This window comes from Rutidosis leptorrhynchoides, chromosome 5 (genome assembly GCF_046630445.1).
Source record: "Rutidosis leptorrhynchoides isolate AG116_Rl617_1_P2 chromosome 5, CSIRO_AGI_Rlap_v1, whole genome shotgun sequence".
NCBI lineage: Eukaryota > Viridiplantae > Streptophyta > Magnoliopsida > Asterales > Asteraceae > Rutidosis > Rutidosis leptorrhynchoides.
This window is the reverse complement of record NC_092337.1, coordinates 83,071,615-83,143,703: the sequence shown is the minus strand read 5'-3', so window position 1 is coordinate 83,143,703 and position 72,089 is coordinate 83,071,615. Positions and strand designations below refer to the sequence as shown.

Below are 72,089 nucleotides of genomic sequence, written 5' to 3'. Positions count from 1 at the left end.
AATAAAAACAAGGGAGTTCTGTCAGCAGCAATCGGCGCGGCGCGCCCCTACCCCGCGCGGCGCGCGGCCTCTCTGAAACAGATTCTTTTTCATTTTAAACTTTATATAAATAATCCGCGAAACCCAATCTCGAATGTCTTAATACACAAACAAGCAAGATAAATATTCGGGTCTTACAACTCTCCCCCACTTAAACTCGATCACGTCCTCGTGATCCTCATCACTTAACCACGTGGACCTCACCCTACGGTCCTCGACATAAGTCCCAATCCGACTTTCCTAGGAAATTCTTTCCAACGAATCGCCTTCCACAACTAAATCGTCACCCGCGATTTATCAAAACCACAATCCGAGCACTACAACCATGCTCCTTCCCTAACATCGGGAAAACTCAACCAATCTCGTACCGAGATATAACTCCCTTAGCGTACTATTACCGAGTACAACGCTAAAAGCAACCAAGTCTCAACCTAAGGTCAACAACCCGAAACGAAGAAACCGAACCAAACGAATCCTTACGGATATCACCTAATCATTAAACATCCCTTGTAGTGCGCAATACGACCAATACGCAACTACCGTAACAATACAAACCCACGGTTAGAAACCGATAGCGCCCAAAACGGCTATGGGAACACAAGTCCCAAGGTGTACGAAATCATCCATCGTCACACCCGTAACAAACATGTGAGCGAAACACGGCTATCGCATCACTAATCATACCACATGGTCCTCACGACCCCACCATCGACGCATAAAACGACCGATAGTTCCCACAACATGGTCCTCACGACCCCACCATTGGTGTATCAAACAACCAATAGATTACAACTTAACATGGCCGAAACAACCCGAGCCAAAACACATATGGAGGATGGTCGAAACAACCCGAACCTTTGTGAATTCGCACAACCCGAAATCCACCAACCCAATCCATATATCTCACAACGAAATGACCGCACAACCCGAGTCATCGTGAATACGCGCAAACCGATATTCACTACCACCGCCACATAGTATAACCGAGGATGGCCGTACAACCCGAGCCTTAGTGAATCTGAACCACCCGACATTCACTACCTCAAACTATGAGCCCAACCAATAGGGACAATCGTACTACCCGGAATATTGTGAATACGAACAACCCGATATTCACGTCCCACAACACAACTCTCTTGATGAAGTCAGCGGACCCCGAAGGTCATGCTCCACCAATCTCAATACCGGATGAAGTCAGCGGACCCGAAGAACATGCTTCACCGATCTCAACACCACGCTCATGACGAAGTCAGCGGACCCTAAAGATCATGCTCCATCAATCACGTACTCCCATGATGAAGTCAGCGGACCCTAAAGATCATGCTCCATCACGTAACCATACTATAATAAAGTCAGCGGACCCGAAAGTCATGCTTCATTAATCCACAATACTACGATGAAGTCAGCGGACCCCGAAGGTCATGCTTCATCAACCACATACCATAATCGAGCAAGAACCACCTATATCAAACATAGGTACCGAACAAGAATTCTCCAAAAGAGAACCCGACACACACCTTCCTTAACCGCAGGATTTCACCTTGCTCACCAAACACGACCATTATCTCTCAACGAGATTTACCACATTACCACCTCGGTGGTAGTTCCAATCTAAACCATAAGTACAATTTATCCGAAATCGTACTCTACCACAAATCGACCAAAACTAGGTCTCGACAAAGTGTCCGGATCTACCAAAAGCATCATCCGAAACATCACACTAAAACTTCCTCGTGCGGGAGTGCGACTCCCCCACTTGGAACCACGTTCCTATATCACAACTCGTACACCCGTACGATGCTACCAAAGGTAGACTTTACCAACAATTGGGTACACACGACCCATCACCACACCTTGCTCTAATCTTGAGCACGCGAAGGATTTCAATCAATCCTTAAACACTTCGAACGAAAAGTGTATCACGATTACACAAACCATACCCTCGCAATTATCCAATTGCTTTAGTTTGGCAAGTTTCACTTAGTCACTCATGTACCTAAGGGTTTCTCCCGGGACCCTAAGTACAATGTAACCACAACACAATCGGAGTCGACACCACGCTAGTAGGTATAAAAGAGGCACCTAATGTCGCGTCATAAAGACTCCATTACCAACATACGTCAAGATTTTAAACACTCGATCTCAAAGGTTCCAATCACCCGACGAACCCCATGGTTCATCACTTCAACACAGAAGCGAACACGCGCTTAACAATCGAACACCAAATCCATTTCCGTGGCTTGGTAGTAACATTTCCCAAATACTAAGGAATGCTTGGTTGCACCAAGTCTTACGCCCTTCGTCCCAAAAATCAAACATCGTCACAGGGTACTTCCATTAGGAACGTCACCCTTAACCATAACATGCAAATCACTATGCAATTAACAAGTCCGAACATAAACGCCACATAAATAAATATTCAAAGACATATTTATCAAAACGAAACGTACCTCAACGTCTCCTTGCGGCATTCGCCGCCGCCAACCCGGGACAATCCGGCTTGCGATGTCCCTCTTTATGACAATAGTAGCACATTCCGCCTTCACTTCTCGGCATCGTGCATTCCCACAACTTGTGACCCCTAACGCCACAATTGAAACATCTAGGCGCACGAGATTCCACCGCGCCCTTTACCACTTTACTCGTACTCGCACTCGGACCCTTAGTCCTCTTACTCGGAGCACCATAAGAAACAACCCTTCCCTCACTTGAAGGTTCGCCCTTTTTCGATCGCGTATAAGACTCGAAACCTCTAGCCACCGCAAATAACTCCGCAAACGACTTCGCGTAACCCTGGCTAATTTTGCTTTTCAAGTCATCGCTCAAAGTTCGATAGAAATCCTCCATCAACAAACGATCGTTCCCCAAATATTCCGGGCAAAAACGAGCCTTCGACATAAAAGTCGTCTTTAAAGTATTCAAGTCCATAGAACCCTGTTGCAAATTTCGCAACTCACAACGCAATTCCGATAAATCGGCTGAAGTTCGGAACTCCTCGAAGAATTCCTCCTTAAATTCATCCCATGATAACGCCATAAACGTCTCACCACCGACAAGATCAATCTTGCCATCCAACCAATCCTTCGCCCTACCTCGCAACAAACTAGTAGCGAGTCTCGTCTTTTTCTCGGGTAGGCATTCCATAGTACGAAAACACCCTTCGACATCCGAAACCCAAGTCGTACTCACCAAAGGATCCGGTTTCCCATCATACATAGGGGGTTTAGTCCTCATGAAGCTCTTAAGACAACGCTCCATTTCACCCCTATTTTGGAATTCGGAATACTTCCCATCCATTTCTTCTCGAAACGCTCTCATTTGCTCCGCAACGGCGGCCGCAACTCTAGCGTTAAATTCCGTGTCATTCGTCTCGGTCTCGTTTCGCGTCGTCATTCTAAAGAATGCAACACGATTAGTCCACGCACGTATAAAATGACACGCACAACACCCTCCCATCTTGCTAAACACTCGTCGTACATCACTTGTTAGACACGATTTGCACCCGTAATAAGGTCTGCAAGTTCTTATTACGCACGCACGCCGCATCGACTCGTTAGTACAACGACCGCCTCGCTCGATGCTATAAACAAACACAAACAAAATTCTACGCGATAGAAGCACACGCGAGAATTACACCACAACACAAATAATATATTAATAATATCCGCATTACTAATATAAACGTTAGTCGACCTATAAACAAGGCACTAACTAAACCCGTTCCTGACCCGTAATCCTACAAGTCCCGCAACAAATTACGCGCACACAAAAGTCTAAGTCTAGGCACTTATCTCAAGTCACCTAAATCCCTTAGACCATGCTCTGATACCACTTGTAACAACCCAAACCAAACCACGACAATTCCCGTTAAATTTCACAACATAAAAAAAAAAATTTCTGGTGCAGTTCATTTGCGCGGCGCGCCAGGTGGGTGCGCGGCGCGCCAAACCACCTGGACAGCCCGCTGTCCCCGGAAGTCAATTTAACGAAAATGTTTGACTAGTTCCCGACATTTTTAGCCAAAACGCTTTTAACCATAAATTCATATATATAAAACTAGCACGTTTAATTAATAAAATAAGAGTTTACGAAGTGGGTCCCACATTGACCCATTTTGCCACCTTAAGTACCGAAATACAACATTTGACCAAAAGACTTTTAATACAAACAAAGCCGAGCATGGCGATTGGGGATACACTACCCAATCCTAAACGATCCAAAAGCAAGTCACTAAAGCAACTATGCAAGTCTTCTAGTCCTCGCGCTTACCCGAGCCACCGTCCGCATCGTATCTATAAAAAGAGTCAACAACGAGAGGGTAAGCTAACGCTTAGTGAATGATAATATACTACATACATATATATGTATAAAATGAATACGCCACACAAAACAAATACCGCATACCGTAGCATCAAAGTATAAAGCATCTATACTAAGCATACCGTACCATCTCTAAGCATTAAGCTAAAGATACAACAACGAAATAAGTCCACCAACGACAAAGTGAACATCGCCAAATAGCTACACCCGGAGGGTTAGCTACAACACAACAACACATTAATATATATATGACAATATAAACGAACAAGGTTAACCCCTTAACCTCAAACACACGAACATTGGCCGAACAACCCGAGCCTTGTGAATTCGCACAACCCGAAATTCACTTCTCAACCATAAGATGACCGAACAACCCGAGTCATCATGAATCCGCACTACCCGAGATTCGTTACCTCCAATAAGGTGACCGAACAACCCGAGTCACCATGAATCCGCACTACCCGAGATTCATTTCACAATACTAAAACCCACGGTCACGGGATTATAAAATCCACCACACAACCATATCAACCCTTCGCCATTAGGGTTATAACAACCAAATCACAACCAAGTGTGATAACGTGCACACAAACGTGTACTTCGCCAAAGATGGTCAACCAAGACGCACAAACGTGCCAATTGGACTTATACACAAGTCCATCAAGTCCACCTATATGTGAAGTGAGCTCTATAACCGAGAATCACTTCACCCGACCCGCACCCATCCTACACATACATATGCACATAGGATATTATCACTCACCTTGAAGTCTTGAAGAAGCTTCCAAGTGAATCCGCAACTTGCCAATGGAAGATACCTATTCCATTATCACAATTACAACAATACAATTAGGATGGATTTATAAACCACCCAATTCGACCCTTAGTGCAAATTCGACCCAAATGCACTTCCAAGTACAAACCGCGCCCAAAACTAATCAATAATCACTAACACGAGTGAGAATGGTCCTAATACATCCATTAAACCCGAACACAAGTGCCAAACACGTGTCATACCCATTTTGACACCAAAACACATTTAACTTGGTTTAATACTTCAACTTAATCCATTTTAAGTTTACAAACCTCATTAAATCGCCAAATGGGTCATAATCACCACCAAACCCTAATTTGACCCAAAGTCACAACTAGTCAACCAAATTACCCTAAATGGGTTTCAACACTTCCATAATCACCTACTTAAGTGATTAAACTCAAATTAAAGTTCTAAACATGGCCAATTTGTTCACCAACCCAAAATCCACCAACAATTAACAATAAACCCGATTACTAGCATCACTAAACCCATTTCATCACATAAAAGGGTTTTACAACTAATTAACTCAAAACCCTAACTTGAATATCAAATTAAATAATTGAAATTCGGAGTTTGAGCTTACCAATACTATCACCGTGTAGCCGAGAACGAAAGGAACAACTTTAAAACCCGAGACTTTGAACGATTCGAGCTTCTTCTTCACCAAAACCTCCAATCTCTCTCTAAATATTTGGAAGGGATCAATGGACATGAAAAATGATCCAAAACTGATCCAAAGTAGCTAATATGTCACACAAATCCGGCCCCATGTGATTTTACCCTTTTACCCCTCATTTAATTTAAATAAAAACAAGGGAGTTCTGTCAGCAGCAATCGGCGCGGCGCGCCCCTACCCCGCGCGGCGCGCGGCCTCTCTGAAACAGATTCTTTTTCATTTTAAACTTTATATAAATAATCCGCGAAACCCAATCTCGAATGTCTTAATACACAAACAAGCAAGATAAATATTCGGGTCTTACAGACAATTAACCCATGGGCATAAAACTAAAATCAACACGTCAAACATCATGATTACGGAAGTTTAAATAAGCATAATTCTTTTATTTCATATTTAATTTCCTTTATTTTATATTTAATTGCACTTCTAATTATCGTACTTTTTAATTATCGCAAATTTTATTTTATCGCATTTTTATTATTCGCAATTTCATTATCGTTATTTACTTTACGCTTTAATTTAAAGTCTTGTATTTATTTTATATTTTACATTAGGTTTTAACTGCGACTAAAGTCTTAAAATCGACAAACCGGTCATTAAACGGTAAAAACCCCCCTTTATAATAATAATATTACTTATATATATATTTGTATTTTTATAAAAGTAAACTAATATAGCGTTGAGCTTTGTTTAAAGATTTCCCTGTGGAACGAACCGGACTTACTAAAAACTACACTACTGTACGATTAGGTACACTGCCTATAAGTGTTGTAGCAAGGTTTAAGTATATCCATTCTATAAATAAATAAATATCTTGTGTAAAATTGTATCGTATTTAATAGTTTTTCCTAGTAAAATATAAACTATTTTATATACACCTCGTACGACATCAGTTACACCATGAAATTTTTATATATTAACATATTCATAAGAAATATCATTTTTCCAGAATATAAACTTCCAATTCAAAGTTTAAGATGGTTTTTAATTATCCAACCCAAAACAGCCCCCGGTTGCACTCCAACGATGTAGATTCACTTTTAAGGTGTTCTTTGTAAAATCAAGTTGTATCTTGTTAAGTTAGCATATTATTATGATATATTACAGGTCTTGAAGTGTTTTAAAAGTCAAGTTAGAAGGATCTATTTAGTTTGCAAACAAGTTTGAAATCATTCAAACTATGTTCTTGTTGTTATGATTTGCATATTCTTAATAAGATAGTTATAATTGAACAAGATGATGAACAAAGGTTATACCTCAAGTATGATGAAGAAAGTTACTGAATAAACAAGATATGAACTTGTTCTTGATGACTTGGAAGATTAAGAAGTGAAATCATGAAAAGAAACAAAGGTTGTAAGTAAGTTTATATCTTGATTTAAGATAAATAACTTACATGAATTGAATCAAAGTTTAAACATAGTTTTACCTTGATTATGAAGCTAAAAGATAGTGAAAATGCTTGGAGATGATCAAGTATAATGTTAGGAGTATTTTGAGAGAGAATTTGAAGTGTAAGTATGAGAAAATGGAATGGAAAAATGGGGTGAAATCATAAAAAACGAATTTACTTGTTATATAGAAAAAAAATCCTTAAGTTTGTTTTTTTAGCTCATTAGTCATACAAGTTGATAAATAATGGTTCCACATATTTTTGACTCTAAGATGGCTACTAAGAATGAATGATTAAAGGTGTATATACCAACAGTAAATACATCTAGAAGCTGCGTACAATACGGTTACATATACCCTAGGTATACGTGTAAAAATCTTGAGAAAACGGAAAGAGAATTCAAATATAACTATCTTTTGTGAATATACTTATATTGTTTTATGTATTTAAGCCCTTTAAAAGTAATTAAATACGTATTTATATGATACTTGTATAAGCATTATAGGTTATAGGTATATATATCAAAGAACGTTACGTATAGTTACCGTTTTGAAAACTTTAGTTAGTAGTCTCAAAGTATACTTATAACTCATTGTTATTAGTACACAATGATATGTTAAACCATCCTTAGATCATGTTAAATATGTATAAATACGTATATGTACACAATCGTATAATTATCGTATGTTATATAGTTCGTGATATCATCGGTCAAATTGGACGGTCAAACGTTGTGTAAAACTCTTTTCAAAAACACAAGACTCAACGATTTGGATTGCTTATCATGTTGGTAATGTTTAATTTATGTAAATATTAATCTCATATGTATAAAACGATCTGAAAAATCCGGGTCGTTACAGTTTTGATCTTTTAAGAAAGTAAACCTTAAGTTTACAAACATGAATACAAGTATGATTTTAAAACTCATGAACTTTAAATCTTTTAAAACATTAAGTGTAGAACCATAAACTAGAAAGATTAGGTTCTTGTTCTTGGTTCTTCATCAAAAAATAAAATAAAAAGATGGAAGTAACCAAGATTAGATGAAGATACAAGTTAGAAAACTTTATCTTTAACAACAACAAAAACTAGTAAGTAAACATTAAACAAGAACAAGTAACGAAACTAGTAATATGATGATGAATGTGGCGGTTTTTAAGAGAGAAAAAGAAGAGAAAAACTAGAACATGTTACTTTCAAGTTGAGAGAAAAATGAGAGAAAGTAAAGTAGTAAAATGGAGTGTGTGTAAAAGTGAAGTAAAATGCTAGTAATATGTAACAAAAATTGGAAATAAAACTTCCCTCCCATCCTTTCAAAACCTACGGTTTTCTTGGCCAAAGAGGAAGGGTCAAATGCTTGCTTTCAAACATGGGAGAATGGTGTATGCTTAGAATGGTATTAAAGCAAATTGGTATGGGAAAGTGGTGTAAGTGTGCATGTAACAAGATTCCTCATGAACTAGTTACTCCTTGATTAAGCTTAATAAGTCATTAACATAATCTTGGGCTCCTAATAGTCCATCAAGAGAAGTAGGGTGGGCTTCCAAGTCCATTAACATGAATCCATTAATAAAAGCCCAAGTCTAAGTATGTAACAATTAATTAAATAAAGCCCATGTAATTAACCACATGCATTAGTTAATTAAAATGATTAATAATAATTAATCATGAATGTAAATAATATTCGAAAATATTATTCGTGAAAAGTACGTGTGTCACAAAGACGAGTCGGGACATGCAAAGTCAAATACGATAACAAGTAAATGTATAAAAATACATTCATTAAAACGCATGTATTAATAATAATTATTAATGAATAAACGTTGGAAAATTCCGGGTTGTTACAGACCTGGAATGCTACCGCGCTTAAAAAATGCTACATGTAATATAGAAAATAGGAGACTTGATCAATCAACTACTTTGTCTAGACTTACATGTAATTACTAAAAAAACGCGCCTTTGTAGGTCGACCGTGTACTGCACTATTGTAAACTCGTTTTTCGATTATATTAAAGCATTAAGTCATTTTCAGTTAAGATTTCATGTGTCTCTCAGAGCTGAATAACTTTATGATTTGAACTACACGCGCACAGTAAAATACTAGCGCGTTCCTGCCTACTTGAGGGATGACTTTCCCTAGCTCCCGCGCGGCAGAAGCTTGTTTGGCGACAGACTAGACTTATTACCGGAGAGCGATAGTCATTGGGTTGACCTAGTTCCACCTGAGCAGACCTAGGGATCTGCAAGTCATGACTCTAAACAAAAAAGCGTTGGTCACCACTACAGAGGGAGAAGAAGAGAACCCGAGGTACTCGGCAAAAGAAATCGCTGTCAACAAAGGGATAAGAGCGTTAGGGAAGATAAAGAATAACAGAGGGTAAAAAGTTTGCATACCTTGCAAATGACGACTGAAGTGAGGGTAGTAGTTGGGATCCGGCCAATGTTTGGATATCCCTCCAGCATACAATACGTTATTGCTATACGCGCGTAAGGGAAGTGCGCGACCTATACACTTATCCACCATCGACCTCTCGCTTGAACTCAAGGGAGGCGCCGCGTTTAAACTATCATCAAAATTATATTGCCAAGCACTCGCATTCGAGAACTCCAACGGAATGAAGGTATCGTCCACAAAGAAGTAGCGCTCTTTCCAGTCGCGCGAAATCTCATCCAAGGGAGCGCCGGTAAAGCAAACATTGTCACCAAAAGAGAACCAACCTATATCGAGCTGCTCAAACGAAAAAATATTCTTGAACAGATTCACGGTAGGAATAAAGTCGTGCGCCCTGCACCACATCTGAAAAACAACAAGACGATAGGGTCTATCGGGATCCAACTGTCCCACGCCAATAATGAAATGGGAAAGTATATGCAAGATGAAGTTCGTGGGCGGAATGCGCATATTCCCCCGCTCGAAAACCACACTATAAATGGCCACCTTTTCGCTAGGAGCGCGGTTGGCCCGGTCTAAGCGACCAGGAACTGTGGGCGATAAAGACTTCATAGGAGGATAGCGCTTGGAGACATGTGCTACATATTCGGCGGTAATGGAGGAAGGAACAGAACCAACGTTAGAAAAATCAACGCGGAAAGCCATGGTAGAGAGAGGAGAGTGAAAAGTAAAAAGTGAGTGAAGAAAGTTCTATTTATAGGAGGGGAAGAGACGGCCATAATGGATCTTGACCGTACACGTGTCAAAAGAGAATTTAAGGCAAACATGACAGGTGATGTGACGGCTGTCACGTCACACCTGTCACGAGATTAGTAATAATTGAGTTTGACACCAAGCGCAATTCTTGCGCATAATATCGAACTGGGGGGACTTAATGATACGCATACCCGATTGGCTGGTGTTGCGCATCACACTTGCACCATGCGCATACCCTCCGCGCTATTTGAGCTCTTGGCGCAAGTAAATGTGCGCTATGGGCGCCAGTTGGATGATGGCGCGCTGGAAGAAGATGACGTGTCTTGTACTTATCCCCGGCCTCTGTACGAAAGGCCGACATGCAGGAAAAAAGGTAGTAGTACTGTTCCCTGGTCCCCTCCACTAGGTTACCAGGCAGTACAAGCAAAAGTAACGTAGAACACGTGGCTCCAATGAACGAACAACACTGTAGCTATAAATAACGGACTCGAATCACAAGGTTGGGGGCTGGTTCTTTTCAGAAAATTACACACATACTATTTTTAGTATATTCGTACGGATCAGGCGCGCTATCTATACCGCGCCACTCTCACCCGCGCTACCGGACTCATAGCATTGCACTAGACATCCTTGATACACATGTGACGTTCCTCGAACATAAATCCTACCCTATATCGCGAGCTATCAAGGACCGGACTACCCGCTGATGGTGGGTCTGATGTTTAACCACCCCTGTTGAGATCATCATCTCGCAAGGGGTTATTCACGGTACTCCGGATCGGAGAGTTAAACTCAATTGACCCTTAAATCCCCCCTTATTGATGTCAAGCATGGACCGAACCCGACCCGATTATTCTATGCTTGATCAGCACCTAAACCATTGAAGATTCAATTTTAGACTTAACGGAAAAATTTAACGAGTGTTAAGTCAAGAGACCAACCACGTAAAGAAACCCAAATAGTAACCGGTAACTGGATGCAAGGGTGACATGATGCATACAATAGGAGAAAATACAAAGTTGAATGCATATAATAGGACTTTCGAAAATTGAATGCATACAATATAATTTTGATAAAAGTTTATGCATTTTGGTGCTATTTTTCCTTTTAAAATCCTTTATTACATGATGACTGAAGGACTTCTAAGAATATGGAGCACGGTGTTTTCACTTGGCTTGTACAGACAAAAATACCCTTCCTCATTAATAAAGGCATAAACCTCCTTCACTTCGTTTTCTCAAAACCCTAACGCAGCCTCTTCTTATATCTTCTTCAATCACTGGTATCAATCGTTGTTTCTCTTCAATAACAGGTAAAAATTCGACCATATATTCATTGTAATCCATCTTCAGTTTGCTGTAATTTTTCTTCTATTTTACTTACGATTTTGCTTCTACTTTGAATTTAGGGCAAAGTTTTTATTCGCTAATTGTGACATACACTCTGCTTGAATTTTAGTGCGATTTGTTAATCCGATTTTATTCTGTTCATGATAGTTTAGTTTGTATGTTTCCTTTATATACAATGAATGATGAATGATTACGATTACTTGTGCTTGTATTCCTCATTAATAGTCCATATAAGCAACATTAGGAACCTGCAAAATTAACCATCTCTTAATCCAAATATAATAATAATAATTAATAATCATAATTATAAAAATATAAGCAAGGTAAACTGATTTGTTTAGTGGAAGTTTGGGAATTGATCTGTTTAGTGGAGTTGGCTGCATAAAATGCAGTTTACCTTCACATATATGTATTTTGTCAAGTTCTTCGGCCAAATTCGGATGCATGAATTTTTGACGTTCTTGTATGAATTGTAGCACACACGTTGTGTTGTTTGCTTTAGATGGCTTCAAAGAAAGTCCGTTAACAAAACTATATAAAGTCCGGACTAAATCAATTTACAAAGTATTGGTGTTATAACAATGTGCTGGTTCTGCATTTTGTATGTATGATTTGTTTGTTTGTATACTGATGTTTTTTTGTATTTGTACATAATATTTCTTTTCATTGCATTTAACATTTCCTTACAAATGACTTGCCGTTTCTGCTCTACTTTCATGATAAATTGGATTTGTATTGTATTTGTATTGTATGTATTTATATTGAACTGCCTTATATGTTTGTTTTTCATGAATTGCCATTTCTGTAGTCGAGTTGTAACATGCGTTTGTGGATGCTTGTAGGAGGATATGGAACTGAAAACTTGGTTCGACCTGTTGCTAATGCAGAAGATGAGGAAGATGCTAGTAAGAAGGAGATGATGATAAATGTGGGGAAGTTTAAGCCCCACAAAAGCGAAAGAGGACCTCCACGGATGAATCTGATGATGACGTTGGTGCCGATGATGGTGCCATGGATGGTGGTGATCCCGATGATGACGCTGATGATGATGAGGATGATGAAAGACCATTAAAGAGATAGTAAAAGATTAGCAGGAATGGTTAGTGGATCGTCTTCTGCTCTACCAATGTTTTTTGTGTTACTTTCCATGGAGTAGTTATATACTTATATCTATCAAGGTTTCCTTTTGCATTCATATTGGTCACTCTAGAAACAAAAAAGTACAATACTTTTGGTTCTTACAATTTTGCAAGTTTGAAGTTTTAGACGTTTTAGAGATACCAACATTTGCGGTTTGTTCATAGATCATCTTATTGAGATTCCTACATTCTGTTATCAAGTTATATATACTACATTTTGTGATGTAAAAACATTTTTATATTTTAAATTTTGATAAGAATGACTATTTTCACTATGTTTAAATATATATTTTTCTTTTTCTTTTTTTTATTGACAAAGAAACGAAAACTTTATAACCAATCTAAATCTCGAAAAGAGACAAGATAACAAGAATACACCGGGCAACCAAAGACCGCGGCTCGAACGCAGAAAACAGGGGCATACAAAGAAAATGACCAACCGTTATCTAACGCCGAGCCTCGTAAACAGACCTAAACAAGAAAAGAAACATGACTAACAAACAACCTAAAGGAACCAACCACACTAACCAACCTACCAAACTCTACAAGAAATGACCGATTAGCCACCATTGTTATTGTTGTTGACATCGCCTTCTACATTAGCCTTGAAGGTAAAAGTCGACTCGATCCCTAACTATTCACCATTGGAGCATTGAGAATTTAACCCTCCGTTCCTGAACTCATCAAAAAAAACCTCCTACACATCCCGACACCGCTCCTATGTAACTTCACTTAACCTCCTTATCATCTCTAGCGTCCATGGACTTCCTTTGAATCGTGAGTCCTACCTCATCATCATCACTACAATCCTTCCTCATCATCACTACAATCCTGTAAACAAAACGCCTTATCATTGTCGTTCTTTTTCTCGCCTTTGTCTTTCATCTAGAGATGGCAATGGATCGGATATGGATCAGATGACGTTATATCCACATCCACATCCATTTAATTTTTGCTCATCCATATCCATATTCATATCCATTTAATTTCAGTTCATCCGTCCATATCCATATCCGATGGATTAAGCGGGTCAATGGATATCCGTTGGATATCAAATGAAATGCTAATCTAACAATGATTTTATCAATTTAATATAGATTATAACAAATGTAAATATTTAATCTTTATGTTTTTGATTTGTTACACATGTTTTTATTGTAATTTGTCGCCGATTGTGAAATTAATTGAGCAAAATACGTTATAATATAAGTAAATATACGTTTAAATTAATCTAAATATGTAACTTTCAATATTGTTAGCGACAGTTTAATAATTGTGACTATTACAAAACTCATATTTTTGTTAATAATTTAATAATTTATAGGTTATATGTATATGTATATCAATATGTAGATGTATATGCATATATTTTTGTACATATAAATAGGGGTGTGCATGGTATGGGAAAAAACCGAAAAAACCGAAGACCGGACCAAACCGGATCGGAACCGAACCGGACAGAAGAGTTTCGGTATGGTCCATGGTCCTTAAATTTCATATTTTTCGGTTCTCGGTATGGGACGGACCGAACCCGAAAATACGGGAAACGGACCGGACCGAAATATTTACATTTTACCTATCTATGATTTAACAAATAGTCTCTTGTTATAATTTAATAAAAGAACTACAAAATACAATTATACTTATTTATGAAATATTAGTAAAAGAGAGGATAAGTGTGTATTTCATATAATTCTATGAAAATGGTTCATTTTACAATGCTAATACATGAGGTATTTATACTACAAAATTGGCATCCATTTTATGACTTCTTGTACATGTATATATTATTATAAAGCCATCCATTTATGACTTCTTGTACATATACATATATATACATATATGTATATATTATTATAACACTCCCCCTTGGATGTCAATTTTTGTTTTGTTGGAGATAAACTACAATTTACTGCCTCGTTAAAAACCTTGGCCAAAGAAAAACCCAGTGGGATAAAAACTTTAGCTAAGGGAAAAAGAGTGCAGCATATAGTTGACTCCCCCTCAAGTAGACATTGCTGAGCTGTTACATCTTTTGAACATGCCTCATGCCAATATTATGAACATGTGTTCTGAAAACAGTAGTTGACAGTGTTTTGGTATAAAGATCTGCATAATTGTTGATTGAACGTATCTCATTTTAATCTGGTTGTCTTTTATAAGATCTTGAGTATATGAGAAGAATCTAGGAGGTATGTGTTTTGTTCAGTCACTTTTGATATATTCTTCTTTCATCTGTGCTATGCAAGCTGCATTATCTTCATAGATAGTTGTTGAACTTTTATCGCGTTCTAGTCCACAAGAATCAATAACGAGTTGTGTCATTGATCTTAACCAACAACATTCCCGAGTGGCTTCATGTAATGCAATCACTTCGGCATAATTTGATGATGTTGCAACAAGTGTTTGTTTTTGAGAACGCCATGATTTTGTGGTACTTCCATTTAGGAATACATATCGAGTTTGAGATTTATCTTTATGAGGATTTGACGAATGACCTGCATATACATAATCAACCAATTCTTGTTTTGAAGCGTTAGAATAAAATAGTTTTAAATCGGCAGTTCCTCAAGGGTATCAAAATAAGTGTTTGATCCCGTTCCATTGTCATTTGGTAGAGGTTGAGATGAATCTTGCCAACAAATTAACTGCAAGAGAAATGTCAGGTCTTGTACAATTTATAAGATACATAAGAACCTCAATTGCACTAAAATATGGAACTTCCGATCTGTTAAGATTTTCAAGATCTTCGCAGGGATGAAATAGATCAGTGTCAATATTGAGTGATCTAACAACAATGAGTTTGTCTTTAAAAAAAATGTTTTAAAAACTTTTCGGTATAAGTGGTTTAATGTACAAGTTAACCATTAGGCATATGTTCAATTTGCAATCCAAGGTAATACTTGGTTTTTTCAAGATCTTTCATTTCAAAATAATTCTTTAGAAGTTGAATGATTTCATAGATCTCTTTATTTGTTCATATGATGTTAAGAACATTGACATAAATAACTACGATATATATCCGATCATTGTTTTTCATAATAAAAACACATGTGCAAATAAGTTTATATGTATACACTTTTCTTATCAAGTAATCACTTAATCAGTTATACCACATACGTCCCAATTGTATAAACCCACTTAGAAATCTTTGTGATTTAATGGAATATATTCCCTTGGGTTTTACATTAGATGCTTATGATACCTTAACCCTTTAGGTATATTCATATATATCACTATTAAGTGATCCATACAGATAAGTAGTAACAACATTCATGAGATGCATTTAAATAACTACCAGGTTGATTAAGTATCTAATAAGTAATTGTATCCATTACAGGAGGATAATTTTTCCTCCTAATTCATTTCTGGTCTTTGTGGGAAATATTGAGTTACAATTCTAGTTTTGCCTTGTAACTTCATTTGCACATTTCTTTTCGGATAAAAATTCATTTGTATCCCATACGTTTCACATCTTTAAAAGTGATAACGATTGATCCGAAAACTTTTCTTTTATCGAGCGATTCTAATTCAGCTCTTATTGCTCCTTTCCATTGAGCTCAATCATGTCCATTTTGTATATTCAATGACAGATTTTAGTTCCAGATCATCATCTTTATTCATGATGTCATTGTAACATTATATGAAAATATCTCATAGAGATTTTAGTTTCATTTCGGTTCCATAATATTGCATAATTTATCGCAATTTTAGTATTTACATTTATCAATATCCTCTGCAGAAGGAATATTGATTTGTGGTTCTTCTTGAACACTTTCTCTTACCTCATTATCAGCTGATTTTCTTTTTCGAGGATTTTTATCTTCGGAACCAATTGATCTTCCACGTTTGATGCGTGGCAAAGACTCAACAGTGACATTATTGCCAGCTTTTGGAATTTCAGTTCGAGCTGGAGCATTTATCGCTGGTATATATGATTTAGTCACTTTTTTATATCTGTAAATGCATAAAGTAATTAATTTGCAAGTTCTTGCATATGCATTATTTTTGAACTTTCGTTTCACATTCTTTTGTGCGAGTTCAATATACCTTAATTGATGTTCACATCATGAAGCATCATTTATTTTTTATTTTTATTTCTCCCCCTAATCTAGGGAACAATGTTTTATTAAAATGACAATCAGCAAAACGTGCTGTAAAAACATCACCCATCATGGGTTCAATATATCTTATGATTGAAGATGTTTTATATCCAAAATATATTATCATCTTTCTTTGAAGAACCATTTTATTGTGTTGTGGTGATACAATTGGAACATACACTGCACAACCAATGTTTTAAGGTAGAAAATATTTGGCTCTTGGCCAAAATCAAGTATTAAGTGAAAATATTTACGACTTCCACATGGTATAATGCGAATTAATGTCGCAGCATGTAAATTTACATGTCCACATATAAATATTGAGAGATTTGTACTCATTATCAATTGTCTAGTTATTAGCTGTAAGCGTTTATCTATTGATTCAGCTAAACCAATTTTGTGTATGCACATGAGCAACTGGATGTTCAACAACAATCCCTGTAGATATATAATGATCATTAAATGCTTGAGATGTTAACTCACCAGCATTATCAAGTCTCATCCTTTTAATGGTGTAATCAGAATAATGTGTTCTCAATTTAATAATTTGTGCAAGAAACTTTGCAAATGCCATATTATGGCTTGATAACACACAAACATGAGACCATCCGCTAGATGCGTCTATTAGAACCATGAAATATCAAAATGGTCCACATGATGGATGAATTTATTCACATATTTCACCTTGAATACTTTCAAGAAACATTTGTGATTTCTTTTCACAATATACCTTTCATTAATCACCATATGTGCTTTTCATTAATCACCATATGTGCTTTTTCATTAATCACCATATGTGCTTTTTCATTAATCATAAACATAATTTTCATTATCGTTTACCGTCACCCAATTTCATATCCTATTGTTCACCTTATCATATCTTTTATCCTAATTCTTATCATGTATCATAAAAAAAATTAAACGCCATATATGTGTCCATACTGTCGGCCATGAGTGCCACGTTGTTCCACTAGTATATTTTATAAAGTGTTGTAATATATTATATATTTAATCAAACCCAAAATTTCTCAAGCCCACTTGCTAGTAAAATTCCAATTGAGTATACTATTTGTTCAAGTCTTATGTGTAAAGTAATAAAGATTTGTTAATTGCAAATGGGATAAAAATATCTTCATTTTTTAATCATAACCCGTTGATTATTTTAACGGATCATCATCAATCATCTCATACTAATCTTACTTGTATCAACCCTGATTTCCTTTATTTAGTTTTATTATATTAAATATTAATATACTCGTACACTTTTCAATAAGAAAACTTAGTAACATACTAAAGAAAAGGTCCAGAGAAAAGTAAGCCATATTAAATTAAAATAATAATAATAATAAATACCATTATGTTTTAAAATTAATAGGTTCTAGGTGTGAACTGTAATACACTAATACTAAAGTGGGTTTTAATCTTATCATAGCTAATTATAAACACCAATCAAATTGAAAAAGTTTGAAATTCTGAAGCTACATACAATGCACAGACACAAGTAGGTAATAAAAGATAAATTATTTACAGCTGATACATGATGATGTGTTACATATATCATTAAATTAGATAGTTTACTAATTATATGCTTATTATAAGTTATTATACTATTACACTAATCATGCTTATTATATGCATAATGCTTAATTATTTAATGTTTTATTTTTGGGTCATTATAACATATCCCACTAAAAATGATTTCGTCCCCGAAATAGTTTAAGGTGAGCGGGAACCTACTCGATTTCTTGGATACCAAAATATTACACCTTTATTATATCATCATGTAATTAACGACTAGCACGGTCACTAATATCATCTCCATGTTATCTTCCATTATCCGAATCATTACAAACCACTACCGACACCTTAATAATATTACTATCTTTAAAATCACAAGTGCTATCTTGGGCTCACAACAGGAAAAAGAAACCGCACCTCAATTGATCTAGTGTGTATTTATTAATCATAAACAGAAACAGGACCACCGATTTTAAAATAACGATCTAGCATCGTCGAAAAGTTAAAGATATCATGAAAAGTTATTGTGGATTCAACCAATCAAATGGAGCCACCGTTACTCCTAAATTGCATGGCTAGAGTTCAGTCTCAGAACTTTATATGATTAAACTTATGAATATTATAATATATTTTCATTAGCAACCCATACTATTTTGGGAAGTAATTAAGTAATAAAAAAATATATTACAGATTGTGATAGGTACAAATACTATTTTAAAAATAAAGAATATTGCTCCCACAATTTTTTTAATTAAAGTAGATCCATTATTTGCTCAAAAGGGGAAAGGGACCACAAAACACCAATAAATAATTGCTATCTTGTTTCACTTAATAATTAAATGGGGTATTGGGATTTAAAGGTTGTCGGTTAAAAATATATACATAAAAGCCACTCATTTCATTCGCATGCTTAGTTCACAAACATACCAAATTATTTGTCACTTTGATGATTGTTTTGAGCTATCTTTTGTCTCGGTTATAAACCACCAACAGTCGAAATCAAGTAGTCATAATGGGTGGTGGTATTTTAGCTTGAAGTGGGTTCAAAAGATGGCGGTTTGAAATGAATTAAAACAGAATATTTTACAGCGGTATTGGGCTTCGATGGGTGGCGGTTATGGTTGTTGTTGAACATAAAGAAAATATGATACCCGAAAGTAGTGGTGACTGTGATCGTGAAAATGGTGATTTGTTTTATGGTGTCGTGGAGATAATCAAATGAAGATGGTGGGTTGAGTTTCGATTATGAATCTTAAATATCTCTCTGCAATTGCTTGAGTGTAAGTAATATATGTATATGTATTTGTATTTTAATATCTCTTCTTTTCTTTATCAATATTAACAAGAGGATAGTTTTGAGGTACGAATTCTTTGTTAATTAATTAAGTCAAACTAATGTAAATTAAATATCTTCAACAATTTTTGGAATACCTGATGAGAATAACTCAGTGGTGGAAGAACTCAAGCTGATAAATTTTTGATCAGAAGACACATCAGAGGTTTCAAGATCGTCCGTTTCAGCGGCGAAGGACGGTGGCCGGCGGGAATCTTGAGAGGTGGAAGTGGTGGTTGGGCAACCGGAAGAATCACCTTAATTATACGGAGCTCTTCGTGCTGATAACGTGTTATAATTTAATAAAAGAACTACAAAATACAATTATACTTATTTATGAAATATTAGTAAAAGAGAGGATAAGTGTGTATTTCATATAATTCTATGAAAATGGTTCATTTTACAATGCTAATACATGAGGTATTTATACTACAAAATTGGCATCCATTTTATGACTTCTTGTACATGTATATATTATTATAAAGCCATCCATTTATGACTTCTTGTACATATACATATATATACATATATGTATATATTATTATAACATCTCTAATATTATTGTCTTAATATATTTTTTCATGTTGTGTTTGCTAAACCCTCAAATAGAAAGAGTAACATTTTAAGATGATGTTTTCATTCGTCTTTTTTATCTTTGTTTTGAGATCATTGCATATAATTCTTCATTTCTTCATGCAGTTGTGCTTCATCATGTACTTTGTTAATATTATTAATAATAACTTGTAGGATAATATATATTTTGCAGCTGCTGTTATTTTAGGGCAAATCGATAAGATCAAATCGAATACTTGCAAATTAGTTGCACGCCAGTTGTAAAATATCATATATCATATATATTTATAATACAAAAGAAGATAAAAGTACATTATCATTCAATTTTTTTTTAGAAAGGTATCAAGCTTATGATGATATTTTCTTTATAAAGGTATCAAGTTTATGATGATGATATTATGATGGTTCAAGTTGCATCAGATGAGCATGAACGTGTATATGTACTAATTAGTGTATTGACATTTACTTTATGTATAAAAAAAATACCAGTCTTTGCAATGGGCAAAGGTTCAAACCTAGTTAGTTAATCATATATTCACGTTAATAGGTGTGTATATATATATATATATATATATATATATATATATATATATATATATATATATATATATATATATATATATATATATCAAATATCTCTTAGTCTTATATAACCAAGAATAATACGTATGCCTTGTGAGCAAGTTGAAGATCAAAATAGAAATAGACGTTTTTGCTACCTGTCATGAGAAGTAGACCGGCTGTAATCGCAATTCCAGTTAAGTGTACTCAAATGGGACGGTTCTTTCCCGGAAACCGAACCGAAAATCATGGAACCGAACCGGACCGAACCGAAATTATTTGGTACGGTATTCAGTACAACTTCATTCATTAATTTGGGACTCGGGACGGAACCGAACCGAATTAGTTTGAGACCGAACCGTACCATGCACAGGCCTACATATAAATGTATATATAGATGTATTTCGGGTGATAATGGATATATCTGTGAATGAAAAATTTTCATCCATACCCAATCCACGAAATATTTAGATCATTCATATCCATATCCATATCCATTAATCGTCCATTTACTTCATCCATATCCATTATAAATGGATCGGGTCGGGAGAATGTCCATGGATGAAACATCCATTGCCATCCCTACTTTCATCTTGATACCACATTTGATGCCGACTTTCTTCAACCCGTTATTACGAAATTTGCTAGAGTGCACATGCCATCCCTACAATGACCTTTACAATTTGTATTCGTGCAAATACAAAACTTACGCCCCTTAAAATATGGTGTGGAATGTGAATACATATTCAAAAGCGAACATATCCATTATATGAAATTTAAATGAATATAATGCAAACACATCAATAATAGTAAATTTGGATAAAGGTTATGGATACAAAAAATCTACCCCATATTATACAAATTTCGGATTCACATTGTTGCAAAAGGTTTGGACTGACGGAGAAACCCTGACCCCGTATGCCTTTGGCACCCATACCGCCCACCCCGTAAGGGCTAAGTATGCCTTGTAAAATACCTTGCACGAATGCAAGATAATTATTTCAACCATTTTCTTAAAATTACAATGTTTTCACATGACTCCAAGAAATTTAAAGAATACAGGATATCAAAAACCGCTCCACTCTTCTTCAATGTTCCAACACACTTTCTTTTTGAAACTTGAGAAAACTAAGTATGACCACAAAGACACCGAAATGCAGAATACAAATCATGTGGGGATCATCTAGAAGATATGCACGATATCATAAGCAAATCTTTCGTCTTGTCAAGGTAATCAAAGATGATGCAAATAAGTAAATGAAACAAGTAACCACAAGCACATGAAAACATAGTGATTGAAGTGGCAATGTGGGTGGGTCAGGTAACGGGTCCCAACAGGGAGGATCAGTTGTGCCAACCCAAGAAACACTTTTCTTCACTTACTTTTTTTTTTTTTTTTTTTTTTTAAACTTTCAAATGTACTATGCATGATTATGAAAAGCTATATCGGATAGAGAATTTTATTATTAAATAATTTATGAGGTTCTAAGCATTTAAAATCATTTTGGGTGACTTTTGTTTCATTGTAGCTATGCTTAAAAATTTTAAATGTTTAAAATGCACTTATCAACTCGTTTGGGATTGTTCACGTTTAGTTCAATATAGAACTACAGGGAGAAGTTATAAAGAAAAGCAAAAGGATACGTCCAAAACAGCACGAATGACTGCAAAAAAAAGAAGACATAGTTGGCAGGTTAATATTTAAACGTAAAAGTCATGGTATAACATGAACAATACATAAGAAGTAACAGATTAGTAGAACTTACCAAAAGCCCACCAAAAAATCCGTCGAGTAGAACCCTATTCCAGCTGTCAAAGTATGAATGGATCGAAAAACCTGTCTTGGCTGTAAGGCAAACTGATGTAATAGCCATTACAAGTAAATAAATGACGAACCCCATGAGGCCAGTAAATCCTAATATCCCGGCAATCACTCCGCCAATAATCGACATGAATGTTCGACTGCATGATGGTCACACAATAACAATTAATACAACCAATTGAATGATGTATATCATTAGCCATTGCAAAATCTCTATATGTACACTGTTCTTTTCAAGTGGCCAGTAACAAGTTCTAGATCCGTAATAAACGAGACACATATATAAGTTTTAAACAAAGATCCCTACTACCATACAAGAGAGCACAATTTCAAATTTCAAATTAGTTATAAAAGAGTCCGACACTGGTAATGTTTTTTCTCTATAGGGTATCACCTCAAGTGAAAACAGGTCAAAACTAAAACGGCACCAAAATCAGATTCTAAAAGCTTCAAACGGTGTTCCAGGTCAGCCCATTTCAACTTGTACAGATCCAACCCAATTTCCCTGAACCCATTATGACCCACTATTCTCTTCTCCCCCTCCACACACACACACACACACACACACACAAAACTTAACCACATCTAATCAATGGATTATACAGTGTCATCCCACCGAAATATATGATCTGCTATCAACTTAATTGTTTAAACAGCAGCATTGGAGCAACAGGTGAGTTGAAAAGCATCATATTAGGCATACAAATGATCTGGATTAGGAAGAAATTGGACAACTAACCTGTAGTATATCACCTTCATGTTGCTTTGCAAATTTTCAGCATTGAACGTTGGTACTTCATTTTCAACTGATTTCTTTCCAGATACGCTTGATTCATTATGGCCAGCCATAGCGTCCACACCCTACGTAAATGTATATTTATGAAAAAACAGTCAAATTACATTAGAAGTGAACATAACATATATCAATTTATTTAACATCTTGATTATTTATTAAAGTTAATGACTCTAGTTCCATCTCTAATTCATGAGCAAAACAAAAAAATTTATGATTTATTTCAATTTAACCCAGCATCACTGTTATGTATATTACACAGATACATTACTAAGATTTATGTCATTTAAATAATTAACTCCCCAAAACATGAATCATTGAACCCCACTCTCTATATAAATCATAAAAAGTGCAGTAACATAAAAAAAAACTTATAATTAGTATTTCACAAATGTCAACAGATTTAAATCATAACCTATCTGTCTTACTTGCACTATTTTCATACTTATTTGTTAGAAAAGCAAACAATTCTATTACTCGAGTATTCTGACCAAATTTACCACAGCTGAATTGATATTACTATTCTTAACCAAAACTTATTAAAAATTGGTTTTCGATTGAAACGAAACTAGTGGAGCATACAAAGCAAAAACGGAAGGCGAAATCACTTTTTTATTAAGCTATCAGCATATGAATTGCAAACAAGATATCATTTAAACATCAATTAATTTCACACGCACAGTTTAAAGGCGATGCTAATTCAGTATAAATCAAAAGCAGATCAAATTTACAAAATTCAGATCTTATCCTGCAAATACCTAATTCAACTTGCAGTAATTCAAGTAATATAAATAGCAAACTAGTATATAATTAAAAAGTATACCTGGTGCCAATATATGTAATGTAGAATTTAGCGGAAGCTGTTGATACTTTGTCGAATCGGAATTAACAGAGTGATCGATGTTTTTGTAACATAAAAAGGTTTACACGTCAGTTAGTTTGTTATTGGGTTCTTAGATTAATGGGCCATGTTGGTTCAATTTTCAGGTTGCTCATTGTTGGCTCTGTTTTTAAATTAAGGCCAAACTTAAGGGCCAATCACCAAAATACCCATTTTTTTGGCCTTTTCTGAGCTGGAACCTTTTTTTTTTTTTTTTTGAGAATTTACCCGCGCAAGGCGCAAGGATGTTTATACCTTGCGACCTTGCGGCTTGCGCCTTTGCGTGTAAACGCAAGGCGCAAGGATAAGGACTTGCGTCCTTGCGTCCTTGCGTCTTATCAGAATGAATTTTTCCTGATTTCTGGATAAGATTTTTTGGATTCTTTGTACCTTTACGGATAAGATTATGTACCTGTCTATTTAATGAGGCTAGAACTCCAGATTAATCATTTTATTTCACTTCAATTTCAAAAAGATCAAGTCATTAGAGCATCGTTAAGGTACCAACTTTTATCTATTTTTTCACTAATTTGTGTCTTAATGAGTTGTAGTAATGATGAAGCATTTGTTGTTCATATATGTTGTGGGGGTAATTTTGAATTTGTTAACAACATACCAATGTATCTGCCTCTTGACTGTTTTAGAACCAGATTAAAACTACCACTTGCTCCACAAAAACCAATAAATCGAAGAGTATTGTTAAGGAAAATTCTCAAAAAAATTGAATTGCCACCTAATGCACCTGTTTCGTTAAGATATATTGATAATAATCATATTTTTGATATTACTGATGATCATAAAGATTTTTTTGAGTTTTTAAAACACGCTGTCACATACGAGCCTATTGATATTTATGTTGTCGACAAAGTTAGAATGCTTCAACCCGGACAAAGTTCACAAACACACCAGCCCCAACAAAATCCACAAACACACCATCTCCAACAAAACCTCCGGATTCTCGAGTCTCAACCAAACAAACAAACTCACCATCTGCAAAAAGAACAGGATGAAATACACAATTCCGAACCAAACCTCGAAACACACTATTTGGAAGAAAAACAGGCTGAAATACCACCTCCAAACACAGAAGAATTTGACTTCTTCAACCATGGCGCCGAGAACGTGTGTAAAATTAAAAAAATAGAGAACCCGTTTATACCTGTTGTTGGGTCTAGTGAATCGGATGAAGCAAGTGAAGAGGAAGATGAAGATGAAGAAGATGAAGAAAAACAAGATGTATTCTGGAATATGCCAACTCTACACAGTCAGCAAGATGAAGAAAACCCAGAATTTACGACCCCAATTCAAACCACGTATCAGGTATCTGATTTGGTCAAAGTTCGTCAAACGTTTTCGAACAAGGAAGAATTCGTAAACCAACTATTTACAAAATGCCTTGAAGAAAACTTTCAAATAAAGCCTGTAAAGTCAGACAAATCTCGGTACACCGCTAAATGTGTGTTGCCAAATTGTGAGTGGAAATGTAGTGCATACAAAATAAGACACACTGAAAACTTTATGGTTAAAAAGTTGCATGACGTACACACTTGCTCACGCACACAAATTATGGGAAACAATAAACATGCTACTAAAAAGGTGTTGGGTAGTATTCTTATGGATTCGTTCAAGGCTGCTAATCGAGAGTATAAACCAAAAGATATACGTGATGATGTAGCCAATCGGTTTAGAGTGAGCATATCATATAATCAAGCATGGAGGGCCAAGTGTCAAGCAATAGAGATGTTACGTGGCAGTAGTGATGACTCCTTTAGAATGCTTCCCATTTACCTTCATAACCTTAAGATCCACAACCCGGGGACCATCACCAATTTGGTTACCGATAAAGAAAATAAATTTGTGATGTGCTACATGTCCATTGGAGTAGTTGTAAGTAAATATATATTAGCAAAAACCACCTTTTAAAATGTACACCATACGCAAGGCGCAAGTGTCACCTTGCGCCAACGAATACGCAAGGACGCAAGTACAACCTTGCGACTGGCATTAAAGACGCAAGGTCGCAAGGCTTTACTTGCGCTTCGTTGTCGCAAGACATAAGAGTATTCCTTGCGCCTTGCGTATGGTGTATGAGGTCTTATTAATAATATTTGATTTTACTGTTAAAATTTCATGCAGATTCGATCATTTGTGCAACATGTCCGCCCGATAATCATCGTCGATGCTGCACATTTAAAGGGTGGGTACCTGGGTACTAATTTAGTTGCTGTTGCGATGGATGGCAACAATGGAATTTTGCCATTGGCTTATGGAATTGGTGAAGGCGAGACAAACAGTGTTTGGTCATGGTTTTTTGGTAACCTAAGGGATCATTTTGTAGTGACCCGAACTTTTCCATGTTTATATATATTAATTGAGATTGATATTTACATGATTAAATGTTTCCAACATGTTAAGCAATCAAACTTGTTAAGACTTGATTAATTGAAATATGTTTCATATAGACAATTGACCACCCAAGTTGATCAGTGATTCACGAACGTTAAAACTTGTAAAAACTATATGATGACATATATGGATATATATATATAGTTAACATGATACTATGATAAGAAAACATATCATAAAGTATATTAACAATGAACTACATATGTAAAAACAAGACTACTAACTTAATGATTTTTAAACGAGACATATATGTAACGATTATCGTTGTAAAGACATTTAATGTATATATATCATATTAAGAGATATTCATACATGATAATATCATGATAATATAATAATTTAAAATCTCATTTGATATTATAAACATTGGGTTAACAACATTTAACAAGATCGTTAACCTAAAGGTTTCAAAACAACACTTACATGTAACGACTAACGATGACTTAACGACTCAGTTAAAATGTATATACATGTAGTGTTTTAATATGTATTTATACACTTTTGAAAGACTTCAATACACTTATCAAAATACTTCTACTTAACAAAAATGCTTACAATTACATCCTCGTTCAGTTTCATTAACAATTCTACTCGTATGCACCCGTATTCGTACTCGTACAATACACAGCTTTTAGATGTATGTACTATTGGTATATACACTCCAATGATCAGCTCTTAGCAGCCCATGTGAGTCACCTAACACATGTGGGAACCATCATTTGGCAACTAGCATGAAATATCTCATAAAATTACAAAAATATGAGTAATCATTCATGACTTATTTACATGAAAACAAAATTACATATCCTTTATATCTAATCCATACACCAACGACCAAAAACACCTACAAACACTTTCATTCTTCAATTTTCTTCATCTAATTGATCTCTCTCAAGTTCTATCTTCAAGTTCTAAGTGTTCTTCATAAATTCCAAAAGTTCTAGTTTCATAAAATCAAGAATACTTTCAAGTTTGCTAGCTCACTTCCAATCTTGTAAGGTGATCATCCAACCTCAAGAAATCTTTGTTTCTTACAGTAGGTTATCATTCTAATACAAGGTAATAATCATATTCAAACTTTGGTTCAATTTCTATAACTATAACAATCTTATTTCAAGTGATGATCTTACTTGAACTTGTTTTCGTGTCATGATTCTGCTTCAAGAACTTCGAGCCATCCAAGGATCCATTGAAGCTAGATCCATTTTTTTCTTTTCCAGTAGGTTTATTCAAGGAAATTAAGGTAGTAATGATGTTCATAACATCATTCGATTCATACATATAAAGCTATCTTATTCGAAGGTTTAAACTTGTAATCACTAGAACATAGTTTAGTTAATTCTAAACTTGTTCGCAAACAAAAGTTAATACTTCTAACTTGACTTTTAAAATCAACTAAACACATGTTCTATATCTATATGATATGCTAACTTAATGATTTAAAACCTGGAAACACGAAAAACACCGTAAAACCGGATTTACGCCGTCGTAGTAACACCGCGGGCTGTTTTGGGTTAGTTAATTAAAAACTATGATAAACTTTGATTTAAAAGTTGTTATTCTGAGAAAATGATTTTTATTATGAGCATGAAACTATATCCAAAAATTATGGTTAAACTCAAAGTGGAAGTATGTTTTCTAAAATGGTCATCTAGACGTCGTTCTTTCGACTGAAATGACTACCTTTACAAAAACGACTTGTAACTTATTTTTCCGACTATAAACCTATACTTTTTCTGTTTAGATTCATAAAATAGAGTTCAATATGAAACCATAGCAATTTGATTCACTCAAAACGGATTTAAAATGAAGAAGTTATGGGTAAAACAAGATTGGATAATTTTTCTCATTTTAGCTACGTGAAAATTGGTAACAAATCTATTCCAACCATAACTTAATCAACTTGTATTGTATATTATGTAATCTTGAGATACCATAGACACGTATACAATGTTTCGACCTATCATGTCGACACATCTATATATATTTCGGAACAACCATAGACACTCTATATGTGAATGTTGGAGTTAGCTATACAGGGTTGAGGTTGATTCCAAAATATATATAGTTTGAGTTGTGATCAATACTGAGATACGTATACACTGGGTCGTGGATTGATTCAAGATAATATTTATCGATTTATTTCTGTACATCTAATTGTGGACAACTAGTTGTAGGTTACTAACGAGGACAGCTGACTTAATAAACTTAAAACATCAAAATATATTAAAAGTGTTGTAAATATATTTTGAACATACTTTGATATATATGTATATATTGTTATAGGTTCGTGAATCAACCAGTGGCCAAGTCTTACTTCCCGACGAAGTAAAAATCTGTGAAAGTGAGTTATAGTCCCACTTTTAAAATCTAATATTTTTGGGATGAGAATACATGCAGGTTTTATAACTGTTTTACGAAATAGACACAAGTACTTAAAACTACATTCTATGGCTGGATTATTAAACCGAATATGCCCCTTTTTATTAAGTCTGGTAATCTAAGAATTAGGGAACAGACACCCTAATTGACGCGAATCCTAAAGATAGATCTATTGGGCCTAACAAACCCCATCCAAAGTACCGGATGCTTTAGTACTTCGAAATTTATATCATATCCGAAGGGTGTCCCGGAATGATGGGGATATTCTTATATATGCATCTTGTTATTGTCGGTTACCAGGTGTTCACCATATGAATGATTTTTATCTCTATGTATGGGATGTGTATTGAAATATGAAATCTTGTGGTCTATTGTTACGATTTGATATATATAGGTTAAACCTATAACTCACCAACATTTTTGTTGACGTTTAAAGCATGTTTATTCTCAGGTGAATATTAAGAGCTTCCGCTGTTGCATACTAAAATAAGGACAAGATTTGGAGTCCATGTTTATATGATATTGTGTAAAAACTGCATTCAAGAAACCGATTTCGATGTAACATATTTGTATTGTAAACCATTATGTAATGGTCGTGTGTAAACAGGATATTTTAGATTATCATTATTTGATAATCTACATAAAGCTTTTTAAACCTTTATTTATGAAATAAAGGTTATGGTTTGTTTTAAAAATGAATGCAGTCTTTGAAAAACGTCTCATATAGAGGTCAAAACCTCGCAACGAAATCAATTAATATGGAACGTTTTTAATCAATAAGAACGGGACATTTCAGTTGGTATCCGAGCGTTGGTCTTAGAGAACCAGAAAATTTGCATTAGTGTGTCTTATCGAGTTTGTTAGGATGCATTAGTGAGTCTGGACTTCGACCGTGTTTTCTTTAAAAATGATTGCTTAACATTTTTGTTGGAAACTATATATTTTTAACATATGAATATTATGTGATATATTAATCTCTTAACGTGTTTGATATTATGTGATAGATGTCTACCTCTAGAACAAGTCCCATTGACTCACCTAATAATAATGAAGAGTCAAATGTAAATTGGAATGATTTGTGGACTGATTCACAAGTTCCCGAAGAGGAACCGGAAGAAGAATCGGAACCGGAAGAAGAATCGGAACCGGATGAAGAAATAGAACCGGTGGGGGAAATAATAAAACGGTTAAGTAAAAGAAAATCCTCAACCAACCGACCAAAGTTAATTATGGTCAATGGTGTTTCCGCCAAGGAAGCAAAATATTGGGAGGATTACCAATTCTCCGATGAATCGGATTCCGACGAGAATTCCGATGATGTTATAGAAATTACCCCAACTGAATTTAAAAAGGCAAAAGAAAATAATAAGGGAAAGGGCATAAAAATAGAGAAATCTAATTCCAACCCCGATGAACTTTATATGTATCGTCAACCCCCGAAGTCCTTAAGTTGTAACAATGACCCGGGAACCTCTAAACCACCAGGTTTTTCTAAACCAATGTGGACAACGACGGCTCGTATTAGGGGAACATCATATATCCCTAGAAACTTGGCAAAACGAACCAAAACTGAAGAAGAAGAAACGAGCGAGTCGGAATAAGATAGTTGTATTCGTGTGGTGTAATATATGTAATATAGTGTTCTTATGCTTTATGATATATGTAAAAATTGCTTGTATTAATAAGTATTTTTTTATGAAACTAACTCTTGTCTATTTTACAGTTTAAAAACACAAAATGGATAGACAACCCAATATTTTAAGAGACCTACCCGGAGACATGATTGATGAAATCTTGTCTAGAGTCGGCCAGAATTCCTCGGCACAACTATTTAAGGCGAGATCAGTTTGTAAGACATTCGAAGAACGTTCCAAGAATGTCTTGGTTTATAAGAGACTTTCGTTTGAAAGATGGGGGATATCACATTGGGAAACCCATAAGTTACGATGTGTTTACTTTGACGCATATATTGCGGGGAACCCAAATGCTATTTTACGCAACGGGTTAAGAAATTATTTTGACTCAATATATCCGAATATTGGACTTCGTGATTTAGAAAAAGCGGCTAACATGCAACATAAAGAAGCATGTTATGCTTACGGATTAGTAATGTTCGCTTCTCACCAAAGTGAGAACAAGAACATCGGGCTACAACTATTAAACAAAACGTTTCCACAAGTGACGGAGTCGGTAATTGGGGTAAGAAATGAGGTTTTTAGATTATTACGGGACTGTTGGACATTACGTAACCCTCGTCCCTTTGACGATGTTACAACACGCTGTCATATCAACAGCCATAACGGTTATGTTGCACAAGACCAAGGATGGGAAGTAGTCCTAGTAAAACCAGAATGCATGACTTGTTTCTGGACGTATGAATTACGTGTCTTTATTGCCTTTGCCGAACGACTTGTGTACTAGCTAGAATTGTCTTCACAACTATCTTGTATCAAAGTTGTTGTGTGCTATATTTCATGCTTTATGTAAAATAAGCGGTATTGTAAGTTTGTAAAATATTGTATAAAAGTTTGAACGCGAAATATTATTACAATCAGTTTTTCATATAGAATTGTAGTAGTTGAATTGTATATTAGCTACTAAGTATGAACTTAACGGGTAAGTACTACCCGAATTTAAACTTATAAAATGCTAATAAGAAGAAAAAGCTTTTATAAATGAGTTCATATTATGCTACGAAATACTATTAACTACTCTTAATATTCTGTATGATTAACTTGTTCCATTTAACTATTTTGAAGGAAATGGCACCGACTACTCGACACACCGTGAATATGAATGAAGAGGAATTCCGTACTTTTCTAGCTTCAAACATAGCCGCAGTACAGGCTGCGCTACATACCAACAATAACCTTGGATCTAGCAGTACAGGAAATCGTGTAGGATGCACCTACAAAGAATTCACTGCCTGCAAACCTTTGGAATTTGATGGAACCGAAGGACCGATCGGATTGAAACGGTGAACCGAGAAGGTTGAATCGGTGTTTGCCATAAGTAAGTGTACTGAAGAGGACAAAGTGAAGTACGCTACGCATACCTTCACAGGTTCTGCGTTAACATGGTGGAATACCTATCTAGAGCAAGTGGGACAAGATGATGCGTACGCACTACCGTGGTCAGCATTCAAGCACTTGATGAACGAGAAGTACCGTCCCAGAACCGAGGTCAATAAGCTCAAGACAGAACTTAGAGGGTTACGAACCCAAGGATTTGATATTACCACGTACGAAAGACGATTCACAGAATTGTGCCTATTGTGTCCGGGAGCATTCGAAGATGAGGAAGAGAAGATCGACGCGTTTGTGAAGGGATTACCGGAAAGAATCCAAGAAGATATAAGTTCACACGAGCCCGCCTCCATACAACAGGCATGTAGAATGGCTCACAAACTAGTGAACCAGATTGAAGAAAGAATTAAAGAACAGACTGCTGAAGAGGCCAATGTGAAGCAAGTCAAAAGAAAGTGGGAGGAAAACGGTGATAAGAATCACCAATACAACAACAACAGCAATTACAACAATAATCGCAACAATTATCCCAACAATCGCAACATCAATCGCAACTACAACAAACGGCCCAACAACAACAACAACAACAACACCAGCAACTACAACAATCATCCCAACAACAATAATAACCGCAACAACAACAACAATCAGAAGCAGCTATGCCAAAGGTGTGAAAAGAATCACTCGGGGTTCTGCACCAAATTTTGCAACAAGTGTAAAAGAAATGGTCATAGCGCGGCGAAGTGTGAGGTCTACGGACCAGGGGTTAATAGAACGAAAGGAACAAATGGTGTCGGAACGAGTAATGGCGGAGCAAGTAGTGTCGGAGCAAGTTATGCCAATGTAGTTTGTTATAAATGTGGAAAACCAGGCCACATTATTAGAAATTGCCCGAACCAGGAGAACACGAATGGACAAGGCCGTGGAAGAGTTTTCAATATTAATGCGGTAGAGGCACAGGAAGACCCGGAGCTTGTTACGGGTACGTTTCTTATTGACAATAAATCTGCTTACGTTTTATTTGATTCGGGTGCGGATAGAAGCTATATGAGTAGAGATTTTTGTGCTAAATTAAGTTGTCCATTGACGCCTTTGGATAGTAAATTTTTACTCGAATTAGCAAATGGTAAATTAATTTCAGCAGATAATATATGTCGGAATCGAGAAATTAAACTGGTTAGCGAAACATTTAAGATTGATTTGATACCAGTAGAGTTAGGGAGTTTTGATGTGATAATCGGTATGGACTGGTTGAAAGAAGTGAAAGCGGAGATCGTTTGTTACAAAAATGCAATTCGCATTATACGAGAAAAAGGAAAACCCTTAATGGTGTACGGAGAAAAGGGCAATACGAAGCTACATCTTATTAGTAATTTGAAGGCACAAAAACTAATAAGAAAAGGTTGCTATGCTGTTCTAGCACACGTCGAGAAAGTACAAACTGAAGAAAAGAGCATCAATGATGTTCCCATTGCAAAAGAATTTCCCGATGTATTTCCGAAAGAATTACCGGGATTACCCCCACATCGATCCGTTGAATTTCAAATAGATCTTGTACCAGGAGCTGCACCAATAGCTCGTGCTCCTTACAGACTCGCACCCAGCGAGATGAAAGAACTGCAAAGCCAATTACAAGAACTTTTAGAGCGTGGTTTCATTTGACCAAGCACATCACCGTGGGGAGCTCCTGTTTTGTTTGTCAAGAAGAAAGATGGTACATTCAGGTTGTGTATCGACTACCGAGAGTTGAACAAACTTACCATCAAGAACCGCTACCCACTACCGAGAATCGACGACTTATTTGATCAACTACAAGGCTCGTCTGTTTATTCAAAGATTGACTTACGTTCCGGGTATCATCAAATGCGGGTGAAAGAAGATGATATTCCAAAGACTGCTTTCAGAACACGTTACGGTCATTACGAGTTTATGGTTATGCCGTTTGGTTTAACTAATGCACCAGCTGTGTTCATGGACCTTATGAACCGAGTGTGTGGACCATACCTTGACAAGTTTGTCATTGTTTTCATTGATGACATACTTATTTACTCAAAGAATGACCAAGAACACGGTGAACATTTGAGAAAGGTGTTAGAAGTATTGAGGAAGGAAGAATTGTACGCTAAGTTTTCAAAGTGTGCATTTTGGTTGGAAGAAGTTCAATTCCTCGGTCACATAGTGAACAAAGAAGGTATTAAGGTGGATCCGGCAAAGATAGAAACTGTTGAAAAGTGGGAAACCCCGAAAACTCCGAAACACATACGCCAGTTTTTAGGACTAGCTGGTTACTACAGAAGGTTCATCCAAGACTTTTCCAGAATAGCAAAACCCTTGACTGCATTAACGCATAAAGGGAAGAAATTTGAATGGAATGATGAACAAGAGAAAGCGTTTCAGTTATTGAAGAAAAAGCTAACTACGGCACCTATATTGTCATTGCCTGAAGGGAATGATGATTTTGTGATTTATTGTGATGCATCAAAGCAAGGTCTCGGTTGTGTATTAATGCAACGAACGAAGGTGATTGCTTATGCTTCTAGACAATTGAAGATTCACGAACAAAATTATACGACGCATGATTTGGAATTAGGCGCGGTTGTTTTTGCATTAAAGACTTGGAGGCACTACTTATATGGGGTCAAAAGTATTATATATACCGACCACAAAAGTCTTCAACACATATTTAATCAGAAACAACTGAATATGAGGCAGTGTAGGTGGATTGAATTATTGAATGATTACGACTTTGAGATTCGTTACCACCCGGGGAAGGCAAATGTGGTAGCCGATGCCTTGAGCAGGAAGGACAGAGAACCCATTCGAGTAAAATCTATGAATATAATGATTCATAATAACATTACTACTCAAATAAAGGAGGGGCAACAAGGAGTTTTAAAAGAGGGAAATTTAAAGGATGAAATACCCAAAGGATCGGAGAAGCATCTTAATATTCGGGAAGACGGAACCCGGTATAGGGCTGAAAGGATTTGGGTACCAAAATTTAGAGATATGAGAGAAATGGTACTTAGAGAAGCTCATAAAACCAGATACTCAATACATCCTGGAACGGGGAAGATGTACAAGGATCTCAAGAAACATTTTTGGTGGCCGGGTATGAAAGCCGATGTTGCTAAATATGTAGGAGAATGTTTGACGTGTTCTAAGGTCAAAGCTGAGCATCAGAAACCATCAGGTCTACTTCAACAACCCGAAATCCCGGAATGGAAATGGGAAAACATTACCATGGATTTCATCACTAAATTGCCAAGGACTGCAAGTGATTTTGATACTATTTGGGTAATATTTGATCGTCTCACCAAATCAGCACACTTCCTGCCAATAAGAGAAGATGACAAGATGGAGAAGTTAGCACGACTGTATTTGAAGGAAGTCGTCTCCAGACATGGAATACCAATCTCTATTATCTCTGATAGGGATGGCAGATTTATTTCAAGATTCTGGCAGACATTACAGCAAGCATTAGGAACTCGTCTAGACATGAGTACTGCCTATCATCCACAAACTGATGGGCAGAGCGAAAGGACAATACAAACGCTTGAAGACATGCTACGAGCATGTGTTATTGATTTCGGAAACAGTTGGGATCGACATCTACCGTTAGCAGAATTTTCCTACAACAACAGCTACCATTCAAGCATTGAGATGGCGCCGTTTGAAGCACTTTATGGTAGAAAGTACAGGTCTCCGATTTGTTGGAGTGAAGTGGGGGATAGACAGATTACGGGTCCGGAGATTATACAAGAAACTACCGAGAAGATCATCCAAATTCAACAACGGTTGAAAACCGCCCAAAGTCGACAAAAGAGCTACGCTGACATTAAAAGAAAAGATATAGAATTTGAAATTGGAGAGATGGTCATGCTTAAAGTTGCACCTTGGAAAGGCGTTGTTCGATTTGGTAAACGAGGGAAATTAAATCCAAGGTATATTGGACCATTCAAGATTATTGATCGTGTCGGACCAGTAGCTTACCGACTAGAGTTACCTCAACAACTCGCGGCTGTACATAACACTTTCCACGTCTCGAATTTAAAGAAATGTTTTGCTAAAGAAGATCTCACTATTCCGTTAGATGAAATCCAAATCAACGAAAAACTTCAATTCATCGAAGAACCCGTCGAAATAATGGATCGTGAGGTTAAAAGACTTAAGCAAAACAAGATACCAATTGTTAAGGTTCGATGGAATGCTCGTAGAGGACCCGAGTTCACCTGGGAGCGTGAAGATCAGATGAAGAAGAAATACCCGCATCTATTTCCAGAAGATTCGTCAACACCTTCAACAGCTTAAAATTTCGGGACGAAATTTATTTAACGGGTAGGTACTGTAGTGACCCGAACTTTTCCATGTTTATATATATTAATTGAGATTGATATTTACATGATTAAATGTTTCCAACATGTTAAGCAATCAAACTTGTTAAGACTTGATTAATTGAAATATGTTTCATATAGACAATTGACCACCCAAGTTGATCAGTGATTCACGAACGTTAAAACTTGTAAAAACTATATGATGACATATATGGATATATATATATAGTTAACATGATACTATGATAAGAAAACATATCATAAAGTATATTAACAATGAACTACATATGTAAAAACAAGACTACTAACTTAATGATTTTTAAACGAGACATATATGTAACGATTATCGTTGTAAAGACATTTAATGTATATATATCATATTAAGAGATATTCATACATGATAATATCATGATAATATAATAATTTAAAATCTCATTTGATATTATAAACATTGGGTTAACAACATTTAACAAGATCGTTAACCTAAAGGTTTCAAAACAACACTTACATGTAACGACTAACGATGACTTAACGACTCAGTTAAAATGTATATACATGTAGTGTTTTAATATGTATTTATACACTTTTGAAAGACTTCAATACACTTATCAAAATACTTCTACTTAACAAAAATGCTTACAATTACATCCTCGTTCAGTTTCATTAACAATTCTACTCGTATGCACCCGTATTCGTACTCGTACAATACACAGCTTTTAGATGTATGTACTATTGGTATATACACTCCAATGATCAGCTATTAGCAGCCCATGTGAGTCACCTAACACATGTGGGAACCATCATTTGGCAACTAGCATGAAATATCTCATAAAATTACAAAAATATGAGTAATCATTCATGACTTATTTACATGAAAACAAAATTACATATCCTTTATATCTAATCCATACACCAACGACCAAAAACACCTACAAACACTTTCATTCTTCAATTTTCTTCATCTAATTGATCTCTCTCAAGTTCTATCTTCAAGTTCTAAGTGTTCTTCATAAATTCCAAAAGTTCTAGTTTCATAAAATCAAGAATACTTTCAAGTTTGCTAGCTCACTTCCAATCTTGTAAGGTGATCATCCAACCTCAAGAAATCTTTGTTTCTTACAGTAGGTTATCATTCTAATACAAGGTAATAATCATATTCAAACTTTGGTTCAATTTCTATAACTATAACAATCTTATTTCAAGTGATGATCTTACTTGAACTTGTTTTCGTGTCATGATTCTGCTTCAAGAACTTCGAGCCATCCAAGGATCCATTGAAGCTAGATCCATTTTTTTCTTTTCCAGTAGGTTTATCCAAGGAAATTAAGGTAGTAATGATGTTCATAACATCATTCGATTCATACATATAAAGCTATCTTATTCGAAGGTTTAAACTTGTAATCACTAGAACATAGTTTAGTTAATTCTAAACTTGTTCGCAAACAAAAGTTAATACTTCTAACTTGACTTTTAAAATCAACTAAACACATGTTCTATATCTATATGATATGCTAACTTAATGATTTAAAACCTGGAAACACGAAAAACACCGTAAAACCGGATTTACGCCGTCGTAGTAACACCGCGGGCTGTTTTGGGTTAGTTAATTAAAAACTATGATAAACTTTGATTTAAAAGTTGTTATTCTGAGAAAATGATTTTTATTATGAGCATGAAACTATATCCAAAAATTATGGTTAAACTCAAAGTGGAAGTATGTTTTCTAAAATGGTCATCTAGACGTCGTTCTTTCGACTGAAATGACTACCTTTACAAAAACGACTTGTAACTTATTTTTCCGACTATAAACCTATACTTTTTCTGTTTAGATTCATAAAATAGAGTTCAATATGAAACCATAGCAATTTGATTCACTCAAAACGGATTTAAAATGAAGAAGTTATGGGTAAAACAAGATTGGATAATTTTTCTCATTTTAGCTACGTGAAAATTGGTAACAAATCTATTCCAACCATAACTTAATCAACTTGTATTGTATATTATGTAATCTTGAGATACCATAGACACGTATACAATGTTTCGACCTATCATGTTGACACATCTATATATATTTCGGAACAACCATAGACACTCTATATGTGAATGTTGGAGTTAGCTATACAGGGTTGAGGTTGATTCCAAAATATATATAGTTTGAGTTGTGATCAATACTGAGATACGTATACACTGGGTCGTGGATTGATTCAAGATAATATTTATCGATTTATTTCTGTACATCTAATTGTGGACAACTAGTTGTAGGTTACTAACGAGGACAGCTGACTTAATAAACTTAAAACATCAAAATATATTAAAAGTGTTGTAAATATATTTTGAACATACTTTGATATATATGTATATATTGTTATAGGTTCGTGAATCAACCAGTGGCCAAGTCTTACTTCCCGACGAAGTAAAAATCTGTGAAAGTGAGTTATAGTCCCACTTTTAAAATCTAATATTTTTGGGATGAGAATACATGCAGGTTTTATAACTGTTTTACGAAATAGACACAAGTACTTAAAACTACATTCTATGGCTGGATTATTAAACCGAATATGCCCCTTTTTATTAAGTCTGGTAATCTAAGAATTAGGGAACAGACACCCTAATTGACGCGAATCCTAAAGATAGATCTATTGGGCCTAACAAACCCCATCCAAAGTACCGGATGCGTTAGTACTTCGAAATTTATATCATATCCGAAGGGTGTCCCGGAATGATGGGGATATTCTTATATATGCATCTTGTTATTGTCGGTTACCAGGTGTTCACCATATGAATGATTTTTATCTCTATGTATGGGATGTGTATTGAAATATGAAATCTTGTGGTCTATTGTTACGATTTGATATATATAGGTTAAACCTATAACTCACCAACATTTTTGTTGACGTTTAAAGCATGTTTATTCTCAGGTGAATATTAAGAGCTTCCGCTGTTGCATACTAAAATAAGGACAAGATTTGGAGTCCATGTTTATATGATATTGTGTAAAAACTGCATTCAAGAAACCGATTTCGATGTAACATATTTGTATTGTAAACCATTATGTAATGGTCGTGTGTAAACAGGATATTTTAGATTATCATTATTTGATAATCTACATAAAGCTTTTTAAACCTTTATTTATGAAATAAAGGTTATGGTTTGTTTTAAAAATGAATGCAGTCTTTGAAAAACGTCTCATATAGAGGTCAAAACCTCGCAACGAAATCAATTAATATGGAACGTTTTTAATCAATAAGAACGGGACATTTCACATTTAATGAGTTGTGGTATGGTTGATCGTATGTCAGAGATTACTTTTATTTCTGATCGTGCTCCTGCAATAGCACACGGCATTGCAAACGTGTTTCCGGAAGCGTTTCACGCTCATTGTGCACGTCATTTATTCATGAACATCAAAACTAAATCCAACAAGATGAAATTCTTCGAATGGCACTTTTGGAAAATGGTTAAGGCGTACCGTGCGTCGGATTTTCATGATCATCTAGATGTATTTCGAAGGAGATTGAAAGCGTCTTATAAAGTTCTATGTGAGGATGGTATCAATAGATGGTCCAGAAGTCAATCTACTCATATTAGGTATTCATACCTTACAAGCAACAGTGTAGAGTCTATAAACTCTCTATCAAGACATGCTCGCAAACTACCCGTTTGCATGTTGTTCGAATTTTTTCGTTGTTCAATACAGGATTGGTATTTCAAACATCGCAACAAATCAGTTAGTCTTACTTCACCGGTTACTCCATATGTTGAACGTAAGCTAGCTAAGAGGACGGACAAATCAAGAAGATGGCGAGCATTTCCATCGACAAATGATCTAATAGAGGTACATGATGGACGAAAAAATGGGTTGGTTAATCTACAAGATAGAACTTGTTCATGTGGTCAATGGCAATTATCAGGCATACCCTGCGGTCATGTGATTGCATCAGCACGACACTTCGGAGTGGAGGATATTAGTTGTTATGTATCGCATTGGTTTAGCACTCAAACATACATAAATACGTATTCCGGACACATTCTTCCTCTCCCCCATCGGTCTGAATGGTCGGATCCGGGTCCCGGGATTTTGCAACTTGTACACCCCCCAGTTCTAAAGAAAAGACAACCCGGACGTCCTAAAGGTAAAAAACGCATTCCTTCAAAAGGTGAAGAAACTTCAAAAAAAGTAAGAACTTGTAGTCGTTGCAAAGAACCAGGTCATTCTCGATCAACATGCCCAGCTGCTTATGACCGAACAGGTGAATCAACTTCTCAACGGGCAAGAAAGACAACCTCAAAGGCGAAAGAGACAGTCGAACCATCTCAAGCTTATCAATCTCAGTTTTATCCAACGTACAATTTAGGTAGTAATTAGTTCCTATAAGTCGTTTATTTTCAGGAACAAATTAAGGTGTGATGAATTCCATTGTTGTAATATTTTTTAATTAGTATTTTATGATGTGGTTTCGTGTGTTACTTCACATGTTATAATATTGAATGCACAAGCTAGTGGTACAAGAATAATCAAAATGTTGTGGCGCAAGGTCGCAAGATGAACCTTGCGTATGTTTCAAAAAAGGGGCGCAAGGACGCAAGAAGTACCTTGCGCCTGCTTCATCAAAAGGCGCATAGACGCAAGACGTACCTTGCGCCTGCTGCTAATTACGAGGCGCAAGGGCGCAAGAAGTACCTTGCGCCTAAGGCTATCACGGGACGCAAGGTCGCAAGGTCTGATTACACACCTTTGCGCCTTCAAAAATACAGTTAGGGACCTGTTCACAGTTTACAACATTTACAGTTTATACACAAATTACATAACTAACTACAGTTTTCAGAATAAAACCTCATTTACAGGAAAATGTACTGATGGCGGTGGTGCTGGCGATGGTGGTGGTGGTGGTGGTGATGTGGTGAGTCTCAGAAGAAAGGTCGCAAGGGTAGACGGGTCGCAAGGGGGACGCAAGTGCAAGGTACTTAGTAATCGCCGTCGGTCGCAAAGTGGTCGCAAGAGATGAGTGTCGGGGTGTGTGTGTGTGTATGTGGTGTGTGATATCTATATTTGACCTAAATTTTTAACACATGGACGCAAGGACGCAAGTCGCAAGGACGCAAGTCGCAAGGTCGCAAGGTCTCTTGCGCCTTGCGCGGGCATTTTGTCAAGTTTTTTTTTTTGGGTTCCAGCTCAGAAAAGTCCAAAAAATGGGTATTTTGGTGATTGGCGCCAAACTTAATGGTAAACTAGTCCGGATCGGCTCGCGCGTTGCGGCGGAGCTTTCGGGCTGCGTATTCATATTTAACGTAGCGTTGTTTATTTACAGAGGGGAACACGGCCTATGTGTTAAGCGCCGTTTTAGATGTCGTTGTGTTAAGCGTTTTTTAAAAAGTATCAGTTTCGAACGTAGTTTGTTTTGTTTAGTTCAATAAATTTTTTCGAGTGTAACGGTGCTGTCGGAAAAATTTAACTCGTGGCGAGCAGAAAGATACGGGATGTCGTTGTGTTAAGCGTTTTTTAAAAAGTGTCTGTTTCGAACGTGGTTAGTTTCGTTTTGTTCATAAAATTATTTCGAGTCTGACGCTGCCGACGAAAAAATTTAACTCGTGGCGAGCGGGAAGATACGGGTTGTTGTTGTGTTTAGCGTTTTTTAAAAAATTGTCCGTTTCGCGTATAGTTAGTCCCGTTGGGTTCGTAAGATTTTTTTGTAATTGAACTGTGGTCTTGAAAAAATTTAGCTCGCACCGAGCGAGAAGATATGACCCGTTATAAATTCGGTGGAATTAGTTTCTTTTATTGTAATAAAATTATATAGTTACACTTTTAACACTTGGAAAAGTGTAAATTTAAGGGGTCGTTGTGTAAATATAACCGAAGTTGAGGGACCGTTTGTAATGTGAGCGAAAATTCAAAACTACAATATATTATATTATACCTATGTTCTAAAAGACAACGGGAAAATGAATAGTATTCAGAGATATTTTTGACTTTTTGCCTTTTTTTCCTTTTCAAATTCAACCACAAACACCCTCACACTTTACTCAAAAAATCAAATCCACCCCCAAACAGGAGGTAAAGTGTCAATTAATCATTCTCATAAAAAATCTTAAACCAACTCTACCCAAATATTTAACGGGCCATATCTTCGCACTCGCAACGAGTTCAATTTTTTCGCCACCGTTAAACTCGAAATAATTTTAGGAACACAATGTCACTAGCTATACGCAAAACGGGCGCTTTTTAAAAAACGCTAAATATTTGGGGTACTTTTCATACACGTTAATTCTCCGTTAAATTTTTTAATAGTCGACAACTCCATAGCGAAACGCGGAGATGCACATATATTGTTAATTTTAAATAACATTTAAATCTTTCACTGGTTATACCTTTTAGTTCGACTCGAGTTGCGCTTCAACGACATCATCGTTAGCCACACAAAAATTTTACAAACTAAACGCAATAAAATACATTGAAAACCGAACCCCCAGCGCGAAGCGAAGGTTCGAACACTAGTAATATAACTAAAACTACAAACATTCCCACCACATTTAGTATATAAGGGTAAATTAGCTCCATACATTTTTTTTTTTTTTTTTAAATTTCATTATAATATACATTTCTTTTTAATTTTTGTGCATATACAATGCCACTTCGTACACTAACTTGTTCGAACACATGCTATCCTGTTCGAACACCCCAATTTGATGACGTGTCCCCCAAAAATACACTGGTACACTGCATTCAAATAATTTGACGTATTCGATAACTTAGATTTTTCACTCGAAACTCAATTATTTTTGAAAATTAGTGTGCCTAGCAAAACACGGATTGAAATGTTAGTCGGTGAGTGGCATAACTTACAGTGAATATTAACTCAATTTTATGGTTTATATATTTTATAGGGAATATATTAGATATTTTCTTACAAGCATTATAGTGGTTGGACTTCTCTTTGAGCAAGATTTGAACTCAGAACCTATTAATATTAATTGATGACTTGCTCTCATACTACTAAGGGTCATTAGTCCTTTGTTGTAATGTTCTCTTGTTACTTGTTATTGATAACATTAAACTGACATATCATACTTATAGAAACAGATTACAGACATAGTGATCAGTTGAATATTTAAACGTAACTTATAAGGTATAAGGTGAGGATGATGTAAAAATCATTGATAAAAACCTGATAACAAATTTAGCACGTCACTAAACAAGTCGACATCTATAAAAAACATAAGGTTCTCAAGCCTAATAACGATCGCTGGTTCTTATCACATATATGTTACAACACATGAACAAAAATCATCAACCGTAAATACGAGCCTTTTCAAATTATCTCCTTCCTCCGATCTTTAAACTCGCGGGTTTACGATCATTGACATTTCGATGATCACCCTCGTCCTCATCCTCATCAACATAAATGACACCCGGATCATCCCTATTGTCATTACTCACTATCTCGCCTTCATCATCATCATCATCATCCTCTTCATATTCATCATCTTCCTCCACATCATCATCGTCGTCGTCATCATCCATGTCAGCACGAAGTGTGTGGAACTCTGGTGGAGGGACACATTCTTCAGTGATAGCTTCGTCCTGTTTCATAACAAGGTGTCGGATGACTCTCTCATCTTTATCGAGCATGGTTTTAAATTCATTGATCCATTTTGCTTCGATCTCAAAGTTCATCAATATGTAATGAGCGTTTTTGGCCTTTTGTATTTTGTAAGCTAGCCTTCGAAGTCCCCAGTCACTAAATCTGTGAACTCGACCCTTTTTCTCGTTTAAAAACTCTGCAACAAATAAAACTCCATGTTTATCTTCTAGACAAAAGCCATTGTGTTACATAAAGACGATATGAAACTTGATACAAAGTTTGCATCGAACATTGTGCATTGTGAATTTAGAGATTATTTTATCCAAATTAACTAAAATGGATCAATTTAGTTAGTAAAGGGAAAAAGTTAAAAACACAGCTGAAATTGGTGAAGCAGGTTAAATGGGTCAAAAGTAGTCATTAAAAAAACTTACCTAAGAAATAGTAAACAGAAAATGCATACGCCAGTCTTAATAACTTAAATATGAAGACATTCTACAGTATTATTAGTATATCAATATAGATTTTGTAGACATATTCAGTTATAATATAACTTTCTAGAAAACTATTTAGAACACGGTTACATGGACCAACAAGTATGGGCAGGTCCAGCCAACCCGTTTGGACCCAAACACAGATTTTGACCCATTACCCAACCCTCCCTTTTTATCATCTCCCTGTATGATGATTTACGAATTTAATAATTCCTGCAAATGAAAAAATAGAAGCACAAAAGACTCTAAAGAGCAAACCTGCAAGGCTGCAATGGTTACAATAATGATTCAAAGATGACATATATTGGTATAAAAGGTTACATCCAGATTTTACTATTTCTGACGTTTCAAATGTTAAAACTAAATTATGCAACATTTTTTAGAGGAAAGGAAATTCCAATTTGGTTAATGCTATCATGCAAAAAGAATTATTTTTTTTTAAACAGTTTCCATAAAAAAAAATTCTAGAGCTAAATAATGAAAATGAGCAAAAATGGGACGGAAAATTACCTTGAATTTTAAGATTTACTTTCTCAACTTCTTCTTCAAAGTTCTCATGTATCAAATATACAACTTCATAGTGACGATCTGCATGCATTGAATAGCACAAAAACTTTAGTAACAAATAGTTTAATAAGTAAAAGATAATATATAAATACAAATTGATTTGCACATCTTTGATCTTTGAAGGTAACCATAACAATAACAATAACAATAACAAATAGCAGTATAATAAGTAAAAGAAAATATATACAAATCATAGATCTAGCGAATATGAGTTTTACAATAAAGTCGCTTAAATAATAAAAAAAAAAGGAGTATATATTGACACTGAGTAGTAGTGAGTACTAGTAGTATACTAGTAGTATTTAAGAGGAAGAAGGAAACAAAAAGGGGCATACTTTGTTCGGCATCCAAGTCGCTTTCAAGCATGAGATTTAGAGCTTCATAGAGTTCCTCTACAAGTAAAGAAAAATTACAGTTAATTCTGTTACAAGTATGTAAACATGTAACTATATTAAGTCAAGCGAGTTTTGACTTACGTTCTTCGGCATCTGCAAATTCTGGAAGAAGTTTACCGTCTTCTTGAACTACTTTCTGATACACAAATCAACTACATGTTATCGGAAACATTTTGAACCCAAAATAATGAAAATTTACCATGGATCTTGAAGAATCAGAAATAGATAAAACAATAATCTGCTGATTAAGACCATCTATACACATTCACCTTTATATTCATCAAACATTAATATATTGAGATAGACTAATAGGAAACTAAAAATCATTCTCATTTCCACCCCTTCACACAAAGCTGATAAAGTGATAATTAGTTCAATACACATTCAAACAACCCCAATTAAAACGACATTCCTACATGAATCTAAAAAACATAAAAAAGTTATGATCTTTGGTGTGAAATTTGAATAGTTTAATATGTATACTAGATAAAAATTGAAATAAAGGGATGTTTAGGATTGCATTTTAAATTAAACTAATATGAGTTGAAGATAAACAGCTCCAATCACCCTCAAAACTGGTTAATAAGTATCAACCACATCAAATTGCAATAATCAGATAACCAAATTAAAATGAAAATCACCCCATTACTATATTCGGTCTACCAAACATACTCTCAATAAAAAAATTTAATCCATATTAACTATAGCAATTCAACACAAAACCCACTTAACATAAATAATTAGTACTTATTTACCTATAAAAACAAATTAAAAAAACAAGAAAACTGGAATTAAAGTAAAATTATACCTGTTTGAGCAAAACTGATTCAGGGAAAACACCAGTTGTTTCATCAGGTTTAGCTATAAAACTATGTCTATCTTGTTTCTTTTTGTCAGAATTATTATTATTATTATTAGTATTATTTTTCTTGGCAGACATAACCACTGACTTCCTAAAATTTTGGGAAGAAATTGGGAAAATTAAACCAAACCCATTTCTTGAAATTAAATTTACAGTATGGGTTCTTTCTAAAAATCCAAGAATTGAAGAAGATGATGATGATGATGATAGAACCATAGACTCCATTGAGCTCAGCGTCTCAAACAACACTCTTTTTCTTCTTGAAAGATAACGCAGCAAACAGTATTACAGTAGAATGTTATGGGCCGATACACAAGGGTTAAAGGGCCCAATATGTACTTTTGATTTGAACATTTTTGGACCATAGGGAAGAAATTTGGCCCAACACGTGTATTGAAGAATGTAACGATATTTGTAATTTGTAAAATGTCATTTCATAAATTTTCTTGCGATCTTCTGAAATTCAGCGTCAAAATGTATTTTTCCAACTTTTTTCTACTAACCAATACATCTATACATTGTTAGTCATAAATTTTACTTTAGCCCTAACTTTATATTACATGTAATGATGATTGATTAAAATAATTTTATTACGGAGTATTATAATTGATTGATGATTGATTGAAGGTGACTGCCTACCAACTCTCGAATTAGGTAACAGTTTCATTCATACAGTTTTGATGATTTAAAATCAACCGTTTGTCTATTATCTATTGTGAATTGTGATGATGGTTTGAATTTTGGTTCTATTAATAATAATAATAATAATAATAATACCTTTCAATTTTGAATTTATGAGTAGGGTGTGATGATCGCTCCAAATTCATATGGACGAACACGTCATTCATCGATTTCATTGCGAGGTATTTGACCTCTATACGATACGTTTTGTAAACATTGCATTCTTTTGAAAACGCACACCATAAATGAATATTTAAATCAAAGGTTTTCGACATCTGATGATTTCTACATATAGACAATCACCGTAAATAATAGTTTACAATAGTACTTCCGTTGACAATGCAGTCAAAATAAGATACATGGTGATGATTTGGTGAATGCAACGTTTCCTTGAAAAATATGCCATGTAAGACTCCATGCACATAGCTTGTCTAACATATAAGCAAACAGCGAAAGACTTCTAGGGAACCTGAGAATAAACATGCTAACAAGTGTCAACACAAAGGTTGGTGAGTTCATAGTTTTAATGTTTTGCATAATCTGTACATAAAGGTGGATCACAAGATTTCAGTTGTTTCATCCAGAAACGTTTATCAAAATATTCTACGAAATTGAGCACCCTGGTAACTAAACTTTAACGTATATATAATAAGTACCCCTGTTTTAACATACATGCAACCAACATGTACAATACACGCAAACCAACGAGTACTAAACTCAAATAGCATACGTCTGTTTTATAGTTCGGGCTAAGGTTTCTATACCTAGAACAGACGGGGATGTCAAGCCCTATGGATCCATATACAACTACTCGCGCCCACCAGTTCTTATAACTGGCAGTTACTAGTTACCAAAGCTAAGGAATTTTCGGTTCAAACTCAGTGTAGAATTTAGTATGTAGTTGTATCCATTGTGTTTAAAATAAAGTGCATGTATTCTCAGCCCAAAAATATAGATTGCAAAAGCAATTAAAAATGGAGCAAGTGAAACTCACCTTAGCAGCATATAAAGTCGTTCACCAAAATGTGACCGAAACTCGGATTACCAAATAACCGTAGATCTCAACCTAGAGAACATATGTTGGTCAATAAATGTCTATCAAGCTAGGTCAGGTCATAGTGTATCATAATCCTAATGCTCGAGATCGACATACAAAAGTTATCCAAAGTCATTTCAACAAGTTAATCCGATTCAATACTACAGTCGAATGATCATGGCAATTGAAACATTTTAACATTTCACATAGTTTCCCAATTCTTGTAAAATTTAAACTATAGTTTTTAATAGGCTTTAAAATATGATAAAACAGTCAGTTTTGACAATTGTTCAACAAAACGAGACATGCCTTAGATAAGGATTCATTTACTCGGCTGGTAATATTCAAAAATCCAATTTATCAATCTTATTAACAAGTTGTTTAAATATCAATTGCAGATTCAAAAGCAATTTCAATTAACGTCAATCATAATTCGGTTGGTCATATCTTCTAATTCGTTCATCGAATTAATGCGATTTCTAAATGAAAAGTTATTAATTTTTCGCCAGCTTTCCAAAAACATGCATATCATATACCTTTTATCAGTAATATATGTATTTAATTCGTGATTCATCATAAACTGTTTAGCGAAGAAATTTAGCATACAAGCATGCATAAATATATATACTCGAGCACTAGACATGGATACACAATTAATATATAAAAGATAAGATATGAATGCTCACGTATCAATATTGTGATTCAATATTGCAGGAAAGTATGTAGACGCAACAGAGATGATAAACACTAGGTTTGACTTGCGAACAATACCCACGAACATTAACCATAACCTCCATAGCTATAACTCATAGTTTCCTTAGCTCTATCCCGCTCGAAAACCCATTTTGAAATTGTTTGGCCATAACCTCGTCGTAAAATTTTATGTAAAATACTAATAATAACGGTAACGATATCTGATAAAACTAATACTAATAATAATAATAATAATAATAATAATAATAATAATAATAATAATAATAATAATAATAATAATAATAATATAAATAATAATAATAATAATACAGAGATATATAGAAAAGGAAATGAAGAACTGAAAAGAAATCGGGCGAATTTATAGATTTGAGCCACCATCACCCACCATGCGATCGCATGGTTTCATGGGCATATGGCCATGCGATCGCATGGCCAACTGTTACCAGCCTGGTTCGTTTGTTTTTATCTTTGTCGACATAATATTATATTTATATATAATATATATAATTTATATAAATTAATTATATATTATATTATATTCTCGTGCGTATTGGACTTGTAACTTTTGTTCCGATAAGTTGTACGTTGTCACTCGACTTATGTCCCAGTTTCAGTTTTTCGAACGATGTTTCGTATGCTTAGAAAACTTGCACTTTTCGTTTCGTAACTCGTACCTTTGTTAAAATGTAGACTTAAATTATTCATAAACTATATCACTCGAAATATAACTCATACATTTAAGTGTTTTGGTCATTTACTTCTATAAATCATCGTTTCGCTATTTAACAAAGTATATTTAATAATAATGTTTTAAATCAAAACGTTTTATGACCAAGTTACTATTCCAATTTATCATATTGTTAAATATATACATTCAATATTCATAAGCACGTTTTATAATACACATCGCAAGTTATTCATATATCTTAATTCTAACAGTTAATATTTAGTGTATGCGTCTAAATTACGTTATTTAAACAAACACTTTACCATTTATTACGAATACCGTTAAACATGAATGATTTCCCAAATCAATGTGGACCTTACAACAGAGACCCATAATAATATCTTAATCCTTAAGGGACTCAGTAAATATCTTTTAATTCAATCGTTTAGCATAATCTTTTAACTTCGTAGGTAAATATATCAATCAGATAATCAAACCAATAAGTTTAATGCACAGTATCATATACTCAACACTTTGTTACGTTTTCAAGTTATAGTATGTATCTATCTATTTACACATAATTGTTCGCGAATCGTTGAGAACAACCAAAAGTAATTGATTATATGAACACAGTTCAAAGTTTTTGAGATTTCAACATTACAGACTTTGCTTATCGTATCGAAAACGTTAAAGATTAAGTTTAAATTTGATCAAAAATTTCCGGGTCATCACAGTACCTACCCGTTAAAGAAATTTCGTCCCGAAATTTGAGTGAGGTCGTCATGGCTAACAATAAAAATGTTTTCATTACGTATATGAGTCGATAAATAGAGTTTTTATCACCGTTGTATAATATAGATAAAACAATCCAATTACTAGAAGTGTATGAGGGAAGTTATCGTAATAGAGTGAAATGGAGAATAGAGATTCGTCTTATCTCTTGACGTAGTAACGATTGATTTCCGGAATTTAAGGAATAGAAAATCTTCATAATCTAAATAAGATTTGATTCTTTGGGAATTAAGGAAATTGTGATTTCCTTTGATTAAATGCGTAATCTGCCTCGATTGCTATGTCTGATATTTTGATATAAATTAACCACTTCCGTTTCATTATTTTTACCACTCCTACATCTTCTTCCTCATTTCATACTTCCAAAAGATTGTGAAATGCTTCATTCAGTTCTGATTCTTGATATAATCCTAACTTCCATATCTGTCATTCTTCTTTTTCATCTACCACCAGAGGAAGTTAATTTCTTCTATCATTACCTTGGGGTTATAGTGTTTTTCATTCTCCCGTGTCTTTATATTACTATACGCATCGATATACACGGTTTGTAATTTTTGGGGTTGTTATCAGGCTTTATATTTTCGCTTATATTTAGGAGCTTCATGCTTTCATTTTCTCTTCCCGACTTTAAGTCAAGCGAATAATGGTCCAGAATTCGTAGTTATGAACTTTTGGATGAACATAACTAATGCTCCAAGAAAGAAATTGTAATGTCACGATCTTGATTTGTCAAATTACCAGTATATCCGGAAAAGACCGAATCATCAAGAAATATATTTTCTTGATATATTTAGAGATTATATAGAATGAAAGAGTTATGTAACATGGTTCATGATGAGGGTGAGATCTGTAAACCTTTATCACGTTCCATTAGAAACTCAGCATGACTTACTGTAATATAATCACGTTGATCAAGTGTCATTATATTATACTAATTCATGCTTCAGTTCCCAACACTACTTCAAAACATTCATATTTTAAACTTGAAGGTTTCAGAATTTAGAAACTAAAATAGTTTCTTTTATGATGTAATACAGATAGCGTGAAGAGATGAATGATTTCAGATAAGAATAGTTATGAAGATATCTCCAGAAATATCGAGGATATTTATAACGAAAGATACGATGATATCTTAGAATTTCTAATATCAGAGGATGATGCGGAAAATCTGTCTGTGAAGGTTTAGAATAAGAAGTAAGGTTCTTACTAATGGTTTCAGCAGACACTGAATCATTTGGATTCTTTGAAGGTAGATTTCGTCCTTGTGATTTGTCTACAGCTTCCTTCATACTTTGCTCAACCCATTTTTCAGTACCAAATTTTCTCTTTTTCTGTGCTTTTTCAACACACTACTCTTTATCATCCAACTTTCGACTGTTAAGGTTGTTTACAGTTTTTGCTGCTTCATCAGCATTTTTCCAAAATTCGGAGGACTACTTTCACAGTTTGGGGTGTTTTTCAGAAACTTCACATTCGAAGTAAGTAAGTCTAGGAGATAGACATTATATGTTTATATATAACTGTTGACATAGAATTGCTGCGAAATTCGAAATACTGATTGCTAATTCCCGATAGTTGGTATGGCAATTATTGTTAGAAGATGTAGACGAGTACATGATAGGGTTTCAATGAGTATAATGATTTTTCGGAAGGTCAAGGATTACTGAGGTTGTTGGTAAATTTACTGCTAATGTGGTGGAACATAAAAGGTTCCCCGGTAACAAAAACGTATATGTCAAAGTTATAATAAGGTTAATCTGAAAAGTCAAAGTTGACTGGTTGAAAGTGTGGTAAAACTGGATACTTTGAAAATAAATTGCAAAGTTATTTTCGGTAATAACAATGCTAAAGGATCTTGCACCATTTTGAAGTCAAAGTATAGCTTTGAAAGATGTAGAGATCTAAGAATGATGTCACCGGTTCAGAGTTATGACTTGGATTCTGATCCGTCAATATCAGAATATGTAATCAAATTTGCATGATAATGATTGTGTATCATTGTGAAGATAGTGAGTATAGTTAATGATTTTTGAATCAAAGTTGAAGAATGTACAGTGTAACATATTAATTGCGAACTTATATATTTCTCGAGTATTACCTACCCGTTAAAGATTTCACAATTAATACTTTGTACAAAAGAATTTTTATTACCGTCTTTATGAAAATATATGTATGTATATTTTTTTCAGATGTAATATAGATTTAATGAGTTAATATCATATTAAGCTCATTTGATTTTCTGCTGGATTAGAAATGAATAATCTCTAAAATATTAAAGATTTCATAATCTTCGTGGAGTATTTTACCAATGTAATCAATACTTCGTTATTCAGTTTTATTGATATTTCCTCAGTGAATCATGTTGGTGCTTATGGAACTCTTGCTAACTTTGCAAGGTACGAATGATATTTTCTAGAAAGTTTCGAGTGCATCGAAAATGAAAGTGTAAAATCAAACGTGTAATTGAATAATACACTTAGTTTATTATGAAAAGGAATTCATTGAATTTGAAACAGGATTGTAGTTAACGATGGTTATGTCGTTAATGAAGGATGTACATCATTGCATATTAGTAATATGAACTAACCGAGTAGTACCTATCAGTTATGATTCACACGTAATAGCTTGGTACAAAAAGATTTATTTTGATTTCAAAATTTCACACACATATATATATATATATATATATATATATATATATATATATATATATATATATATCACACACACACAAACACACACACACATATATATATATATATATATATATATATATATATATATATATATATATATATATATATATATATATATATATATATATATATAAAATATACATATAATTTCTTCAGAGGAAATGAGTTAATACTTCATAACTCATTGATACAATATATGCGTTGTTGATTTGTGATGATGTTGGTGATTATGGAACTGGTGGAAATCGTGATGTTATAGGTGCTGCTAGTTGTAGTGACCCGAACTTTTCCATGTTTATATATATTAATTGAGATTGATGTTTACATGATTAAATGTTTCCAACATGTTAAGCAATCAAACTTGTTAAGACTTGATTAATTGAAATAGGTTTCATATAGACAATTGACCACCCAAGTTGACCGGTGATTCACGAACGTTAAAACTTGTAAAAAACTATATGATGACATATATATGGTTATATATATAGTTAACATGATATTATGATAAGTAAACATATCATTAATTATATTAACAATGAACTACATATGTAAAAACAAGACTACTAACTTAATGATTTTGAAACGAGACATATATGTAACGTTTATCGTTGTAACGACATTTAATGTATATATATCATATTAAGAGATATTCGTACATCATAATATCATGATAATATAATAATTTAAAATCTCTTTTGTTATTATAAACATTGGGTTAACAACATTTAACAAGATCGTTAACCTAAAGGTTTCAAAACAACACTTACATGTAACGACTAACGATGACTTAACGACTCAGTTAAAATGTATATACATGTAGTGTTTTAATATGTATTTATACACTTTTGAAAGACTTCAATACACTTATCAAAATACTTCTACTTAACAAAAATGCTTACAATTACATTCTCGTTCAGTTTCATCAACAATTCTACTCGTATGCACCCGTATTCGTACTCGTACAATACACAGCTTTTAGATGTATGTACTATTGGTATATACACTCCAATGATCAGCTCTTAGCAGCCCATGTGAGTCACCTAACACATGTGGGAACCATCATTTGGCAACTAGCATGAAATATCTCATAAGATTACAAAAATATGAGTAATCATTCATGACTTATTTACATGAAAACAAAATTACATATCCTTTATATCTAATCCATACACCAACGACCAAAAACACCTACAAACACTTTAATTCTTCAATTTTCTTCATCTAATTGAACTCTCTCAAGTTCTATCTTCAAGTTCTAAGTGTTCTTCATAAATTCCAAAAGTTCTAGTTTCATAAAATCAAGAATACTTTCAAGTTTGCTAGCTCACTTCCAATCTTGTAAGGTGATCATCCAACCTCAAGAAATCTTTGTTTCTTACAGTAGGTTATCATTCTAATACAAGGTAATAATCATATTCAAACTTTGGTTCAATTTCTATAACTATAACAATCTTATTTCAAGTGATGATCTTACTTGAACTTGTTTTCGTGTCATGATTTTGCTTCAAGAACTTTGAGCCATCCAAGGATCCATTGAAGCTAGATCCATTTTTCTCTTTTCCAGTAGGTTCATCCAAGGAACTTAAGGTAGTAATGATGTTCATAACATCATTCAATTCATACATATAAAGCTATCTTATTCGAATGTTTAAACTTGTAATCACTAGAACATAGTTTAGTTAATTCTAAACTTGTTCGCAAACAAAAGTTAATCCTTCTAACTTGAATTTTAAAATCAACTAAACACATGTTCTATATCTATATGATATGCTAACTTAATGATTTAAAACCTGGAAACACGAAAAACACCGTAAAACCGGATTTACGCCGTCGTAGTAACACCGCGGGCTGTTTTGGGTTAGTTAATTAAAAACTATGATAAACTTTGATTTAAAAGTTGTTATTCTGAGAAAATGATTTTTATTATGAACATGAAACTATATCCAAAAATTATGGTTAAACTCAAAGTGGAAGTATGTTTTCTAAAATGGTCATCTAGACGTCGTTCTTTCGACTGAAATGACTACCTTTACAAAAACGACTTGTAACTTATTTTTCCGACTAGAAACCTATACTTTTTTTGTTTAGATTCATAAAATAGAGTTCAATATGAAACCATAGCAATTTGATTCACTCAAAACGGATTTAAAATGAAGAAGTTATGGGTAAAACAAGATTGGATAATTTTTCTCATTTTAGCTACGTGAAAATTGGTAACAAATCTATTCCAACCATAACTTAATCAACTTGTATTATATATTATGTAATCTTGAGATACCATAGACACGTATACAATGTTTCGACCTATCATGTCGACACATCTATATATATTTCGGAACAACCATAGACACTCTATATGTGAATGTTGGAGTTAGCTATACAGGGTTGAGGTTGATTCCAAAATATATATAGTTTGAGTTGTGATCAATATTGAGATACGTATACACTGGGTCGTGGATTGATTCAAGATAATATTTATCGATTTATTTATGTACATCTAACTGTGGACAACTAGTTGTAGGTTACTAACGAGGACAGCTGACTTAATAAACTTAAAACATCAAAATATATTAAAAGTGTTGTAAATATATTTTGAACATACTTTGATATATATGTATATATTGTTATAGGTTCGTGAATCAACCAGTGGCCAAGTCTTACTTCCCGACGAAGTAAAAATCTGTGAAAGTGAGTTATAGTCCCACTTTTAAAATCTAATATTTTTGGGATGAGAATACATGCAGGTTTTATAAATGATTTACAAAATAGACACAAGTACGTGAAACTACATTCTATGGTTGAATTATCGAAATCGAATATGCCCCTTTTTATTAAGTCTGGTAATCTAAGAATTAGGGAACAGACACCCTAATTGACGCGAATCCTAAAGATAGATCTATTGGGCCTAACAAACCCCATCCAAAGTACCGGATGCTTTAGTACTTCGAAATTTATATCATATCCGAAGGGTGTCCCGGAATGATGGGGATATTCTTATATATGCATCTTGTTATTGTCGGTTACCAGGTGTTCACCATATGAATGATTTTTATCTCTATGTATGGGATGTGTATTGAAATATGAAATCTTGTGGTCTATTGTTACGATTTGATATATATAGGTTAAACCTATAACTCACCAACATTTTTGTTGACGTTTTAAGCATGTTTATTCTCAGGTGATTATTAAGAGCTTCCGCTGTCGCATACTTAAATAAGGACAAGATTTGGAGTCCATGCTTGTATGATATTGTGTAAAAACTGCATTCAAGAAACTTATTTTGTTGTAACATATTTGTATTGTAAACCATTATGTAATGGTCGTGTGTAAACATGATATTTTAGATTATCATTATTTGATAATCTACGTAAAGCTTTTTAAACCTTTATTGATGAAATAAAGGTTATGGTTTGTTTAAAAATGAATGCAGTCTTTGAAAAACGTCTCATATAGAGGTCAAAACCTCGCAACGAAATCAATTAATATGGAACGTTTTTAATCAATAAGAACGGGACATTTCAGTTGGTATCAGAGCGTTGGTCTTAGAGAACCAGAAAATTTGCATTAGTGTGTCTTATCGAGTTTGTTAGGATGCATTAGTGAGTCTGGACTTCGACCGTGTTTTCTTTAAAAATGATTGCTTAACATTTTTGTTGGAAACTATATATTTTTAACATATGAATATTATGTGATATATTAATCTCTTAACGTGTTTGATATTATGTGATAGATGTCTACCTCTAGAACAAGTCCCATTGACTCACCTAATAATAATGAAGAGTTAAATGTAAATTGGAATGATTTGTGGACTGATTCACAAGTTCCCGAAGAGGAACCGGAAGAAGAGTCGGAACCGGAAGAAGAATCGGAACCGGAAGAAGAATCGGAACCGGATGAAGAAATAGAACCGGTGGGGGAAATAATAAAACGGTTAAGTAAAAGAAAATCCTCAACCAACCGACCAAAGTTAATTATGGTCAATGGTGTTTCCGCCAAGGAAGCAAAATATTGGGAGGATTACCAATTCTCCGATGAATCGGATTCCGACGAGAATTCCGATGATGTTATAGAAATTACCCCAACTGAATTTAAAAAGGCAAAAGAAAATAATAAGGGAAAGGGCATAAAAATAGAGAAATCTAATTCCAACCCCGATGAACTTTATATGTATCGTCAACCCCCGAAGTCCTTAAGTTGTAACAATGACCCGGGAACCTCTAAACCACCAGGTTTTTCTAAACCAATGTGGACAACGACGGCTCGTATTAGGGGAACATCATATATCCCTAGAAACTTGGCAAAACGAACCAAAACCGAAGAAGAAGAAACGAGCGAGTCGGAATAAGATAGTTGTATTCGTGTGGTGTAATATATGGAATATAGTGTTCTTATGCTTTATGATATATGTAAAAATTGCTTGTATTAATAAGTATTTTTTTTATGAATCTAACTCTTGTCTATTTTACAGTTTAAAAACACAAAATGGATAGACAACCAAATATTTTAAGAGACCTACCCGGAGACATGATTGATGAAATCTTGTCTAGAGTCGGCCAGAATTCTTCGGCACAACTATTTAAGGCGAGATCAGTTTGTAAGACATTCGAAGAACGTTCCAAGAATGTCTTGGTTTATAAGAGACTTTCGTTTGAAAGATGGGGGATATCACATTGGGAAACCCATAAGTTACGATGTGTTTACTTTGACGCATATATTGCGGGGAACCCAAATGCTATTTTACGCAATGGGTTAAGAAATTATTTTGACTCAATATATCCGAATATTGGACTTCGTGATTTAGAAAAAGCGGCTAACATGCAACATAAAGAAGCATGTTATGCTTACGGATTAGTAATGTTCGCTTCTCACCAAAGTGAGAACAAGAACATCGGGCTACAACTATTAAACAAAACGTTTCCACAAGTGACGGAGTCGGTAATTGGGGTAAGAAATGAGGTTTTTAGATTATTACGGGACTGTTGGACATTACGTAACCCTCATCCCTTTGATGACGTTACAACACGCTGTCTTATCAACGGCCATAACGGTTATGTTGCACAAGACCAAGGATGGGAAGTAGTCCTAGTAAAACCAGAATGCATGACTTGTTTCTGGACGTATGAATTACGTGTCTTTATTGCCTTTGCTGAACGACTTGTGTACTAGCTAGAATTGTCTTCACAACTATCTTGTATCAAAGTTATTGTGTGCTATATTTCATGCTTTATGTAAAATAAGCGGTATTATAAGTTTGTAAAATATTGTATAAAAGTTTGAACGCGAAATATTATTATAATCAGTTTTTCATATAGAATTGTAGTAGTTGAATTGTATATTAGCTACTAAGTATGAACTTAACGGGTAGGTACTACCCGAATTTAAACTTATAAAACGCTAATATGAAGAAAAAGCTTTTATAAATGAGTTCATATTATGCTACGAAATACTATTAACTACTCTTAATATTCTGTATGATTAACTTGTTCCATTTAACTATTTTGAAGGAAATGGCACCGACTACTCGACACACCGGGAATATGAATGAAGAGGAATTCCGTACTTTTCTAGCTTCAAACATAGCCGCAGTACAGGCTGCGCTACATACCAACAATAACCTTGGATCTAGCAGTACAGGAAATCGTGTAGGATGCACCTACAAAGAATTCACTGCCTGCAAACTTTTGGAATTTGATGGAACCGAAGGACCGATCGGATTGAAACGGTGGACCGAGAAGGTTGAATCGGTGTTTGCCATAAGTAAGTGTACTGAAGAGGACAAAGTGAAGTACGCTACGCATACCTTCACAGGTTCTGCGTTAACATGGTGGAATACCTATCTAGAGCAAGTGGGACAAGATGATGCGTACGCACTACCGTGGTCAGCATTCAAGCACTTGATGAACGAGAAGTACCGTCCCAGAACCGAGGTCAATAAGCTCAAGACAGAACTTAGAGGGTTACGAACCCAAGGATTTGATATTACCACATACGAAAGACGATTCACAGAATTGTGCCTATTGTGTCCGGGAGCATTCGAAGATGAGGAAGAGAAGATCGACGCGTTTGTGAAAGGATTACCGGAAAGAATCCAAGAAGATATAAGTTCACACGAGCCCGCCTCCATACAACAGGCATGTAGAATGGCTCACAAACTAGTGAACCAGATTGAAGAAAGAATTAAAGAACAGACTGCTGAAGAGGCCAATGTGAAGCAAGTCAAAAGAAAGTGGGAGGAAAACGGTGATAAGAATCACCAATACAACAACAACAGCAATTACAACAATAATCGCAACAATTATCCCAACAATCGCAACATCAATCGCAACTACAACAAACGGCCCAACAACAACAACAACAACAACAGCAACTACAACAATCATCCCAACAACAATAATAACCGCAACAATAACAACAATCAGAAGCAACTATGCCAAAGGTGTGAAAAGAATCACTCGGGGTTCTGCACCAAATTTTGCAACAAGTGTAAAAGAAATGGTCATAGCGCGGCGAAGTGTGAGGTCTACGGACCAGGGGTTAATAGAACGAAAGGAACAAATGGTGTCGGAACGAGTAATGGCGGAGCAAGTAGTGTCGGAGCAAGTTATGCCAATGTAGTTTGTTATAAATGTGGAAAACCAGGCCACATTATTAGAAATTGCCCGAACCAGGAGAACACGAATGGACAAGGCCGTGGAAGAGTTTTCAATATTAATGCGGTAGAGGCACAGGAAGACCCGGAGCTTGTTACGGGTACGTTTCTTATTGACAATAAATCTGCTTACGTTTTATTTGATTCGGGTGCGGATAGAAGCTATATGAGTAGAGATTTTTGTGCTAAATTAAGTTGTCCATTGACGCCTTTGGATAGTAAATTTTTACTCGAATTAGCAAATGGTAAATTAATTTCAGCAGATAATATATGTCGGAATCGAGAAATTAAACTGGTTAGCGAAACATTTAAGATTGATTTGATACCAGTAGAGTTAGGGAGTTTTGATGTGATAATCGGTATGGACTGGTTGAAAGAAGTGAAAGCGGAGATCGTTTGTTACAAAAATGCAATTCGCATTATACGAGAAAAAGGAAAACCCTTAATGGTGTACGGAGAAAAGGGCAACACGAAGCTACATCTTATTAGTAATTTGAAGGCACAAAAACTAATAAGAAAAGGTTGCTATGCTGTTCTAGCACACGTCGAGAAAGTACAAACTGAAGAAAAGAGCATCAATGATGTTCCCATTGCAAAAGAATTTCCCGATGTATTTCCGAAAGAATTACCGGGATTACCCCCACATCGATCCGTTGAATTTCAAATAGATCTTGTACCAGGAGCTGCACCAATAGCTCGTGCTCCTTACAGACTCGCACCCAGCGAGATGAAAGAACTGCAAAGCCAATTACAAGAACTTTTAGAGCGTGGTTTCATTCGACCAAGCACATCACCGTGGGGAGCTCCTGTTTTGTTTGTCAAGAAGAAAGATGGTACATTCAGGTTGTGTATCGACTACCGAGAGTTGAACAAACTTACCATCAAGAACCGCTACCCACTACCGAGAATCGACGACTTATTTGATCAACTACAAGGCTCGTCTGTTTATTCAAAGATTGACTTACGTTCCGGGTATCATCAAATGCGGGTGAAAGAAGATGATATTCCAAAGACTGCTTTCAGAACACGTTACGGTCATTACGAGTTTATGGTCATGCCGTTTGGTTTAACTAATGCACCAGCTGTGTTCATGGACCTTATGAACCGAGTGTGTGGACCATACCTTGACAAGTTTGTCATTGTTTTCATTGATGACATACTTATTTACTCAAAGAATGACCAAGAACACGGTGAACATTTGAGAAAGGTGTTAGAAGTATTGAGGAAGGAAGAATTGTACGCTAAGTTTTCAAAGTGTGCATTTTGGTTGGAAGAAGTTCAATTCCTCGGTCACATAGTGAACAAAGAAGGTATTAAGGTGGATCCGGCAAAGATAGAAACTGTTGAAAAGTGGGAAACCCCGAAAACTCCGAAACACATACGCCAGTTTTTAGGACTAGCTGGTTACTACAGAAGGTTCATCCAAGACTTTTCCAGAATAGCAAAACCCTTGACTGCATTAACGCATAAAGGGAAGAAATTTGAATGGAATGATGAACAAGAGAAAGCGTTTCAGTTATTGAAGAAAAAGCTAACTACGGCACCTATATTGTCATTGCCTGAAGGGAATGATGATTTTGTGATTTATTGTGACGCATCAAAGCAAGGTCTCGGTTGTGTATTAATGCAACGAACGAAGGTGATTGCTTATGCGTCTAGACAATTGAAGATTCACGAACAAAATTATACGACGCATGATTTGGAATTAGGCGCGGTTGTTTTTGCATTAAAGACTTGGAGGCACTACTTATATGGGGTCAAAAGTATTATATATACCGACCACAAAAGTCTTCAACACATATTTAATCAGAAACAACTGAATATGAGGCAGCGTAGGTGGATTGAATTATTGAATGATTACGATTTTGAGATTCGTTACCACCCGGGGAAGGCAAATGTGGTAGCCGATGCCTTGAGCAGGAAGGATAGAGAACCCATTCGAGTAAAATCTATGAATATAATGATTCATAATAACATTACTACTCAAATAAAGGAGGCGCAACAAGGAGTTTTAAAAGAGGGAAATTTAAAGGATGAAATACCCAAAGGATCGGAGAAGCATCTTAATATTAGGGAAGACGGAACCCGGTATAGGGCTGAAAGGATTTGGGTACCAAAATTTGGAGATATGAGAGAAATGGTACTTAGAGAAGCTCATAAAACCAGATACTCAATACATCCTGGAACGGGGAAGATGTACAAGGATCTCAAGAAACATTTTTGGTGGCCGGGTATGAAAGCCGATGTTGCTAAATACGTAGGAGAATGTTTGACGTGTTCTAAGGTCAAAGCTGAGCATCAGAAACCATCAGGTCTACTTCAACAACCCGAAATCCCGGAATGGAAATGGGAAAACATTACCATGGATTTCATCACTAAATTGCCAAGGACTGCAAGTGGTTTTGATACTATTTGGGTAATAGTTGATCGTCTCACCAAATCAGCACACTTCCTACCAATAAGAGAAGATGACAAGATGGAGAAGTTAGCACGACTGTATTTGAAGGAAGTCGTCTCCAGACATGGAATACCAATCTCTATTATCTCTGATAGGGATGGCAGATTTATTTCAAGATTCCGGCAGACATTACAGCAAGCATTAGGAACTCGTCTAGACATGAGTACTGCCTATCATCCACAAACTGATGGGCAGAGCGAAAGGACGATACAAACGCTTGAAGACATGCTACGAGCATGTGTTATTGATTTCGGAAACAGTTGGGATCGACATCTACCGTTAGCAGAATTTTCCTACAACAACAGCTACCATTCAAGCATTGAGATGGCGCCGTTTGAAGCACTTTATGGTAGAAAGTGCAGGTCTCCGATTTGTTGGAGTGAGGTGGGGGATAGACAGATTACGGGTCCGGAGATTATACAAGAAACTACCGAGAAGATCATCCAAATTCAACAACGGTTGAAAACCGCCCAAAGTCGACAAAAGAGCTACGCTGACATTAAAAGAAAAGATATCGAATTTGAAATTGGAGAGATGGTCATGCTTAAAGTTTCACCTTGGAAAGGCGTTGTTCGATTTGGTAAACGAGGGAAATTAAATCCAAGGTATATTGGACCATTCAAGATTATTGATCGTGTCGGACCAGTAGCTTACCGACTTGAGTTACCTCAACAACTTGCGGCTGTACATAACACTTTCCACGTCTCGAATTTGAAGAAATGTTTTGCTAAAGAAGATCTCACTATTCCGTTAGATGAAATCCAAATCAACGAAAAACTCCAATTCATCGAAGAACCCGTCGAAATAATGGATCGTGAGGTTAAAAGACTTAAGCAAAACAAGATACCAATTGTTAAGGTTCGATGGAATGCTCGTAGAGGACCCGAGTTCACCTGGGAGCGTGAAGATCAGATGAAGAAGAAATACCCGCATCTATTTCCAGAAGATTCGTCAACACCTTCAACAGCTTAAAATTTCGGGACGAAATTTATTTAACGGGTAGGTACTGTAGTGACCCGAACTTTTCCATGTTTATATATATTAATTGAGATTGATGTTTACATGATTAAATGTTTCCAACATGTTAAGCAATCAAACTTGTTAAGACTTGATTAATTGAAATAGGTTTCATATAGACAATTGACCACCCAAGTTGACCGGTGATTCACGAACGTTAAAACTTGTAAAAAACTATATGATGACATATATATGGTTATATATATAGTTAACATGATATTATGATAAGTAAACATATCATTAATTATATTAACAATGAACTACATATGTAAAAACAAGACTACTAACTTAATGATTTTGAAACGAGACATATATGTAACGTTTATCGTTGTAACGACATTTAATGTATATATATCATATTAAGAGATATTCGTACATCATAATATCATGATAATATAATAATTTAAAATCTCTTTTGTTATTATAAACATTGGGTTAACAACATTTAACAAGATCGTTAACCTAAAGGTTTCAAAACAACACTTACATGTAACGACTAACGATGACTTAACGACTCAGTTAAAATGTATATACATGTAGTGTTTTAATATGTATTTATACACTTTTGAAAGACTTCAATACACTTATCAAAATACTTCTACTTAACAAAAATGCTTACAATTACATTCTCGTTCAGTTTCATCAACAATTCTACTCGTATGCACCCGTATTCGTACTCGTACAATACACAGCTTTTAGATGTATGTACTATTGGTATATACACTCCAATGATCAGCTCTTAGCAGCCCATGTGAGTCACCTAACACATGTGGGAACCATCATTTGGCAACTAGCATGAAATATCTCATAAGATTACAAAAATATGAGTAATCATTCATGACTTATTTACATGAAAACAAAATTACATATCCTTTATATCTAATCCATACACCAACGACCAAAAACACCTACAAACACTTTCATTCTTCAATTTTCTTCATCTAATTGAACTCTCTCAAGTTCTATCTTCAAGTTCTAAGTGTTCTTCATAAATTCCAAAAGTTCTAGTTTCATAAAATCAAGAATACTTTCAAGTTTGCTAGCTCACTTCCAATCTTGTAAGGTGATCATCCAACCTCAAGAAATCTTTGTTTCTTACAGTAGGTTATCATTCTAATACAAGGTAATAATCATATTCAAACTTTGGTTCAATTTCTATAACTATAACAATCTTATTTCAAGTGATGATCTTACTTGAACTTGTTTTCGTGTCATGATTTTGCTTCAAGAACTTTGAGCCATCCAAGGATCCATTGAAGCTAGATCCATTTTTCTCTTTTCCAGTAGGTTCATCCAAGGAACTTAAGGTAGTAATGATGTTCATAACATCATTCAATTCATACATATAAAGCTATCTTATTCGAAGGTTTAAACTTGTAATCACTAGAACATAGTTTAGTTAATTCTAAACTTGTTCGCAAACAAAAGTTAATCCTTCTAACTTGACTTTTAAAATCAACTAAACACATGTTCTATATCTATATGATATGCTAACTTAATGATTTAAAACCTGGAAACACGAAAAACACCGTAAAACCGGATTTACGCCGTCGTAGTAACACCGCGGGCTGTTTTGGGTTAGTTAATTAAAAACTATGATAAACTTTGATTTAAAAGTTGTTATTCTGAGAAAATGATTTTTATTATGAACATGAAACTATATCCAAAAATTATGGTTAAACTCAAAGTGGAAGTATGTTTTCTAAAATGGTCATCTAGACGTCGTTCTTTCGACTGAAATGACTACCTTTACAAAAACGACTTGTAACTTATTTTTCCGACTAGAAACCTATACTTTTTTTGTTTAGATTCATAAAATAGAGTTCAATATGAAACCATAGCAATTTTATTCACTCAAAACGGATTTAAAATGAAGAAGTTATGGGTAAAACAAGATTGGATAATTTTTCTCATTTTAGCTACGTGAAAATTGGTAACAAATCTATTCCAACCATAACTTAATCAACTTGTATTATATATTATGTAATCTTGAGATACCATAGACACGTATACAATGTTTCGACCTATCATGTCGACACATCTATATATATTTCGGAACAACCATAGACACTCTATATGTGAATGTTGGAGTTAGCTATACAGGGTTGAGGTTGATTCCAAAATATATATAGTTTGAGTTGTGATCAATATTGAGATACGTATACACTGGGTCGTGGATTGATTCAAGATAATATTTATCGATTTATTTATGTACATCTAACTGTGGACAACTAGTTGTAGGTTACTAACGAGGACAGCTGACTTAATAAACTTAAAACATCAAAATATATTAAAAGTGTTGTAAATATATTTTGAACATACTTTGATATATATGTATATATTGTTATAGGTTCGTGAATCAACCAGTGGCCAAGTCTTACTTCCCGACGAAGTAAAAATCTGTGAAAGTGAGTTATAGTCCCACTTTTAAAATCTAATATTTTTGGGATGAGAATACATGCAGGTTTTATAAATGATTTACAAAATAGACACAAGTACGTGAAACTACATTCTATGGTTGAATTATCGAAATCGAATATGCCCCTTTTTATTAAGTCTGGTAATCTAAGAATTAGGGAACAGACACCCTAATTGACGCGAATCCTAAAGATAGATCTATTGGGCCTAACAAACCCCATCCAAAGTACCGGATGCTTTAGTACTTCGAAATTTATATCATATCCGAAGGGTGTCCCGGAATGATGGGGATATTCTTATATATGCATCTTGTTATTGTCGGTTACCAGGTGTTCACCATATGAATGATTTTTATCTCTATGTATGGGATGTGTATTGAAATATGAAATCTTGTGGTCTATTGTTACGATTTGATATATATAGGTTAAACCTATAACTCACCAACATTTTTGTTGACGTTTTAAGCATGTTTATTCTCAGGTGATTATTAAGAGCTTCCGCTGTCGCATACTTAAATAAGGACAAGATTTGGAGTCCATGCTTGTATGATATTGTGTAAAAACTGCATTCAAGAAACTTATTTTGTTGTAACATATTTGTATTGTAAACCATTATGTAATGGTCGTGTGTAAACAGGATATTTTAGATTATCATTATTTGATAATCTACGTAAAGCTTTTTAAACCTTTATTGATGAAATAAAGGTTATGGTTTGTTTAAAAATGAATGCAGTCTTTGAAAAACGTCTCATATAGAGGTCAAAACCTCGCAACGAAATCAATTAATATGGAACGTTTTTAATCAATAAGAACGGGACATTTCACTAGTGCTGACGATGCTGATAGTACTGACGTGCTGATGATGCTGACGGTACTGTTGATGCTGCTTGTATAACAAGTCTAGCTTGTAAATCGCGTACTATTCCTGTCAGGGTTTCACTTATTTATTTCTATCCGCCCATTACTAATTTACAATATATAATCTCTAAAACTTTTAGAAACTACATATTCTCTGCAGAATATATCTTCGATGAAGTTATGAATCAATACTTCATCGTTTGTTGTTGTTGATATTCCTTGGTTTCTATAGGGCGTATGACGTTGATGCTCGTGGGACAGATTGTGAAGTTGAGGTTTGCGGTGCGGTTTTTGTTGGTGGTGGTAATGGTATTGTTGGTGTTATTGTCAGTGGTACTGTTGATGCCGGTGATGCTGCTGGTGCTTGTAACCTTTGCACCATATTCTTCAAAGCCACTACCCGAGCGCGAAGCTCGTTGACTTCTTCTATTACACAGGGATGATTGTTGGTTCGGACGAGTGAATGAATAAGATTCAGAATTTGAGATAGTATATTATCGTGACGAGATGCTCTGAAAATGAGAGAGAAAATGGTGTCTCAAACAGGTTCGCCGGTAAGTGCTTCAGGTTCTTCGCCAAGAGGGGAATGTGGTGGATGGAAGTCATCACCTTCTTCTTGTCTCCAATGATTAAGTAGGCTACAAACCCATCCCCAATTCATCCAGAATAGGTGATAGCTGATTGGTTGATCCATTCCGGTTACACTGTCTTCGGAATTCAGGTGAATATCCATATCGAAATAGCTGTCAGAGTTTAAGGAATTTGAACTAGATACGGGATCCATCTTGTATAATTAGGGAGATGATTTTTGATATGAATTAGATTATAGAATTTAGTTTGGTATTCTTGAATACATAATTTATATATATATATATATATATATATATATATATATATATATATATATATATATATATATATATATATATATATATTACCAAATTCCATAAATCACAGAGAAATTTTCGGAAGATGTCAGGAAAAGGTTATAGTAACAGATACGCTAAGATATGAATTTTGTCTATACTATCTATGCAATCAATGCAATAAGATGTGTTTCAGCTTAAGATGATAGACAGGTAATTTCCGATAAGAAATGATAAGCAAAACTTTTGACATGCAGACACGGTCGAAGTCCAGACTTACTAATGCATCCTAACAACTATCAGTTAGACACACTCATGAAAGACCTGGTTCACTAGGACTAACGCTCTGATACCAACTGTGACAATCGCTCCAAATCTATATGGACGAACACGTCAATCATCGATTTCATTGCGAGGTATTTGACCTCTATACGATACGTTTTGTAAACATTGCATTCTTTTGAAAAGGCACACCATAAATGAATATTTAAATCAAAGGTTTTCGACATCTGATGATTTCTACATATAGACAATCACCGTAAATAATAGTTTACAATAGTACTTTCGTTGACAATGCAGTCAAAATAAGATACATGGTGATGATTTGGTGAATGCAACGTTTCCTTGAAAAATATGCCATGTAAGACTCCATGCACATAGCTTGTCTAACATATAAGCAAACAGCGAAAGACTTCTAGGGAACCTGAGAATAAACATACTAACAAGTGTCAACACAAAGGTTGGTGAGTTCATAGTTTTAATGTTTTGCATAATCTGTACATAAAGGTGGATCACAAGATTTCAGTTGTTTCATCCAGAAACGTTTATCAAAATATTCTACGAAATTGAGCACCCTGGTAACTAAACTTTAACGTATATTGTAACGACCCGGATTTTTCCGATCGTTTTACACTTATAAGATTAATATTTACATAAATTAAACCTTACCAACATGATAAGCAATCCAAATTGTTGAGACTTATGTTTTTGAAAAGAGTTTTACACAACGTTTGACCGTCTAGTTTGACCGATGATATCACGAACTATATAACATATGATAATTATACGTTTGTGTATATATAGGTATATATACATATTTAACATGATTTATGGATGTTTTAATATCTCATTTTGTATTAATAACAATAAGTTATAAGTATATTTTGAAACTACTAACTTAAGTTTTCAAAACGATAACCATACGTAACGTTATTTGACATAAATACTTATAACATATAATGTTTATACATATATCGTATATGTAATGTATTTAATCACTTTTAAGGACTTAAATACATAAAACAATATAAGTATATTCACAAAAGATAGCTATATTTGAATTCTCATTCCATTTTTCACAAGATTTCTATACGTATATCTAGAGTATATGTACTCGTATCATACCTAGCTTCTATACGTATTTACTATTGGTATATACACATCAAATCACCACCAACCAGCCCTTGTTCATGCCTTATGTATAAGGTAACTACTTTTGTTATCTAATATGACAATTTCACATGATTTAAAAGATTTTTTCACAAAATTACAAACTTATACATCTTTTACACCACCATTTATACTCCATTCCATTTTCATTTTACTACACATTTCCTTTAACTAAAACACACTCTTTTAAGAAAGAAAAAAATCCCTTAAACACTCCAGCAAATTTTCATCATGAACTAGCTTCAAAAACAACATTTAAACATCATAAGAAAATCCTTTCAAGAACACTTCAAAAATTCTTCCAACTATACAAGTTTACTTCCAATCTTTCATCCAATTCCATCACTCTTTTAGTTCTAGGTTTTCACTCCTCTTTTACAGAAATCTTGTCCAAGTAACTTGAGGTAGTAACTTTGTTCATAACCTTATTCGATTCATATATATATAGCTATCTTATTTTGTGGTATAAAATTTTAACAACAAGAACATAGTTTGAATGTTTTCAAACTTGTTTGCAAACTAAATAGATCCTTCTAACTTAACTTTTAAAATACTTCAAGACCTGTAATATAACATAAATATATGCTAATTTAACAAGGTATAACTTGGTTTTTCAAAGAACACCTTAAAAACTGAATTTACGACGTCGGAGTGTAACCGGGGGCTGTTTTGGGTTGGATAATTAAAAACTATCTTGAACTTTGAATTGGAGGTTTATTTTCTGGAAAAATGATATTTACTATGAATATGATAACACATAAAAATTTCATGATTTAATTCAAAGTATAAGTATTTTTAGAAAAATGGTCATTAAATGATGTTTTGTAACAAAAATGATTAACTTCATAAGTTTCACTAAAGTTTGACCTATGACCTGTGATTTCGAATACAAACTAAGGTATTTACAGTTAATATTCTTAAAGAGGGACTCGATCCAAGGAAGTGGCAAGTTGAACCAACGAAAACGGAGTTGTAACGAAGAAACTATGACCGAAACAAAATCGGATATCCAAAACTAGTTTAGCCACGAAAATAATTGGAGAAAAATTAAATAAATCACATCTTTTTAAAATAACATGATATTTTATATATATGTACTCATAATTTAATTTTATATGGTTCAGGATCACCCGTAAACAATACGAGAAGATTAAACATAAGATCCCATGATTGTACGCAACACGTCATTTGACAACACCGGTACTTTATGTACGCAACACGTCATTTGACAACACCGGTACCGTGGGTCAAGATTAATCTCGACCAATTCAAATACATCGGGGGTTTTATTTATTTCGATGGGGGTTAAACACCTAAATATGAACCATTAAAATTGAATTACTAACATCGGACTGCTAACTACGGACTAAGGAATTATTAAAAGTATTATAAGTATATATATGTAACGATTGTTTAAAAAGAAAAGGTATTGATATATTATATATGGATAGGTTTGTGATATCAATCGGAGACCAAGTCGAAATTACATATCTTCAAGACAAAAGTGAGTATATAGTCCCACTTTTAAACTCTAAATATTTCGGGATGAGAATACATGTATTTTTATGTTTTACGTTATGGACACAAGTAACTGAAAAATATATTCTACGTTGAGTTGTACCACTGGCATATTTCCCTGTAGCTTGGTAACTAATATTTACAGCGGTATTGTAAACGCGAATCCTGTTGATAGATCTATCGGGCCTGACAACCCCAACCGGACTGGACGACCAGTATTCAACGGTTGCACAGTACTTCGTTTCGTGACTACACTTGGTACGGTGTAGTAAGATTTCATAATAAAGGGAATATGCGACGTGATTAAATGTTAAGTATGGTTACCAAGTGCTCAACCACTTAGAATATTTTTATTAAAATGTTTATATATGAAATCTTGTGTTCCATTGTTATAACGCTGCTAGCATCAAACCTATATATCTCACCAACTTTATGTTGACGTTTTAAAGTATGTTATTCTCAGGTATGAATTAAGTCTTCCGCTGTGCATTAGCTCATGTTAAGGATACTACTTGGGACCTTTTAAGCCATGATACAAAGACGTTGCATTCGAGTCATTGGAGTTCAATAGAAAATATTAATAAGTAAATGACAGATTAGGTCATTTGGATATTATGAAATGTTAGACGAAAATGTCAAATATTGATGTAATGATAGTTTGCCTTTTAAGAATAAATGCAACGTTTGTAAAATGTATCATATAGAGGTCATGTACCTCGCAATGTTATCATATGTTATTGTATTCGTCCCTATGGATTGGGTCGGGTCGTCTCATATATATAATAGGTACCCCTATTTTAACATACATGCAACCAACATGTACAATACACGCAAACCAACGTGTACTAAACTCAAATAGCATACGTCTGTTTTATAGTTCAGGCTAGAGTTTCTATACCTGGAACAGACGGGGATGTCAAGCCCTATGGATCCATATACATCTACTCGCGCCCACCAGTTCTTATAACTGGCAGTTACTAGTTACCGAAGCTAAGGGATTTTCGGTTCAAACTCAGTGTAGAATTTAGTATGTACTTGTATCCATTGTGTTTAAAATAAAGTGCATGTATTCTCAGCCCAAAAAGATAGATTGCAAAAGCAATTAAAAATGGAGCAAGTGAAACTCACCTTAGCAGCATATAAAGTCGTTCACTAAAATGTGACCGAAACTCGGATTACCAAATAACCGTAGATCTCAACCTAGAGAACATATGTTGGTCAATAAATGTCTATCAAGCTAGGTCAGGTCATAGTGTATCATAATCCTAATGCTCGAGATCGACATACAAAAGTTATCAAAAGTCGTTTCAACAAGTTAATCTGATTCAATACTATAGTCGAATGATCATGGCAATCGAAACATTTTAACATTTCACATAGTTTCCCAATTCTTGTAAAATTTAAACTATAGTTTTTAATAGTCTTTAAAATATGATAAAACAGTCAGTTTTGACAATTGTTCAACAAAACGAGACATGCCCTAGATAAGGATTCATTTACTCGGCTGGTAATATTCAAAAATCTAATTTATCAATCTTATTAACGAGTTGTTTAAATATCAATTGCAGATTCAAAAGCAATTTCAATTAACGTCAATCATAATTCGGTTGGTCATATCTTCTAATTCGTTCATCGAATTAACCTGATTTTTAAATGAAAAGTTATTGATTTTTCGCCAGCTTTCCAAAAACATGCATATCATATACCTTTTATCAGTAATATATGTATTTAATTCGTGATTCATCATAAACTGTT

The 72,089-nt window shown here is 34.7% G+C and overlaps 2 protein-coding genes across 2 annotated transcripts; both read right to left on the bottom strand.

The window, feature by feature from the left end:
* Nucleotides 1-21,777: 21,777 nt before the first annotated feature.
* Nucleotides 21,778-24,529, bottom strand: LOC139848294 (uncharacterized). The gene is made up of 5 exons (XM_071838030.1): nt 24,411-24,529; nt 23,534-23,655; nt 22,739-22,934; nt 22,617-22,636; nt 21,778-22,186 (listed from the first exon to the last, which is right to left on the bottom strand). The coding sequence occupies exons 2-5, from the start codon at nt 23,641-23,643 to the stop codon at nt 22,156-22,158; spliced, it is 357 nt and encodes a 118-aa protein (XP_071694131.1). The 5' UTR covers nt 23,644-23,655; nt 24,411-24,529; the 3' UTR covers nt 21,778-22,155.
* A 19,227-nt stretch (nt 24,530-43,756) lies between these two features.
* LOC139847905 (protein REGULATOR OF FATTY ACID COMPOSITION 3, chloroplastic-like) lies at nt 43,757-46,764 on the bottom strand. The gene is made up of 5 exons (XM_071837635.1): nt 46,463-46,764; nt 45,736-45,790; nt 45,595-45,651; nt 45,203-45,280; nt 43,757-44,394 (listed from the first exon to the last, which is right to left on the bottom strand). Exons 1-5 carry the CDS (start codon nt 46,739-46,741, stop codon nt 43,931-43,933), a joined length of 933 nt encoding a protein of 310 aa, XP_071693736.1. The 5' UTR covers nt 46,742-46,764; the 3' UTR covers nt 43,757-43,930.
* Between the last annotated feature and the right edge of the window lie 25,325 nt (nt 46,765-72,089).

What these genes read in the sequence shown, in the direction of transcription:
- LOC139848294 (XM_071838030.1), bottom strand. Translation starts at nt 23,643, where the DNA reads ATGGCTGGCCATAATGAATCAAGCGTATCTGGAAAGAAATCAGTTGAA. An exon ending in ATGAAGGTGATATACTACAG is followed by an intron (nt 22,935 to 23,533) that starts GTTAGTTGTCCA and finishes ACCATCATGCAG; the next exon opens with TCGAACATTCATGTCGATTA. An exon ending in TCATTCGTGCTGTTTTGGAC is followed by an intron (nt 22,187 to 22,616) that starts GTATCCTTTTGC and finishes ACAAGACGAAAG; the next exon opens with ATTTGCTTATGATATCGTGC.
- LOC139847905 (XM_071837635.1), bottom strand. Translation starts at nt 46,741, where the DNA reads ATGGAGTCTATGGTTCTATCATCATCATCATCATCTTCTTCAATTCTT. An exon ending in ATTTGCAGATGCCGAAGAAC is followed by an intron (nt 45,652 to 45,735) that starts GTAAGTCAAAAC and finishes CTTTACTTGTAG; the next exon opens with AGGAACTCTATGAAGCTCTA. An exon ending in AGTAAATCTTAAAATTCAAG is followed by an intron (nt 44,395 to 45,202) that starts GTAATTTTCCGT and finishes TATTTGTTGCAG; the next exon opens with AGTTTTTAAACGAGAAAAAG.